Raw genomic sequence first — 66,894 nt, forward strand, 5'->3', positions numbered from 1 at the left:
TCTGCAGGACGGAAACAGGCCATTCGGTCCAACTGATCCATGCTGGTGTTTTTGCTCCAACAACCGCTCGCGCCCCAACGCATTTGTCAGTATAGCCCTCTGTTCCTTTCTCCTTGTGTACTTGTCTATATTTCCTTTAAAGTATGATAGAACTGGATGAAATTAATAATTGGATTTACAATATAAGTTTCTGCCTCTGCCTCTGGTTTGTTGTGGGACTAGGTACCACGAAAGTTTGTTCGCTCAAAAAAACATGATGAATAAGTTGCAAATTTAAGTGAATTGCACTGATGAAATAAAAACAGAAAATGCTGAAGAAAACCTAGGTCTGAATTTCTCCAGTATTTTCAGTTTTTATTTAAGCTTTCCAACATTTGCAGCCGTTTGCTTTAATTTGTTGTATTGGTGAAAATAATGTGCAGTCAAAGAGGTTTCAATTTGAATTGGGGAAAAATTGCTCCGTTTGTGTGAAATTCGACTGGAGAAGTAAAGCTGTTATTTTTAAGTGAAAGTATAATCGCGGACATTAAACAGTATTGTAGATCTCCGACTCGGATTATTCGTTGTTGCACGGTGGCTGAAGAGAGTTGCGGTCCTTATCAACATTACATGTCCGTTTATTCCTTGAGCGGATTCAGCACCACGGAGAGCACCAGACGCGGCTGGACAGCTCTATGAGGTTTGAGCGCCACCAGATGGTGAAAGGGCATAACTGAACTCTTATTCAGTTGACAACCACGGACCGACGAATATTTTCCATTGCAGTTTCTTAGCATTCGGAACAATGGTTGACAGTATAAAATGAATGCACCACATCTATAAACATTCACTCCCTCCAACACCAATGCTCGGTAGCAGTAATGTGTACCTTCTACGACAATCACTGCAAAAATCCACCAAGTCTCGTAAAACAGCACCTTCCAATCTCTCCACCACTATCATCTTGAAGGACAAGGGCGGCAGATGTTTGGGAACGGCACCACCTACAAGTTCCTCTCGAAGGGATTCACCAGCCTGACTTAGAAATATACCATCATTCCTTCAGTGCTGCTGTTTCAAAAACCTGAAACTCCCTCTCTAATAGCATTGGGGGAATGTTGATATTGTACCTAAACAAAAGGTGCTACAATAGTTCAAGAAGGCAGTTCAGCACATCTTCTCAAGTGCAACTAGGGATGGGAAATAAAAACAATCCTACCACTCACACCTACATTGCATGAATAAATAATATTAAATATAAAGGTCTTATTTGGCTCTTCAGCCCTCTATTTTCTATGTGAGACAATTGAAAAACTGAACAACTCTATTTGTCTTGTTTCAGTTCATAATGTGCTTTTACATCACATTGACTTTTAGATGAAGTACACTGTCATATGACTAAATAAAACAAATAGAAACATAGAAACATAAAAGATCGGAGCAGGAGGATACCATTCAGCCCTTCAAGCCTGCTCCACCATTCATCGCCATCATGGCTGATCATCCAACTCAATAGCCTATTCCTGCTTTCTCCCCATAACCTTTGGTCTCATTCATTCTAAGTGCTATCCCAAGCTGCCCCTTGAATACATTCAATGTTTTGTCATAAACTATTTCCTGTGGTAATGAATTCTACAGGCTCACCACTCTTTAATGAAGAAATGCCTCCTCATCGCTGTCCTACGTGGTTCACCCTGAATCCTCAGATTGTGACCCTGGTTCTGGATGCACCCACCATTGGGAACATCCTCCCTCTAAATCTACCCTGTCTAGTCCTATCAGAATTTTATAAGTCTCTATGAGATCCCCCCTCACTCATCTGAACTCCAGGGAAAACAACCCTCAGCTAGTCAATCTCCCCTCATATGTCAGTCCTGCCATCCCCAGAATCAGTCTGGTAAACCTTTGCTGCACTCTCTCGTGAGTGAGAGCATCCTTCCTCGAAAAGGAAACCAAACCTGCACACAATATTTTAGGTGTGGCCTCACCAAGGCCTTGTATAACTGCAATAACACACCCTTGCTCTAGTACTCAGAAACTCTCACAACGAAGGCCAACATACCATTTGCCTTCATTACTGCCTGCACCTCCAAACCTACCTTCAGCAACTGGTGCACAAGGGCATCCAGGTCCCACTGTACAGTCCCGTCTCCCAATTTGTAGGATGATGCCAAGTCTGCAGTCGATAGGTATTCTGATTGGGGATGAGGAATTGCATGGTCTATTGGTCCTGGTCACTAGTTAAAGAGCATTCTCAGTGTAATGCTGTAATGAAGGACTGGAGTGTACCCAATTGAATTAAGTGTAATGATCCGTACCCAGTGAACTTGAATAGGAATGGGGAAAAAGATAAACAGGAAAAAAAAGTCTGGAGACTTGCCATGAAAGAAATCACATAACAGCACTATTTTTCTTGCGCTCTTCCACAGAAAGCAATAAGGTTTTCAAGTTTTGAATAGGCTTTGTTGTACTCAGATAAATAAATTCATACTAGAAATACTGATCATAGTTTGCAAGCTACAGATTTCAGGACACAGTGATGTCAATTTTTATCTTGCAAAATCAAGTTTTTATTTTTATGATTTCATGAAATATGGGCTTCATTCCAAAGCTGACATTCTTTACCCACCCTTAATTGCCTTGGAGAACTTCTCAAAACACTGCAGTACTTGAGTGTAGGTACAGTCGTGTTAAGGAGGGAGTTCCAGAATTTTACCCAGCAATTATTAAGAGACAGTGGTGGTGTGATTTGGAGGGGAACTTGCAAGTGCTAGTATTCCCACATATCTGCTGTCCTTGTCATTATAGCTGGTAAATTGCATGGGTTTGGAAGGTGTTGCTAAAAGAGTCTTTTTGAGTTGCTGTTGTGAATCTCAATATAGCACACACTACTGCCATTGCTATCATTGGTGGATGTTTAAGTTAGTGGATGGGGTGGAGTGAACTGATTTTTCCTGGATCATGTTGAGCTCCTTAAGTGTTGCTGAAGCTGCACTCATCCAGGTAAGTGGAGATTATTCCATCAAACTCCTGACTTATGCCTGGTTGACTAAAGACAGACATTGGGGAGTCAGGATTGAGTTACTCACATCAGGATTCTTATCCTCTGAGTAGCTCTAGTAGACCCAATATTTATATGGCTCCTGTAGTTTAGTTACTGGCTAATGGTAACTCTCAACTTGCTGCATCTGGATGTAGGTTGCTTCAGTATCTATGGAATTGTGAATGGTGCTAAACATTGTGCAATCATGAGCAGACAATACCACTCTGATCTTAAGATGGAGGGAATGTCATTGATGGAGGGATGAAGAATGAAATTAAATTGAATATGATGTGAATATATTTTCCTTATGAATATTTCCTTATAAGTACATCTATTGTATTTTGCACAATGGAGATTATTAGCCTCAAGAGTATCATTACTCATGGTGGTTGGATATTGGAGCTCTGAACAATGAAAAATTTTTTATGCTATTCCTAACCTTTATAAAGTATGCCTACATACATCATATAAAATAAAATACAAGTCTTGACCTTATATTTCTGTCTTTATATGTAAACACACAGAAAAGTTTAAAATGTAAAATAGTTTCTGATAGATCTGAAATCCCACATTTAGTTTATACTCACTTACATAGTATGTACAGAACTGAAACAGGCTAACCAGTCTATGACAATAATTACACGTTAACCTCTTCTCATCCTTCTTTATCTAACTCTATCAGTGCATCCTTCTACTTGTTACTCTCTCATGTCCTTATCTAGCTTCCCCTTATGTGTATTTATTAACCTCAACTACTCGCTATGACAGCCATCTTCCATTTATGCATAACATTTTTTATGAATCCCAACCTTTTGTATTTAAATGCACAGTAATGCAAGAAGGCAATGAATAATTCATCACAATAAATAGCAAATTTGTGGGAAATATGATTTAAATTTTCCCTTGGTACAAAGGTGATATGGAAAACCTGTTTTTTTATGCTATGGGTTGTTGTGGCTTGGAATGCGCTGCCTGAAAGCAGACTCAATAGTCACAGTCAAAGGGAACTAAATAACTCCTTGAAGGGAATTATTCACAAGGCTATACAGAAAGAGCAGGGGACATGGGTTAATTGAATAGTTCCACTGAAGAGCAATTATAGGTATGATGGATTGAATGAGCTGTGTCCTTCGATGATTTACAGTTCTAGAAACAAAATGTGGGGACTGGAAGTACAGCACAGTTTTACGGATTTTGGCAGCAGTGAGGAAGTGAGGTTTAAATATTCTACATGGTGTTGAGTTTGGTTGAACTGGAACAGCACAAACAGATCACGTCCTCCTCATGGGTAAGAGATAAGCATTGAATACTTAGACTACAAACAAAATGTTACTAATTGATGGCAATTGTAGAACAGCAGTCCATGTTGTCTTAGTTTGATTCTGAAACTGCTACTGTATTTCCAATGAAAATAAATTGACTTTTCCTCATCCTGTTATGGTTAATCAGTGACCTGCTAACTCATCTAGTATAAAGCTGTGCATTTCCAATATTTTATAAGCAATGACACAACAAATCTCAAAATAAAATAATATAATCATTTCATATAATGGCTGTTTCCTTGAACTAGGTCACATACTTCCTGATATTGTGATTGGTCTGTGGGCATCAGTCCTGAATTTGTCCTAGTTTTGGTCAGAATGTCTTCACATGATTACGCTCTCAGGTGAGCTTGTATAACCCAGTTTTCTTCCTTAATTGAACTCCTCTCTGGATTGGTTGCAACAGGGTTAGAGTTGAAAATGTGTTGCTGGAAAAGCGCAGCAGGTCAGGCAGCATCCAGGGAACAGGAGAATCGATGTTTCAGGCATAAGCCCTTCTTCAGGAACAAGGTTAATCAAAAATGATCCTTTCCCTTTATTATGGATCAGACTAAACCCCTTCAAGATGTTCAGTAACAATTAGTAATTAACTGTTCCAATATAACAACATCCCATAAGCACACCCTGGAAGAAAGCCTAGACCCTGAATTTTTCTTATTTTAAATGTAAATGTAAGGGGTTTCATTTTAGATGCAATTTGATTTGGTCGAATTACTGGATTTAAAGCAAAATGCACTTTATTCATCCACTGTAGTGTTATGGATCAGACCAGATTCCCTCACAATTTTTTCAGAAGGTTTTCTAGACCCTAGGTTTTTCTTATTTTAAAGGTGAAGTGCGTGATCCAGATATAATATGACTGGTCAAACGACTCAATGTTAAGCAAAACACAATTTATTTAAACATAATAATTAAAATATAAACAAAATAAAGAAGCAAGTTGGAATAACATAACTATTGTGACAAGTTAACCAAATAATATATACTGTATCTATTATTAATTAAATGTTCCAATATCGTAACATCCCATAAACACACCTGTTGCCAAAAAGGTAAAATCTGACACAGATTTTCACATGCAGTTCTCCAATCCAGGAGGAAACAGCATCAAGAGAGATTTCAGAGAGATTAGCAGAGAGGTATCCTTTCCTAAATCTTCCAACCCCTCTGTGACCCAAACAGCTTCTGACTGCTAAAGCTAGAAAAATGAGAAAGCCTGGTCTGTCAGAGTTGGCCACTCACCTTCCACTGTTACAACTGTTAAAAAAAACTGAAAAGCATCCTAAGTTATTGACTTAAGCAATCTTCAGTAGCCACTTCAGCTACTCTGCTTTTACAACCACTCTTCAAAAAAAATGAGGACATAAATAACCTTTTAAAACCACTGCATTGTCACACCTATCCCCCCCAAAAAAATCATTAATGTACAAAGACGGCTTCATTTTTTAAAATCCTCATCTTACACTATTAGTACATACTACAGATATGTTACACTGACTCTAAGCATGCAAACATTCACTACTACAGTCTATTTCAGTCCGTATTATTTTCTGCCACTGAACCCCTCTGTCTTCCTTCATTCCATTCTCTTGTCTGGCCACATGTATAATTTTCAAATTGAATGGCTGCAATAATAAGCCCCAACTAAACAGTCTGGAATTTATGTCCTTAAATTTCTCTGCAAACTTTAATGGGTTTTGATCAGTATATACAATTGTCTCAGACAAAGTACTGGCAATATAAATGTGGAAATGTTGTAATGCCAATACCAAGTTCAAGGTCGCCTTCTCAATTGTGGATTATTTCTATTGATGACTATTCAATTTTCTGGAAAAATACCTAATAAGTCTTTCTATCTTCTTAACATCTTTCTTCAAGTGTACAGCACCAACACTTACACCACTCAAATCGATAGCCACTCTGAACGGCTTTGAGTAATTAGATGTGGCTAGCACTGGGGCAATGTTTTAACACAGCTTTCAGCTGTTAAATGCCTTCTGAAGCTTTCTGCTCTTCCTCAATAAGGCAGTGAGTGGAGCAACCAAACTGCTAAAATTCGGTACGAACTTCCGATAAAAACCATTCAATCCCAGGAATTGTGGTACTGCCCTCTTCATTGATGGTAAGGGAAACTCCTCAACAACGTAATTTTCACGTCCCATGGAGCCATCTGTCCATGTCCAAAAATGGCCCAGGAACGTGACTTGGGCTTTTGCAAAATCACTTTTAGCCAGGTTTATCATCAAGTTCATCTTCCAAAGTCGATCGAATAATTCCAATGGATGCTGCAAATGTTCCTTCTATGTGTGACTAAAAATCATCAGATTGTTGACGTACACCACACAATTGGATAGTCTAGAATGGCTTTATTGGCTAGTATTTGAAATGTGGCTGGTACATTTTTCATACAAAATGGCATGATTTTAAACTGAAAGAGTCCATTTGGTGTCACGAAAACTGAAATTGCCTTCACTCTTTTGGATAAAGGTATGTGCCAGAGTCCTCTGAGTAATTTTAACTTAGAAATGTAAGTTGCTTGTTCCCTCTTCTCAATACAGTCTTCCAAATGTGGAATAGGATATGAATCAGAATTTGTAACTGCATTGACTTTGCGATAGTCTACACATAATCATTGGGTACCACCTGGTTACGGCACCATTACTATAGGTGAGCTCCAACTCACTTCAATTATATTATCTCTGAGCAAGTGTTCAATCTCTTTTTGAACCTGTGCCAACTTTAAAGGGTTAAGTCTATAGCATGTTGCTTAATTGGAACAGTATTTCCTATGTCTTCTTCATGCATAATTAGATTAGTAATTCCTATCTTATTCCCACATATTTCCCCATGTGATTATAACAACACTTTCAGGTCATTTCAATTTTCCTCTAGAAGGTAACTCAATAATTTATCCCAATTTTTGAGAACTTCCTCATTGCCAATTTAATTTGAGGAATGTCCAGTTCATTTGAACTTGGTGCTTCATTTAGTGTTGTAACAAGTAACACATTCTCCTTTTGCTTTCCTTCCCTGTCAAAATACCTTTTGAGCATATCCACAAGACACACTCTGTGAGATTTTTTTTATCTGGCATTCTTATTAAATAATCCATCTCACTCAATTTCCTTTCAATTTGGTAAGTCCCACTAAATGGCACCTTTACATGTTCACCTACCATTGGGAGTAACACTAACACATTATCTCCACAAGCAAAATTGCAACTATTTTGATCTCTTGTTGCCTCTCTATTTCATCACATACTATCTAGCCAACTCACCTGCTCTATTTAATCTTTCCCTAAAATTTGCCATATAGTCCAAATATGTGGTCTCTGAACTCTGACTCACCAATTTCTCCTTAATTAATTTCAGTGGTCCTCTCACTTCATGCCCAAATACAAGTTCAATTGGACACAATTTGGTAGATTCATTAGGTGCATCCCCAGTTGCCAAAGGTAGAAATGAAATTCCTTTTTCCCAATCTGGATAGTTTTGACCATAAGCCCTTAACATGGTCTTTAACGTATGATGCCACTGTTCTAATGCTCCCTAGATTTTCTATGGTAAGCAGGGTATTTGAACTGTTTTATTCCTAAGCAATCCATAACCATCTTAACTAATTTTGATGTAAAATTTGACCTTTGATCTCATTGTATCTGTGTGGGTAGTCCATATCTAGTAAAAAATTGGAGTAACTCTTCTACAATCCTTTTAGTCGTAACAAAATAATCGTCTAAAGCCATAGCATCGTCACACCTTGTGGATTTCTTTTTTCCAATCCGAATGTATTTATGTTTTAAAATGAGTCAAATTAACCAAAAACAGAAACAGAAATTGCCGGAAAAGCTCAGCAGGTCTGGCAGCATCAGTAAAGAGAAATCAGAATTAACATTTCGGATCTCGTGTCCCTTCCTCAGAATGGAGGCACGACATTCTGAGAAAGGGTCACTGGATACAAAATGCTAACTCTGATTTTTCTGCACAGATATGCTGCCAGACCTACTGAGCTTTTCCAGCAACTTCTGTTTCTGTTTCTGATTTACGATATCTGCAGTTCTTTCGGTTTTTATTTGCCATGATAACCAAGCTTTCTTGAGGTAATGAAACAGGAGTTTATTCATTCCCAAATACAAGAAAAGATAAAAAAAAACACATTACCCATACAGACAGTTTACAAACGTGAATTGAATAAAATGATAACAGTAAAGAAGATATATGAATCAGTCATTAGGGTCTGTGAAGAATACATGATGGAACGTTGCAGCCATTAAGTTGGGATGATACTGATGTTGGAAATTGAGCAATTGATTTTGAGATTCTTTGCCCTGCAGGTTAGTTGACAGGCTTTTGTCCTGGCTCCTTTTCTATGATGATTTCATTGGCTGGCCTAGTTTCCAGAACACAGATTGAGAGAGGTTCTTTCTTTAACTGAAGTGCAAGTTGGACTAATGGCTGTCCCTAAGCTATGACCTTCATATTAGCACACTTGACCACACTGGCACATCAGCCAACTAACATAGTACATAGTGAGACGAGGACTGCAGGCATTTTTAAACCCCTGTTCTTGTGTATTGCTGAGAAGGTTAAACATAGCATGCTTTTTGACTCATGTCCACAGAGTGGGATACAACCCATCGGAGGTGACTTTACTGCTGAGAGGAGTAATCATTTTGCTTTGCATCGCTTCCTCTGTTTGAAGTTTCCCAGACGCTATAAGGATGTCACATTCCATGGATTTGCACATAGACTTCCAGTGGTCAGTGAATTCCATTTACTTTATCATCCATTCTTGGCATGTCAGTTTGAAAATACATGTCTTATTTTAAAAGTTCAATATGCTTATAATTAATTCGGGATTATGATCCATTGTCATGACACTGTCACACTTCAAATATCATGTGAGCAATGCCACGGGAACCTACTAATCTTTATTAAAAATTACAACTAATGTTAAAAAGGAAGGTGAAATTTGAAAGTTCATGTAATAGACTTGTGGACATTAAAAATAATTCATGTGATTTGATTTGCTCTTTGTAATGATTTTTAGAAACAGAAACTAAAAGAAACATTTACACTTTCAACACAGTGGAGGGCAGCATTCATAATTTTTTTCAAGTGTCTGTGATACAAGCAAAACTCTCTCCAGGATAAAACATTCTCTTTGTTTAATATCCTCCCTTACAGCTAATGCTGATTTTCTACCTTTCCCTGAAAACAAATTATTTGCATTTATTTTTTGCAAGGTGTGGTTGAAACAATAGTATTAGTGCACTTTGGGGGAAACCTGATAAATATATGAAGGAGAAAGAAATAGAAAGATATATTAATGAGTTAGAAGGAGATGGATGGGATAAAGTTGGTATGGGTCATAAAAGTTTCTTAGAACATATGGACCGAAAGTTCTGTTTCTGTGCTATAGATTCCATATGAATTTCTGTCTTTAAATTGTAACTGGTCTTCCTGCCATAGCAAAGATGTTGTGCAAGTGGAAAGGATTCAGAAAAGATTTACAAGGATTGGAGGGTTTGAGCTATAGGGAGAGGCTGATTAGGCTGGGGCTATTTTCCCTGGAATATTGGAGTTCATAAAATATGTATAGAAGTTTGTATAGAATATTTATAGAACTTCATGAGGGGCAATGGATAGGATGAATAACCAGGGTCATTTTCCCAGGGTAAGGGAGTCCAAAACTAGAGGGGATAGGTTTAAGGTGAGAGGGAAAAGATGTTAAAGGGACCTAATGGTCAACTTTTTCACGCAGAGGGTGGTGCGTGTATGGAATGAGTTGTCAGAGGAAGTGGTGGAGGCTGGTACAATTACAACATTTAAAAGGCACCTGGATGGATATATGAATAGGAAGGGTTTGTGAGAGATATAGGCCAAGTGCTGACAAATGGGACTAGATTAATTTAAGATATCTGGCTGGCATGGATAAGTTGGGCCAAAGGGTCTATTTCCATAAGCTGAAAATACTTCATAGCTATCTACTATCACTCCAGATGAGGGGTCTTGTGGTACAGTGATAGTGTCACCACCTCCAGTGGTGTGTTATAACATTGCTGAGTAGGTTGATTGGAAATTATCTGTTGCTCCAGCTGGCATGACTGCAAAGCAGTGACTGAATGATTCTCAAGGCTCAGTAAGGCTTCATACCAAAAGTGTGGAGTGTTTTTAATGAGGTATTCTCAGGCAGTCATTGTGTCGTTCAACAGATACATTTTCATGTTTAGTTTAGCACTTGAGGTATTCAGTTTTAACAATCACATGCAAAAGCAACCTTGAAGGATCAGATTTGGTGTCAATATTTGGTACACTGCAGAGAACCATTCACAGCTCTCTCTCAAACCCATTCAACTCAATAGAGAAAGCTCACACAGTAATGCCACTGCTTGCTGCCTCAGAGAGCATTGGTGCCAGTGGAATTAGGAAATGGCTCACAGGTTTGATGGTCCTATTTACAAAGGCACTTCCAATGTTTGTTGATATTCCTATGATGGTGATAGCAAGCTGTAATGCTGAATAATGAAGTTGTTTGATATTTTAGCTTACTGCTGACCTTGTATTACATTGGCACCTTCAATTGCTAGAGCCTTAATCCAGTAACAGCATAGTAAAGTCAATGCGTCATTTGGGGTCATGTGAATTTCATGGCCAATGACTCATTAACTTAATTTATGAAAGTAGAGGATAGAGAAAGGAGCAGAATGAGTTACAGGGAAATAAATTTAAAAATAAATAAAAGTTAAATTTGAGATTGAAAGAGAAAAAAGGCAAATAGTTAATTAGATGCATAAAGAACATGACAGATAACAAAAGAATTATTTTTAAAGGAACACAAAGAAAATGTTAAGGCATTGTTGAACAAGTCCTTGAGATATTTTTGAATAAATGACAAGGCAGATGAGACAAACATACTAAATTTCATGAATTATAGAATTAGCAGCCCCATCCACCTAGATCAGGAACAGTAACAACATAATTAATGGGTTAAAGTCATATTTTCCAAGACATTTCTTAAAACCTCTTTAACCTGACCAATAGATTTTTTTAAATTAGAGGTATGAGAGTATTCAATAGTGTCCATTCTACAACAATTGTAATTTCCACAAATTGCACTCTGCAGAATTGTAATGCTGTGTTATAAATTAATATTTTGTTGTTATTAATGATATTCATGTCTAGAGTTTTCTAATGCAAGTCTAATTCCCCCCTAAACCTGACTGTAAAGTAACAAAACATTTAAAGTACTCTTTTTCAACTTAGGTAAACAAAATAAATAGTGCTAATAAAGTTGTTTTGCAAAATAAATCCCAAGGCTTTGCCCTTTCCACTTACACTGATTAGTCCGACATTGTGCCAGGGATAAAGGATTACAATGGTTTACCACTAGATTGGCAGTCAAATAACACATTTTCAGCCTCAGCAATCAGAATATATTAGCATTAGTTCTAGAATATGGAAACAGACTGATTTTGTTATTCTCTATAACAATGTGCACTGTTAAATGTTGAGCCCAAATGCAGACATAGGTAGAACAGTTAGTATGTGTAGGCATTTAAACTTAAAAAGAATGTTAAAGGTTAACAATTTAGAGTGAAACTTCCAATTGTTTTGAGATTAAAATAAGCATTCAGTTTTTTTTCTGAATTGAAACACATAGATCACTTTGAAGTGGGGTTTCTGTGAGCTTGTCAATGTCTAAATTCATGAAGAGAAAATGAGGTCTGCAGATGCTGGAGATCAGAGATGGAAATGTGTTGCTGGAGAAGCGCAGCAGGTCAGGCAGCATCTAGGGAACAGGAGAATCGACGTTTCGGGCATTAGCCCTTCTTCAGGAATGAGGAAAGTTTGTCCAGCAGGCTAAGATAAAGGATAGGGAGGAGGGACTTGGAGGAGGGGCGTCGGAAATGTGATAGGTGGAAAAAGGTCAAGGTGAGGGTGATAGGACAGATTGGGGTGGGGGCGGAGAGGTCGGGAAGAAGATTGCAGGTTAGGGAGGCGGTGCTGAATTTGATGGATTTGACTGAAACAGGCTGGGGGGAGGGGAAATGAGGAAACTGGTGAAATCCGAGTTCATCCCTTGTGGTTGGAGGGTTCCTAGCCGGAAGATGAGGCGTTCTTCCTCCAACCGTCGTTTCGCTGTGGTCTGACGATGGAGGAGTCCAAAGACCTTCCCCTGCAACCGCAGGAGGTGCAAGACTTGCGCACCTTCCCCTGCAACCACAGGAGGTGCAAGACTTGCGCCACTTTCCCCTGCAACCGCAGGAGGTGCAAGACTTGCGCCCTCCACTCCCGGCACCTTCCCCTGCAACCGCAGGAGGTGCAAGACTTGCGCCCACACCTCCCCTCTCACCTCCCTCCAAAGCCCCAAAGGAAACTTCCATATCCGCCACAGATTCACCTGTACCTCCACACATATCATCTATTGCATCCTCTGTACCCGATGTGGCCTCCTCTATATTGGGGAGACAGGCCGCCTACTTGCGGAGCGTTTCAGAGAACACCTCTGGGACACCCGGACCAACCAACCCAACCACCCTGTAGCTCAACATTTCAATTCCCCCTCCCACTCCACCAAGGATATGCAGGTCTTTGGACTCCTCCATCGTCAGACCACAGCGAAACGACGGTTGGAGGAAGAACGCCTCATCTTCCGGCTAGGAACCCTCCAACCACAAGGGATGAACTCGGATTTCACCAGTTTCCTCATTTCCCCTCCCCCCAGCCTGTTTCAGTCAAATCCATCAAATTCAGCACCGCCTCCCTAACCTGCAATCTTCTTCCCGACCTCTCCGCCCCCACCCCAATCTGTCCTATCACCCTCACCTTGACCTTTTTCCACCTATCACATTTCCGACGCCCCTCCTCCAAGTCCCTCCTCCCTATCCTTTATCTTAGCCTGCTGGACAAACTTTCCTCATTCCTGAAGAAGGGCTAATGCCCGAAACGTCGATTCTCCTGTTCCCTAGATGCTGCCTGACCTGCTGCGCTTCTCCAGCAACACATTTCCATCAATGTCTAAATTCATCCAAAATTAAACCCCCTTGAGTTCAAATGTATAACATTGAAAAGATAAACACTGTCAAAATATATGGCCATCCAGTTAGTGCTCTAACACAAAAACTAATTATGTATCTGCAGCCTGTAAGAAAAATACACCATGCTAATTGTTTTTTCAATGCAATGGCTGATCATTATGTCACGTCTATAATATTTACGTATATTGTTAACAATTTCTCAAAACAACAGCTCCATCTTCAGACTCATTTGCAATCTTTCTCCAATTTTCACAAATGGCTGAGAATGTACAGTCGGTTCTGATATGATGTGTGTTTCTTCAACGCGAATTGGCTATAATGCAATTGAAGAATTTAGACCATTATTTGCAGAAAGCGAACTTTCCTTACCTGTATTGGCTATAACGCAATTCTGGCCCCATCAGTTTAAATGGCACTGCTATTATACAATTTTCTTATAACGTGTGATTGCTTGGGAATAGAACTATTGCGTCATGTCAGAACCAACTGTATTTTTGAAAATGTAGTCATATTCTGCATTCAGACATTTCCATAGAGGAAGGAGTGAATCCATTCATGTTATAACCTTCACCTTCTTTTTAAACCAAGCTGTGCATTTCTAATTGCGCATTGCTCCAGTTCAACAAATAACAAATTTTCCATAGCTATTCATCATCTATAGATCAGCTGAAGTGCAAATATCAAAGGGACTACAAAAAATAGAATATAGAATGTAATTTATTTGCAACCAACTGAGCAGTCTTAAACAACATGGGATTAAAATAAAAACAAAAGAGCTGTGGATGCTGCAAATCAGAAACAAAATCTCAGCAGGTCTGGGTGCTCTGTGGAGAGAAATCTGTTCTGAAGAAGGGTCACTGGACCCAAAATATTAATTCTGATTTGTCTCCACAGATGCTGCCAGACAGGTTGAGATGTTCCAGCAATTTCTGTTTTTGTTTGTGTATGTAAATAACATGGAGTTACGGCCTTTTGGAGCCAATAGCTGTGCATGCGTGTTCAAGTGTTGTTATAAACTGCCAGTATATTCATTCTAACTCCTTGATTTGTGAAAGGTACAAAGTGCTTCTACTGTGAAAGCAACTTGATATAAAGGTTGGGTCAAAAGCTTCTGTTGGCACTTCAGTTCATGTTCCAATGATTGTTCTGTAAGTGGTTGTATTTCACTTATTTAAGCTTCCCATCCATTTCAATGGATCCAATTTTCTCTCCTGTTAAGAAGGACCAGATCCCTCCTCTGTAGTTTGGATTTCCAAGAGCATAGACAAAAGCATTGGCTATAGGTGATGTTTTTGCAAGAATGGCAGGAAGCTGTCAAGACAAGAGTAAGCAGAAAGCATACATAGTGACTTTAGTTTTGAAAATGTATAAAACTCAATAATAGAAACAAAATATATGAAACAAGAATCATATATCTATATCAACATAATGCTTCTCTAAACAAGTAGCTAATTTACTATTCTTTCTATTTGTTTATCTTCAATCGGTATAATATTTGAAAAATAGAGTGAAAATCAAAAGAATCATTCTGGTTTATCCTTTAGTAAAATAGCACTATTTGTGTAACTCCCACCCCACACCAATTTATAATCATGACTTTTTGATATAATACCAACTATTACTACTCACCATTCTTAGTTTTGGAGACAATACAGTAACATTTTCCATGACAGCATACATGCACAGCAGGCTATATGGTCCCCAGCATATTAAAAGAGTCTTAAAAGGTAATCCAGTATTAAACTGAGGAAACAAAACAAATTGAGTGAGAATGGCTCAAGTCGTGCAATGATCGTATTACTATGATGCTAAACCATCAGGTTGCACTAGAATTATGTCTATCTTGTGTCAATGATATTACCCAATCTGTCTCTAGCTTCCTCCTCCTTATTTATCAGACTTGTCAGTCCAAGCCTGTGAAATCCATACATTAACCCACTATCCTTAGCTAGCTGTAGAGAATTAATCACTGGTTTAAATTGCTCTATCTTTTCCCCGTTCTTTGATAATATTAAACCCTCACTGGATTATAATTCCATGCCTTGTGGTTCCTCTCTAGATTAATTTTCTAAGATACCTAATATCCATTCTAGGTCCCCCTAAACGGTTCACCTCATTTATTTTGCGCACAGCTGAACCCTCTACAGACAAGAAACTTCCGAATCAGATTTGCATTCAGATGTTAATCTCAGAAAGAGCAGCAACAATGTGAGAAGTCAAAATAATTCTTTTCTTGAGGACTACTTCTTTTTCAATTTGACTATTCCCTTCATGTTGTAATACTGTCTTTTGTAGTTATGCTGACAAATGGACTATTTGGACTGTCAGCAGCAGAATTAGAAGAATTTTAATTAAATTAGCTTTATTGTCACATGTACTCAAATGAGTACAGTGAAGAGTTGACAAGTTGCCACTTACAGCACCATTTTAGGTCCAAACATACCTTGGTACAGCTTCTTCAGTTACAGTGCAACAATGTCACCAAAACATGGTGCCATCTTACGTACACATTACCCAGGTGCAATCAGGCACAGAATAGAGAAATGAAAAAAAATTACATAACGGCCATACAGAGTATAAGTATAAGGTAGAAAAACAAAAAGTTAAAAAGTTAAGCATCCCAGCCTCTCACCAAGGGCTCTCCGCAGCAGACCAGCATGGGGGGATTCCACTTGGCCTGACTGATGGCTGCCACCATGTTCTGCCCTGGGCCGCTGCCCCCCGCTTTGCACTGGGCTGCGGGTCTGGTGTCCCCACTTGAGGCCGCCAACCGCTGTCCCTGCTTTGGAATCCAGGAATCAGAGGCTGAGGCTGGGTGTCCAAGGCCAAGAGAAGGAAGACTAGAGATGGAAAGAGGGAGAGAAAAAGAAAAAGGAAGAAAAGAACAGGCGTGGCTGATGAGCTCCGGCTGGAGCGTCCTATTTTGTCACCATTTTACGAGAAATTCAGCAATATCCTCACTAATTATCAACCCTCCATTAAGATTAACAGTTTGCAATGAAAGGCCTGGCCTGGCAGATGTACACCAGGAATAATTGGTTAGGATTTGGAATGCACCGGCTGATAGTGTGTTGGAAACAAGTTCAATTGAATACCTCAAAAGGGTACAGGAATAATAGCTAAAGGACAAGAATTGCTTGGATTTGGAGAAAGGTTGGGCTAATTGAGTTGCTACTGGAAAGATCCAACAAAAATCTAGTGATCTCTTTCCGTGCTGTTCCTCTTTTGATTCTATTGTAACAGCCGCCTTCCATTTTGGCCTCGAAGCAATACAAGAAAGAGCATCTGGGCATTCACAGAAGCAGAAAAAGAAAATTCTAAATATAATAACAGAAATTACACATCCAAAAATCTGCTAGTTCTTGTTCTCTTCCTGGTTCATTGTATATATTCCTCTACAAATAGTCATCAAATTGTTGTTTGAGGGTGTTCCACTCAGCCATAATGGGAATTGAAAGAAGCGTATTCTGTCCAAGTAAGTCATCATGCGAAAAATATTTTCTAAATTATTCCTTCATTCTTCATCAGACTTTTCCCTCTTGTTACCATTTCATGGAACAGTTTTCATCACTTGGCACTTCTTGAATATCTCTGTTGGTTTGCCACATTAAAAAGTGCCCTCATTGAGGTTTTCTTCGTAGCTGCATTTTGCATTCCTGCTATCACTGTATTGAAGATTCACAATACCTATTTGGATGGGAAATGCTGTTAATGGCTTGGGATGTACACAAAGTGGAGCTTTACAACAAAACTGCCCTGTCAGGATGGAGTCAATCATTGAATTGAATGCTTGGACATTGATACTGAGCAGGAACCATTAAGTCATACTCTTTGTAGCTAGCATGAGTTCTTAGTTAATTAAACAGCATTAGGGGGTGGGGGACTCAGTGGCACGGTGGCTCAGTGGTTAGCACTGCCACCTCACAGCGCCAGGGACCCGGGTTCGATTCCCACCTCAGATGACCGTCTCTGTGGGTTTCCTCTGGGTGCTCCGATTTCCTCCCACAATCCAAAGATGTGCAGGTCAGGTGAGTTGGCCATGCTAAAATGCTAGGTGCATTAGTCAGGGTAAATATAGGGTAGGGGAATGAGTCTGGGTGGGTTACTCTTCAGATGGTCATTATGGACATGTTGGGCCGAAGGGCCTGTTTCTATACTGTAGGAAATCTAACCTAATCTAAACTATAAATATTCAAAATTAGTTTCAGCATGAATGCTTGTCTCTACAAATAACCATTCCCTACTGGTAACATTGTTGAGGTTGTTTGGGACAGCGAGTTCTTGTTCCTGACCCAGAAGTTCAAAGTTCAAGTCCCACTTCTCGATGGCCTTGATGGACAAAGAAAGTGCATTCATAACGTGACCAAAAAGATTGAGTATCAACAGCAAATACTTGCCAAACACCCGAGTGGCCATGCATGTGATGATAAGAAAATTGAAGTCCCTAACATCACCATCTGTAGTTCCAAACTACAGTATCTATGTTAATGTGCAATCAGATTCCCATGACTCATCTATAACATTACATTGGCACCTTTAGTTATTTCAAAATCAAAAATCAGAGCCAAGGGCAATATTTCACAAAATATTAAATTGTTAAAATTATGTGGACAATCTGGGAATAGGAACAATACATTCAGTTTCAGATCTTCAAGAATCCAGGTTTGATCAATTTAAAGGCAGCCCAAGGACTTAAGGATGGGACTCCAAGATGTTATGAGATTTATGGGATCATTAGTTTTGAACAAGAAAACCAGTCAACAGGAAAATGGGATGTGAACATCTCTTTGATGCAAATGCATAAAAATAAAGCATGATGGCTCTCCAGATAATAGTAGCAGATATTCTTAGTCTGACGTATATCCCAGTCAGTTTCTATCTGTAAATGTAGAAATAGGAATAGACTCACTCTCTTCACTACTCTTCATTAGAAAAACACTCTTTTTGTCTTCTCCAAGCTCTTTCTGTAAGTAGTTTCTTCATCTATCAGAAGTAGAAAGGGAACTTATACAAGTACAGCTATAGCAACATAGGGAATAAGACTTTTTTTTTAGCATGCTTCAGGAAGAAGTTACAATGATTTAACTGTATAGTTATTGCAGGATTTGGAGGGATGAGAAATGGTCAAACTAGCTCGGATAGCACCCATGTGGAAAGTAAGTACAGCACGAGGGAAGATCCAACTGAGACAGGTAAGCCTCCTTGGAAAGGAGCTCATTGGCACGACACTCTTGAAACTAACACTTGTAATCCAAAGAAGACAGGAGATGCACTCAACAGGATATGGTTATATAAGTTTGGGAACATTGTCACTCGTGGATGTGGTGAGTGAAATCTATTTTACAGAATGCATTATAGGAGTTAACATTTCTGCTCAATTCCCTTTACCAGTTAAGTCAATCTGACATCCCCAGATGTGCGATAGAAAGATAATCTAATGATGTCAGACCACCAACCACCTAGAGATGTATCCCTGATAACTTCACCAATTGTGACAACGTCTCAGTATTTGCTCATACTAATTTACAGAGACACACTCTTTCATTGTATTTGTTAAACAACTTGCTCCATTAATAACTTGCTTTGATTAACACTTGGCAAATATTATTGCCCCATATAATGAATTAGAAGAAGTTATGCACAGTTGTTTTTTTATGCACTATCCCCTTTTAATGCATTTAGAACAAAAGTCTGTACAGTAAGATCATTAAAACAATCAAGAAAACTATGTTTAAACTGCAAGTGTACTGTCATGGCAATGAAAATATTGAAGACATTTTGTTGCAGGCTTAATAAGATTACATAACTTATTTTTACCTTGACTTGTCCGGTTTTCTTGAATTTATTGGCACAAGATTGGTAAGAAGTTACCAAGATGAAAAGTGGGAAGACAAATTCAAAAAATGCCACCGAAATGAAGAATGAGACAAATGTTCTGGTGGGAAAATAAATCAAGGTACAGACAATGTTATGTGTCAGACTCCAATTCATGTTTCACAGAGGAGAATAACATGCCTATTTTTACAGCATCTGCAGTTTATATTATGCAGACAGTGGACATGGTTGAGCTTTGACTTGCTGCAGGCAATGTAGCTACAAGAGTATTCCCAAAGGGATCCTCAGGCTTCATTGAAGATATCTGCTCAGGATTAATTTCTCAAAAGGAACAGAATGTCTTTCTTTATTTAAACTGAATTAATCTAAGGTGCTTCATACTTTTAGCTTTGCAGCTGGTACTTCACATGGAGCAAAAGTAGTGCATGTCTGGAATCAGAGCTGATGTGATTCAGTTTGATGCTGCATAGACTTTAGATCCAACATAGTGTCAAATTTTGTTTGTAACATTCTCCTGGATCCCAATGGACACCCATTAGCACTCCAAGAATTTACCTGCATTTTGAGAGCAGTAATTCTCCTTTTCTGCAAAAGGATTTAAATTTGTAAGTGTTCTTCTGCCCAGATACAACTTGCATTTATGTAGTGCCTTTTATTTAGAGTGAGATTCCAAGGAGCTTCACAGAGGTGTGATGGAAGATGGATATCAAGCCACAGAAGAAAAGATCAGATGTGATGAGCAAAAGGGTGAATAGACCAGGTGTATGGAGGGTCTTAAAGAAGAATTTAGAGATTGCCAGTGGGAGCTTAGGCTTCTGAAGGCATGACTGCCAAAGATGGGCAAAGCAAGTGGGGGTAATGTACAAGAGGATAATTGGCAGAGGGATGCAGAGTTTAAAGAAATGGTAGAGCTGGAGGAGGATGCAGAGATAGGATCAAGTGAGGTCATGAGGAATTTAAAAGCGAAATCAAGGATTTTAAAATTAAGCTGTTGGGTGACTGGGAGCTAACATTGATGTATGAGATAGGGTTGAAGAGTCATCAGGTCTTTGGTGTTCAAAAAAATTTCCTTTTGGGTTTTGGGACCCTGACTTCAGGGTCAAATGATGATCAGAGGCCTGTAGAGCATGCAAAACAGTCAGTCATCTGCCCACTTGAATTAGCCATTTAGTGGCCAGAAGGTGAAACTATCTTCCTGTTCCATGTCAGAGAGTCATAGAGATGTACAGCATGGAAACAGACCCTTCGGTCCAACCCGTCCATGCTGACCAGATATCCCAACCCAATCTAGTCCCATACCTGCCACCACCCGGCCCATATCCCTCCAAACCCTTTCTATTCATATACCCATCCAAATGCCTCTTAAATGTTGCAATTGTACCAGCCTTCACCACTTCCTCTGGCAGCTCATTCCATACACGTACCACCCTCTGCATGAAAAAGTTGCCCCTTAAGTCTCTTTTATATCTTTACCCTCTGACCCGAAACCCATGTCCTCTAGTTCTGGACTCCCCAACTCCAGGGAAAAGACTTTGCCTATTTACCCCTCAACATTTTATAAACCTCTATAAGGTCACCCCTCAGCCTCTGACGCTTCAGGGGAAACAGCCCCAGCTTTTTCAGCCTCTCCCTATAGCTCAAATCCTCCAACCCTGGCAACATTCTTGTAAATCTTTTCTGAACCCTTTCAAGTTTCACAACATCTTTCCAATAGGAAGGAGACCAGAATTGCTTGCAATATTCCAACAGTGGCCTAACCAATGTCCTGTACAGCTGCAACATGACCTCCCAACTCCTGTACTCAATACTCTGACCAATAAAGGAAAGCATACCAAACGCCTTCTTCACTATCCTATCTACCTGCGACTCCACTTTCAAGGAGCTATGAACCTGCACTCCAAGGTCTCTTTGTTCAGCAACACTCCCTAAGACCTTACCATTAAGTGTATAAGTCCTGCCAAGGTTTGCTTTCCCAAAATGCAGCACTTCGCATTTACCTGAATCAAACTCAATCTGCCACTTCTCAGCCCATTGGCACATCTGCTCAAGATCCTGTTGTAATCTGTCCACTACACCTCCAATTTTGGTGTCATCTGCAAACTGACTAACTGTGCCTCTTGATTAATTCTTATCGTCTCTGTCCAACAGCTTTGCAAAATTATTTGTTTGTGCTAACCAAGAACAAAGAAGGTCCACTACACTTTCTCAGCGCTACTATGGATTGCCAATAAATGCCACTCTTGCCAGCAAGACCTACATCCTGAGGATGAATTGCATTAATAAGAAATTCATCGACGTACCTGTCACCTTTTGAGTAGTCCAGGGTGCAGCAAGTTCTTAATGGTTCATAATCATATTCACCCCATCCAAATAAGGGCATAGAAGCCCAGAATCCAGCAAATCCCCAGATAATTGCCAAAATAGTCACGGTACTGTTCCATTGTAATCTTGATCCTATAAATAGGATTTAATGCATGGATGGATGTCAATCCATACGTAAGCAGTATTTAATCAGTGAAAATCTAAGCTAAGCTAACTCACCGCTAAGTTCACCAACCAGCATTTTCACAATTAATTTGCAGAAAAGAAAACAACTTTAATATTATAGCTTGCTTAGTTTTCTGGACATGTACAAACTATTGCCAACATTCAGGTATGTCAGGGTATACTGTGATTTGAATCACCAATCAGCTGAGCATCACTCCAAAATGGTCCCAAGTTTGATCCGTGATATACGGGGTTAGATAAATGGAAGTTATCCAGGATTCTTACCTCTAACAGTTCTCGAGTGACCTTTTCTAACAAAAGTGTGGACAGTTTGAAGGTTGACCATAATGCTTTCCTATAATTAAGCAGCTTGTAAAGGCTTTACTGCCACAATGGAATTACAGTCCAGTAATGCATCACCATCCTCTGGTTAGAAGAGAACGTGGAAATTTTAAAAAAATTACATCAGCTTTAGTGCATTTCCAGTTCATGAAAAGGGGATTATTTCCACAGCTCTTTATATAACTGACCAGCACTGTGACTATTTGGAATCACTACACTTAAGTGCTTTGTTAAAGGAGAAACGGGAATAAGTTGAAGCTCCACTTGGCTAGAATTGGCCAACAGACTGCTTAAAGAAAGATCAACTGCACAATGAGTCTTTCACTAATTGTTAATTTGTTCACAAGGGATGAATCCTAATAAGCTTCACAATGACTGCTGTTTTAATAAGGAGCTGGACACAACTTTATCAGGCTTCAAATGGATTTGGAATTTTTTGTCCTGCTTCCAATTTTACAGTTTGTTCACATCTCTGACACTCAGATGAATAAACTTGTTTTTCTAAGGCTCCAGAGAGGCAGATTAAACTGTTATACAAGTCGATCCCAGAAAAGGTTTCAACCATGTCTTCATTACAAATTTAAAGTTTCCTATGCTTCTTTTATAATCTAATTGTCTTAGGGGAAAAAAATATAACACTTCTTTATATTTCATAATTTCCTGACCTTCTCAGATTTACTTTGTAAACTGTAAAGAGGATAAACTGAAACAAAACGTTATTATCAGAAGGCAATTCAGTCTGTGTCAGTTGTGTTTCGGAGTTAGCTTGGAATGACTTACTGCTACAGTTTAGGTGGTACCTGTCCCAAGCAATGGCAGCACATGCATTAATACTGGCGAGGGATGTCAAAAATCCTTGGAAACCGTGAGTCTGGCAACCTTCAGATCCATAAGGCCAATACCTGTGAGGGAAGCAGGCAACAAACATATACTGTACATACGTGAGTAAAAGTCAATCTCATGTAAAAGTCAATTCCCTATTTTTGTCCGAAAAATCTGGCATTTTCCATTTAGCTCATGTAAAAGTCAACCCTAGTTTAGATTAGATTAGATTAGATTAGATTACTTACAGTGTGGAAACAGGCCCTTCGGCCCAACAAGTCCACACCGACCCGCCGAAGCGCAACCCACCCATACCCCTACATTTACCCCTTTAACCTAACACTACGGGCAATTTAGCATGGCCAATTCACCTGACCCGCACATTTTTGGACTGTGGGAGGAAACCGGAGCACCCGGAGGAAACCCACGCAGACACGGGGAGAATGTGCAAACTCCACACAGTCAGTCGCCTGAGTTGGGAATTGAACCCGGGTCTCTGGCGCTGTGAGGCAGCAGTGCTAACCACTGTGCCACCGTGCCGCCCAAACTTTACAGATAACAGATCAACATTTTTTTCTTTCTTTATTTAGTGACCAATTGGGCTTCTGCTAATGATACAATATTTTGGAATGTAGCATGAATTTCAGCCCCTCAAAAGTCGTATCATGTAACAATAATTTTAACCTTTAAGACTAGTCTAAAAAATTCAACAATATAGGGTAAGTGTCCAAGTATGGGAGTTCAAAATTAGGTACTATAAACATAAGGCAGCAACTAATAAATCCAGTTGCAAATTCAGGAGAACTCTTTAATTAGAATGTGAAACATATATTTAACATTTAAGAGGCAGCTAGATAAATATAATGTTACAATGGTGGTAAATATGGATGTTAATTTCCATCATCTGATTTTTATACCTTATACATTTTATTGACTAAAATTGTTTTAAAAGAAGAATAAAACTCTTCTACAATGATTTTCATGATTACCTGACAATAGGCTGAGCTAAGTCCAGCAGTCTAATGTGAAATAAACAAAACCACCTGCGTTGAAATTGTCATTTTATATAAACATTTTGAAACTTGACAATTAAAATAAGCATCTCAGATTCACGTCTTCTGTTTTAATTCACAATTGTGTGATAATTGCATATTTTGACAGATGAGAGACGTGACTGCAAAGACAGTTTGTGAAGACAATGAAATCAAACACAGGAATATATACTAAGCCATATTTCAGTAGGTGGTTTTAACCAGCAGAGCAGAAAGAAAGAATCGGGATTGCTAATAGCAGGACACTTTCTTCCTCTCTGTGTTTCTCATCATCGGAGGAAGACAGCATCAAATGATAAAACAAATTATGAAAAAACAAATTGTGGAAAGAACAGTTCAAGTGACAAAGGGGCAGCACTCTGAAAGCTTGTGATTTCAAATAAACTTGTTAAACTATAACACAGTGTTGTGTGACTTTTGATCTTGCCCACCCCAGTCCAAGGCACCTCTACCTCCAAGGTATCTACAAGTTTTACCACTGCTGAGGTTACCAATTGACAATTAAACAACTGTGGTGTCAGGTTAGAAGTCTTACACCTGAAGAATTCTAAGGATTTTAAGTGTAGCCTTTATTCTTACTGACTGTACAAGGCACTTATCCTTTTAAAGTTATCAGCTGTGTTGTGTAGTTTTGATGTTGTGTTTTTATTATTTTACTCGGGGTTAATAAGTAATAGAAATCTTCTTTTACTTAAGAAACCCTTGTAATTGGTTCCTTTATTTTGGTCTACTACCCATATCTTTAATTAATGTGTGGTACAACTGCATGCTAAAGGAGTAAAAAATACTTCTTGCAATTGACTGAGGGGGAATTGAGAAAAACAGAACTCATTCCCCCTTGCCATTTGATTGTTACAACATGAAGGAGGGAGGAATAGAAAGTAACATTGATTGGATGTGATGAAGGATGAGAAGAGGCTGCTGTAACACTGGAATAGACCAATTGAGCCAAATTACCTTCTTCTGTGCTGTACACCTTATGTAATTTTCTGAAACCAAACCGAGAAATTGATAACCGTGTCTACCTTAGAAAGCTTGAGAAAGCAGCTACAAATGCATTCAAGCAGATGCCAGTGTCTGATACAGCCAAGCTGGCTATTAAGAGATTGCTTGGTGTCTGGATTTCCTTTATCTTGTAAAAGGATAAAATCGTTATCACATTCAGGAGTAGTCCAAGGAGAGCTGTGAAAGAGAACAGAAATCAAGGGATGGGTCCAAATGATGAGACATAACATATTGCTTTTCATTTGGGCTGCATCACACAGTTACAATGTTTTCCTTTGCTTTTTTCTTGAGAAGTAACACCACGTCAACAAAGTACCCCTTTATTCATTAATGTTGAAGCAGGTTGTAGTTAAATCATTATCAAACCAGCTCACATATAATCACACTTACAATGTAGTCTGGAGTTTATTGAATTTGCTGTGTTCAGTTTTTCTAATAGCTGAAATAACCATGCAAAGTAATCCCAGACATGCACTTTGGAAATCTCATTTGAATTCTAAGATTTTCTTGGCTAATGCAAATGTGAAAGGTAAAATATTGTCTTGCTAGACAAACATAGCATTCACACATATATTTGATATTGACTCACATAAACCTAGAGTTTTCCCACTTATTCATATGCTACAAGGAGGCAAAATTATTATCACAAATTGGTGTTCAAGCACATTGCATTGTCACTGTGAGGGAATATTGTATTAATGGCAGAAACTGAGGATAAATTAATCTAATGTATACCGATATATCAATTTTACAAGTTTCTGTGAAATCAAACAAGCCCATCTTTACCTTCAAGTAATAGAGCAGTCCCGAGTGCAAATACTTCCAGCTCACTGAATCCCTCAATGATAGGTTTGGTAGATACCATTTTTACACCCTGGTACAGCAAGAACCTGACTTGTTCCCTTAAATATTGCTGATCAAATCAAGGCATTAAACAAGCATTGATACACGTCAGTTGTTTATGTAATTTCTGGGACAGAGAGGAGGGCAGGGGGAAGGTTTAGCAATCTTGAAGAGTGTCTCATGACTGCAGTACAGTCAAGCCTATTAAATCGCATTTGCAGACTTTGAAATGCATTCATTAAATCACAGCCAGGCCTTTGTGAAGGAGCATAATTTATTGTTCTTGTGGCCAAGATTGAGTGACCATTCTGGCACCATACTGTTTTATACACAATCGTTCTTTAATAACAATTCTCTTACATTTGCGAATATTCTTACCCATAATTACAATGATCAACAAACATGTCTGTCCAAGTTAAATGATTTACACTGCTTCATTTAATTAAAATGCAATCAGTTCCAATATAGCCAGCTGTGAAGAATGAGTTCGTTGTATTCTGTGTTCTCACTTTACAACACACTTTCAATAATACTAATGTTTTACTATATGGCTTTTCCACTAAACTTTGCAGTCATTTATCATTTTATGTGAAGTAGGTCACCCATGGAAGAGGTGGTCACAGATCTATACCGCTGCACTTCATTTGTAATATAAGTTGGTTGTAAGGCCATGCTATTAAGTGTTTGACATTGTACTATCTTTGGCGTAACAATGGAGAAATGCATGGAGATACCTCTGCTAAAAACGGATGGAGAAACCAGATGGTGAATGACTTAAAGGTAAAATGGTACAGTCTCCACGTAGCATTCCAATGGTGGATACAATTTCAGGATTAAGCAATTCAGGTTTTGCTTCTCAGTGCAATGGGGAAGCTTAGATTAAATCATTATTCAGACTGGCAGACAATATTGCATTGGGAATTGTTTCTCACAATGTGTGCGAATGAAGGAGTGTGATAAATAGGATTGATGGGTTTCAGGTGCAGACTGCCAGGTGGAAAGATGTTCTGATGGGAAAATAATTGTTGCAGCAGCATAGACAGAAAAACCACGTGGAAATGCTGATGGGACTGATTCCCTGGGAATGACCCTGGAAGTTGAGATTTCTGAGGGGATTTCTGAGAACCCTCTGAGAAAAGACCCAGCTCTGAGTTAGAGGTTGAGACTTTGTGCGGTCCTGACTGGTTTTGCTTAATAGTTACCCAGGACATGTTAGAGGGATTCAAACTCACAATTCACCCCCATCAGACTCTCCAGATACTAGACACTCCTTCCATTGCACCTCAACGACACCCTCATCGCCACATAAATCTGAACCCTCCAACTACTCAAAGCGATTCCAAAGACCAATCACTCAAGCATACCTGCCCCCAGTTTTGTCTTGTAAATACCTTCAACCTGAATCTCTTTACCCCAACCACATCATGATCTACCCTACTCATTCATCCATGTACCTTTCCCTTTGCCTACATGGTATGTAAACCCTTCACCGATCTGCTATCCTAACACCTACCCTCCTGCCATGCACCCCCTCACCTACCTGACATCTCAACCCTTCAATCACTGTCACCCTATGCCCTCATCCACCTACCAACTACCCCTCACCCACATGACACGCTATTCCAGCAAGAGCAAGTACAGAAAAGGAACCGGAGAAAGGAATGCCAGTGATCTCGAGGACAAGGACCAATTCCATCTCCTGGAGACATCTGCCAAAGGTATAGTGAGAGATGCAGCTCTAGGATCAGGCTCATCAGTGCCATATAAGGGCCCACAGAACCCATGACCAGTGACACGGAATTTCTGAGATAGACAATTATTATTGTTAGTGAGTGACTGCTAATGAGGACGACACTCAGCTGCCGCCCCACCCCTCAGTCATCATTAACATTACCTCCTCAATCATCTGGCATTGTATCCTCTTACCCACATGTTACCCCAACCCCTCACCCACCTATCATTGCAAACCCCACCCCTTGCTGCTATACCACCCCAGCACAGTGAGCACCCCAACATTTGCCCCAACCTCCAGCTCACACCAAAAGTCCAAGAAGACAGCTCATCATTTTCTCAAGGGTGACAAGAGATGGGTAATAAATGCTGGCCCAGCAGTAAAACCCACATCCCTTGATTGGATCAATAAAGGGAAAAGAGAAGGAAAACTCTTTCAAAATGAAAAGGTGAGGCAAACAAATTCAAAGCTTCCTGGATCACATAAGATGTAGAAATTCTGACAAAGAAACAGGTTACTAATGCAAGGTGTCACATAAAAAATGCAATTGAGAACCAGGCCGAATATAGAAGCTTCAGTGGGGTGGTAACAAAGTAAGTAAGAGAAGCATTGTGGGAATATTGAAATTGATGGGCATCCAACATAAAGGAGGATTCCAATGTCTTCTACAGACAAATGATGAGATCAAAAGGCTATAAGATATAGGAACAGAATTAGATGATTTAGTCCATCAAGTCTGCTTCTCCATTTGATCATGGCTGATGTGTTTTTCAATCCTATTCTCCTGCCATCTCCCCATAATCCCCTTACTAATGAAGAATCTACCTCTCTCCCTCTTAAATACACTCAATGACTTGGCCTCCACAGCCATCTGTAGCAATGAGTTCCATAGATTAACCACCCTCCGGCTGAAAAAATAGCTCTTTTTTTCATTTCTGAAGGGCTGTCCCTTCACTCTGAGCCTGTGCCCTCAGGTTCTAGTCTCTCCCAAAAGTAGAAACATCTTAAAAGAATCCTGAACTAGGACTTCAAAATTCCATTGAGCTTCAGATTTCTAAAGCCTTTCCCTATTTAGAAACTAGTCTATACCTCTATTCTTCCACCAAAGTACACATCTCACGCCTTCCCACATTGTGTTCCATCTGCCACTTCTTTTCCACTCTTCTCGCCTCTCCAATTCCTCTGCAGCCTCCTCCCTTCTTCAATAGTACCTGCCCTGGCTACCTTTGTCATCTACAAACTTAGCAGCAATGCCCTCAGTTCCTTCATTCAGATTTCTAATGCATAACATGTATAATTGTGATCTGAAAACTGACCCCTGCAGAACGCCACTAGCTACTGGCTGCCATCCTGAAAAAGCCCAATTTATCCCTACTCTATGTCTTCTACCAGTCAGCCAATCCTCTATCCATGCCAGTACCTTATCCCTTACACCATGGGCTCTTATTTTATTCAGCAGCCTCCTGTGCAGCACATTGTAAAGGCCTTTTAGTAATTCAAATACATCTGGATGTCTTGAAATGAGTAAAAGTGGATAAATCCCCAGGACCTGATCAGGTGTACCCGAGAACTCTGTGGGAAGCTAGACAAGTGATTGCTGGGCTTCTTGTTGAGATATTTGTATCATCGATAGTCACAGGTGAGGTGCCAGAAGACTGGAGGTTGGCAAAAGTGGTGCCACTGTTTAAGAAGGGCAGTAAGGACAAGCCAGGGAACTATAGACCAGTGAGCCTGACCTTGGTGGTGAGCAAGTTGTTGGAGGGAATCCTGAGTATTGAGTACAGGAGTTGGGAGGTCATGTTGCAGCTGTACAGCACATTGGTTAAGCCACTATTGGAATATTGTGTGCAATTCTGGTCTCCTTCCTATTGAAAAGATATCAAATTTGAAAGGGTTCAGATAAGATTTACAAGGATGTTGTCAGGGCTGAAGGATTTGAGCTATAGGAAGAGGCTAAACAGGCTGGGGCTGTTTTCCCTGGAGCTTTGGAGGCTGAGGGGTGACCTTATAGAGGTTTACAAAATTTTGAGGGGCATGGATAGGGTAAATAGGCAAAGTCTTTTCCCTGGGGTTGGGGAGTCCAGAACTAGAGGGCATAGGTTTATGGTAAGAGGGGAAAGGTATAAAAGAGACCTAAGGGGCAACTTTTTCACGCAGAGGGTGGTACATGTATGGAATGAGCTGCAGAGGAAGTGGTGGAGGCTGGTACAATTGCAACATTTAAAAGGCATTTGGATGGGTATATGAATAGGAAGGGTTTGGAGGGATATGGGCCGGGTGCTGGCAGGTGGGACTAGATTGGGTTGGGATATCTGGTTGGCTTGGACGGGTTGGACTGAAGGGTCTGTTTCTGTGCTGTACATCTCTATGACTCTATGACATCCACTGGCTCTCCTTTGTCTAACTTGCTCATTACCAGCTCAAAGAATTCAAACAGATGTATCAGGCATGTCCTCCCCTTGACAAAGCCGTGCTGACTCAGCTGTATTTAACTATGCACTTCCAACTACTCCATAATCTTATTCTTCATAATGGACTCTAAAATCTGACCAGCAACCAAAGTCAGGCTAACCAGTCTATATTTTCCGGTCTTCTGCCACACTCTCTTCTTAAACAGGAGTGTTACATTACCCATTTTCCAGTTCTGTGGAACCCTCCCTGATGCCAATGATTCCTGCAAGATCACCACCAATGCCTCTACAATATCCTCAGCTAACTCCTTAAGAACTCTGAAATTTTGTCCATCTGCTCCAGCTGATTTGTCTACCTTCAGACCTTTCAGTTTCCCCAGAAGAAAAATCACCCAAAAATAATTGACAGCTAATTTGGTTTTAAGAGCTTAGCTATGCTGCCATTAGCCAAACAAAGATTGGATTATTAAGGGGCCATTGGTCTGAACTCACGTAAGATGTATTTGCATGAGCCAAATGACAAAAATATTCAATTAAACTCTGGGGATGTTCATACAATCATATCATGTGAATAAGATAATCCATCTCTGCACTATATCTCAGAGACATCAGATTTTATTAAAGTAAGTATGCTTTCAATAAATTGCAAAATAACAGATGTTGAGCGTTGTGAATCATCACTTGGTTGGGTTTTCAAATCTGATTAAGCATTGGGTCAGATTAAGAAAATCATTATTAGAGTTGCCATTTGCGACAAGAATCTGTGCCATATTTACAAAACTGATGCAGTCCCTTAACGTGCTTTATAGCAGCCACACTCACAATCAAGTAATGGAAGAGATAGGCTATTGCTGCATGCTGTAATGCACTAATCATGCTATAATCACCAGAGTAAAATAAATGGAGACCAAGCACAAAATGAGAGATAACAATCTAAGTTGGAATAAGACTTGTTTTGAGGCTAGTTGAGAGATCAAAACAATTTGATTGAACAATATGCAGTTCCATTTACTTGTTTTAGTAGTTGTGATAAAATGGTGAAAGTAGATAATTTATATGAAGTGAACCAAACAAAATGTAAACTGTGATTTATAAAGAGCCAGAACTAGGTTATTTAAACAGATGATGATTAGCAGTCACTAGGAGCTCAACATTAATAGTTGCTGCTTGATACAAAATCCAACAATTTGGCAAAAAAGCACTCTGAAAGATTTTAAAGAGACATTGCAAGATGCATTGCAATGCAGAGAAGTATGAGAGAAAAATAAAGAAATAAAATCTACACACAGTGGAAATATGCCAACACATGTAGAGAATTAGAAAGATTGAGGGATATAAACATATAAACATACAGATGCTGGGCAGGGAGGTTATCACGTCTTAGGCTTTCACATGGCCCATAGAAATGCTTTATGGAACATTGGTAGGTGTGGGCAAACAGGCCACATATATTCCTGATCATTTTGGCATGCCACTTTTCATACAATACCATGCTGAGATTATATACTTACTGAAGAGCCTATAGGCAGAATGATGAGGCAGAGAGTCACATTGCATTATATTGTCATTCAAAGTGCCAGTGATGCAGACATCACTCAGAAGAGGAGGCTCCATTTCCCAATGTCGGCCAAGATGAGCTTCCTGTGGCTTTACGGCTGTGGGCTGTAGGTGCATACAGAAGATCACACAGTACTCATCAAGAAGCCTGAATGATGTGGTACATTATCACTTGTCTACTTTTCCACTGGACATCACTTTGAAAGTTTCCTTGTGGCAAACACTTCCCAAATAAAGATTTGTTTACTTCCTTTATTAGTTCAGAGGATGTCATTGTTTCTGGTCAGACCAGCATACGTTGTCTAGCCTTTGTTCCCTTTGGGGGTTGTGGCAAAATAATACCTGTCACTCCAGCTCATAAAAGTCTAGCAGCCCAGATGGGAACACAGTAACAGTACAGAAAAACATTTTTAGAAGGCCTAATGCACTTACCTTTTAAATTACATCCCACTTGCTCATTCACCAGAGATCTTTTCCTCCATCAGGTTTCAGGTATTTTTAATCAACCTGTATCAAAGGTATCATGACACATCCCCTGGAGCAGGCGAGACTTGAATCCAAGCCTCCTGGTTTAGAGGTAGGGACGCTACTGCTGTACCACAAGAGTCCTCTCCAGCAGTTTCAGTTATTTTTAATCAACTTGCTCAGATTCCGTTAGGTTTAACCTCAAACATACCTTGAGCATCGTGTCAGTCTTGAACTGAACATGCATGTCGCTTTTTTGAATAGATGTGGATTGGAAGGAATGCCAGCTATACTGCCTGTAGCATTTACCTTTGGTTTCATCAAACTTTTACGGCTTGTTCCATTTAGCAATTAAATAATTAATACAACATGATTTTTATTCCAGAAGCACAGAATGATATAAAACAGAAGTAAACCATTGGTCCATCAACATTAAGGAACGGTTCTACTTCATCTAAGTAGACCATTCAGTCTATTCCTACCCTTCTGCAGTGGTATCATATTGAATGATACTATCCAATTAATCTCCATGCAAACAAATACACATGCATTTAAAGAGAATAAAACAATGCCAGGATAATTCACATCCTTGCATGTTAGCTCTCTCAGTACAATATCTCCCGATGGTGCCCAGACTATATACCAATCTCATGACAGCAGAAAGCCCTTCTTAATCCTTTTCTATCCTTTTTTTATCTCAGGATTCACTGCAGCAGCTGAGGACTTTGGATTGTGAGCCACAAAGACAGAGAGATGTTGCTGGAGCTGTGTTAAGCAGCACAGTCTTCAGATCACCAGTGCTATGAGGAGCAGAGAAAATGTCACTCAACATTTGGATGCTTTGCTTTTTGTGTTTTGGCGATCTGTCTGTGACTTTCTGCTCGTGCCCTTCTCAATGCATTTGCACTTTCCAGAATTACAGTGGTGAACACATGACAAGGTATCTCAGCATTTCAACTTTGGGTTTAAATTGGGAGAGACATCTAATTATTTTATAACTGAAACTGCATAGTTGTACAATTGAAATTGTCCTTTCCAAAATTCCATGCACTTAATTTATCATTTCTAATGTTCAACATATTTACTTCCGAAGAGATTAATTTTAGTTGTGCTTTTCTAATAGATTTCTAGCAGCATCTGCCATAATATCAATTTATATATGTATACTTTGTACTGAGGTAAATTGTAGAATATCATTGCATATTTTTGGAAACATTTTACAATGCTCAAAAAAGCACTGAGGATAACTTTGCTGTATTTCAATTTCCTCAATATTTAATATTTGACATTGTATTTTATTCTACAATACAATTTTTACTCCTTATCTGCATTGTCTATACTAAAAGAAAATTATAAATATTGAAATCATGTTTAATTCAGGAAACTATTATGAATTTCTTTGATTGATGTCAGATCTGAGGTCATTTCTTCTGAGTTGTCGACCTAGTGAATTAAGTCTTAATTAGTCAAGACATTTCCATTTCTACAGATTAAATGTGAAGCTCCATCATACTTTCATTGAGGCACTTACATTTAAATTACTTCTCCAAAGTGCATATTCCTGACAAATACATATTGCGTTTGATAATAAATAATAAAATTTAAGAGAAGGTAAAGAAAATTGAGCTAGATTAGAATCCTTACAGTATGGAAACAGGCCATTCAGCCCAAAATATCCACACTGACCCTCTGAAGAGCATCCTACCCAGACCCATTCCCCTAACTAGTGCACCTAACCTACATTTCCCTGAACACCATGGGCAATTTAGCATGATCAAATCACCCTAACCTGCACATCTTTGGACTGTGGGAGGAAACAGAGCACCCAGAGGAAATCCACACAGACACAGGGAGAACATAAAAACTCCACACAGACAGTCACCTGAGGCTGGAATTGAACCCAGCTCCCTGGTACTGTGAGGCAGCAGTGCTAACCACTGAGCCACCATGCCACCCAATTGGCTGCCATAACTCAAATGGAATGTGGTAAGAACTTCTTTGAGCACCACTCCTGACTTGTCTTTGCTGTTTCTGGCATTTTTCAGCTGAAGTTAAATCAAGATTAGTACAACCATTCCTAATGTAATATCCTATATTACATTTCCTATTATTCATGCCTCATTAATGCTCAGTGTAAGAGAATATCTGTCTAAACCTGGTTCTGAGCAGCAGAGAGCTACTTGCAGAGAAGCTTTTTGGACCAAATTTCCTTCAGTTGGTAGTGAAGCTAGAGGCCAAGCAAGCCCAATGCCAGAATTCAGCTAAGACTGAAATGAGGACAACACAATTGGTATCCAGGAATAGGGAGAGCTAAATCTTCTCCTTCACTTCAGGGATGGAAAAACTATTGGTATGATGAGGACTTATCTTTGCTCTCATAGCCCTCACTTTTCATGGTAGATCAACTGGCTGCTCCACACTGCCTCGGTCCACATTACTCAGACATATTACAGGAGAATTGATAACACTCAGTGTCACAGCAGCTTTCAAGCAAAGATGGGAGAAAACTGGATCACAAACAAGCAAAAAAAATTACCATGCTGTGTTCTCTGCAACTAAAAAGTTTGTTTAGTTGTCACATGTAATGAATAATTAAACTAACAAGAGATTCTCTTTACTTTCAGGACTGTGCTTTGTAATGACCCTGAAATGACTCTGTTTCCAAACAATATTCCAGCTGAAACTGTAAAACTAGTGATTGAGAAAACATTAATTAAACAAATTCCCACCCAAGCTTTCTCTTCTACCTCCAGTCTGGAGTACATTTGGTTGTCCAGTAACTCCATCAGCAGCTTTGACAGACAGAGTCTGCAGAGTGTAATCGGTCTGAAGGAACTTCGTCTGGATAGAAATGCACTTGCAACTTTTCCATGGGAAGCCCTTTCTTATTTGCCACAACTCTGGCTCCTTGACTTACATGACAATGTTCTTCAATCATTCCCAAGCCAAGCAGCCACTTATTTAAGAAATATCATCTACCTGGATTTATCAGGAAACCAGCTGACTACCTTGTCAATCAAAGTGATTTCCATCTGGCTGACTGCTCCAAAGGTGTGCCGTGCAACTTCATCAACCGACAATTCAAAACGCATCATAGGTAAGCACAAAGAATGCCCTATCTCTGCTGTGCAGTAGACTCATTTGTAAAAACCCATCAATAATGTTTCATTCTCATAAAAGGTAGATCTTTAGCTAAATTATTGACATAATTCTCCATTAAAATAATACATTTTGATTGGTGATTAGTTTCTTAAGCAAGCAATTTTAGAGAAAGCTGCAGTGTCACATGTAACAACAGAAATGTAATATTCCTCTGTTATGCATTTGCTTTTCACTATGGCAAGTGTCTCTCTGCTATACTCTTACCTCAACTTCTTTATTTTGAATCATTTGACTGGCTCAAATCATTAAGTTTACTTCTATATATATGTTAATTTTCTTTTACCTCAAGTTATGAGTTTTGTTGACTATGAGTTTTAACTGATTGCTGGTGCAATGTATTTTGAATTTGAGGTTATCCTTCTGTTTGTATAAAGTGACGCTGAAACAACTCTTAATCATCACACCTGATATGGTGCTCATAACTCAACAGCAAGGACAAACACCTCTATAATGCAAAATAATAGGCAACACTGTGGTAATTATATACCCCACTTGCCTTTTCGTCATCATGATTCAGAACACACTGAAGAAACTATTAGGACTGTATTCAATTGCCAATACATAAAAACCTGCAATATTGTATGTTTTCCTGTACAGTATACCCAATATGTTCAGATTTACCACAACATAAATTAGGAGTCCAATTGATTTCATATAATTCCTCAGCATATGCTTATTTATAATACTTTATTTTTCATATACCTGACTTCAATCAAAGAGGGAATATAGATATAAGGTCAGTTAAAGTCCCACACTTCTCCTTGGCAAATGTCAATGTTTGCTGTTATTGCACTTAAATTTACAAATAAACAAATTAATGTCATAAAATTAGCAACTAAAGACAATGTGACTACAAACAATAGATTGTATACATTCATGTAAAATTTTAGTTACATCACTTATTAATTTTTTCGTAACAATTATGACCAAATGAATGTAGGGACCATTTTAATATTTCTCATAACCACCTTAAGATTGGGTGTTACACAACTTTGCAAAGGCAATAAGATATACGAACAAGAGTAGGTCATTTGACTCCTTGAATCTGCTTCACTATTCAACGGGAGCATGGCTGATCCACCAGTCCTCACATCAACTTTCCTTCCCTTTCACCAAAACATTTGATTCCCCTACTAATCAAGCATCTATTTGTCTCAGCCTTATAAATATACAAAAGGACAATGCCCAACAGATATCTGTAGCAAAGATTCCAAAGACTCAAAACCTTCTGAGTGAAGAAATTCCTCCACACCTCAGTCTTGAATTGATGCCCCTTAATTCTGAAACTAAACCCTCTGATTCTAGGCTCTCCCGTAAGGGGAAACATCCTCTAAACATTTACCCTGTCAAGCCTCGCAATAATCCTATGTTTCAATGAAATCACCTCTCATTCTTCTAAATTCCAGAAAGTAGAATCCCAACCTGTTTAATCTTTATTCCAGAACAGGGATCATCTGAGTGAACTTTCACTGAACTGCCTCCAATGAAATTATATCTTTTTTTAAATAGAGGGGACTAAAATTGCTCACAGTTCTCCAGATGTGGTCTCATCAGCACCTTGTACAGTTGCAGTAAAATTTCCCTACTCTTTACACCCAACCCTATTGAAATAAGGGCCAACATTCCATTAGTTTTCCTGATTATCTGCTGTGCCTGTGTGCTAGCTTTCTGTGTTTCATATACCCAAAACCCTTTGTGTTGCAACTTTCTACAGGTTTTCTCATTTAAATAATATTCTGTGCTTTTGTTCTCAATGAACAATTTTGCATTTTCCCACATTGTACTTCATTTGCCAACATTTTGCCCACTTAACTTAAACTTTCAATATCTCTGTAAATTGTCTGTACCCCTTTCGTAACCTGCCTTTCCACCTTTTTTTTTGTTCTGTTATGTTACTTGTTGGGAGGGTAGAATATTCAATCAAATATGAACTTTAATGTTTTTCACGCGATGAGTTTGCAATTCTGAAGTAATGTGGCAATGAGAACAGTACAACTGAGATGGCGTTTCCTGCCAGAGTAAATATCAACTTGGTTTTCTGCTCCTCATCAGTGCCCTGGAAAAGACACAAGGTGAGGATATCACAGTAGTTGGCTGCATTACCCTCCAGAGTGTAATACTTTACTGAGGCACACTGCATGATGACTGATTGGTCCCTTGGACTATCAGAAACTGTGAGATAACAACTCACATCAAAACTTCAGAAGAGCTGAAAGCCTTGCTGTGCAGGCAGGATCAATAATTTAAAAATGTGTATCTAAAATATTTAAAATAAAGATATACTAAAATGAAAGAATTTATATCCAACAGTGCAGATCCACATGTTTTGCAATCCTTTCCTCTGAACGAAATGTACACTTGTTCCTTTCAATAGGACTACATGGCAACCCTTGGAAATGTGACTGCAGATTATCAGAACTAGTTCATTTGGTCAAGAGGAATGGTTTAACTACAGCTTTGATGGACCCTGGATTAAAGTGCACATGGCCAGAAAACCTCTCTGAATCCCAACTCAGCAGCATTGACCTAAAAAAGTGCCAGAGTCCAACAATTCATGCCGTGGAAAGTAAAGTGACCACAGTCATGGGAAGAATTGTCTCACTATATTGTGTCGCTACAGGGGTTCCCATTCCAGACATTAGTTGGCTTAGATTGGATAATATCCTGTTGAATGATACAGGTAGGTCTCTGGTCAAATAAAGCCATTTTTTAACTGTTTTTAGTTAAAAAAACTAAACTCTGATACTAAGGAAGCATTAAGCTCCAATATATACCCAACTGTTACTTACTTATACTAATCTCAATAAATACTGTGATTACATTTTTCAGTCAGCCTTCACTGAAGAGATTGGCACATTGATTATAGCCAGTACACATGTTGAAAGATTATCAATCAAGAATAGATTTTTACAAAATATTTGGGCATGTTACTGCAACCAGAAGGGAATGATCTATTTTTAGATAACAATTTAAAACTTTTAGGTTTGCTCTCATAATTTAACGTTGGATCCTTCCAATAAAATATTGTCTTACAATTACACCTAGTTGACCATCTTATATTGCATAATCCATGTGTTCTATATGTCCATAAATATTGTATGACTTTAAAAGTTTACTTCACACTGCTGCAGAGGCAAATGTTCTGTTTCCGATAAGCTTTGCCTTTACATTAAACTTTGATGTTTCTTAAACTTAGATTAACCCAGCTAAATAGAATTAAGGATTGTAATTTCTCATTGGGGCATAGGAACAGGAATAGAGCATTTATCCTCATAAGCATGTTCTGCCATCCAGTTATGTCATGATTGATTTGTATCTTAACTCCATTTACCTATCTGGGTTCCATAACCCTTAATTCGCTCCCGAACAAAGTCTTACCATTAGATTGCCTGCTATAATTTACCTGTAAATGTTTGTGAAATATGCAAGCTGTGGCAGTTGATCAAAGCCTTGAAATTCTACTGTGTAAAGCAATGTACGTTAATGTGAAACGCATGTGTCTTTTAATTTGAAGCTGCCTTCTGACATATCTTTTTAAGACCACAGTTCAAGAACTCACCATTACCTTCTCAAAGGTAACCAGGGACAAGCAATAAACCCTGGTCCAGTCTGCGGCACCCAAAATTCATTAAAAAATTCCTATTTTAACGTGCACTTCGGTGGTAGATTTAAGCTATTGTATTGGCTGACTGACAGGAAACAGAATATTGGTCTGGGAAGGTTTGTAGTGGAAGTCCCCAAGGTCGGTGTTGAGAGTCTTGCATTTTCTGCTAAATATTAACTTCTTAAATATATAGTACAATTTCAAAATTACAAATGATATGGAACTTGGCAGCATTGTCAACCATGAAGGGGATCATGTAGAAATTCAGATGAACATACACAGGTACAGGGTGGTTATGCAGCAGATAAAGATCAATGCAGAGAATGTGAGGTGATAGCTTTGTATAGAAGAACATGGAGAGACAATATAAAATAAAATAAATAACTCTAAAGGAAATGTAAGGTTGGAAGGTCCTCGGTGTAAATGTGCACAAATCATAAAGGTGGCAGGAGAGGTTGAGTTAATAGAACTCAATAATACTGTATATGAAACTCTATTAATGGGGACACAGTGTATAAGGGCAAGGAAGTTATATTGAAGTTATGTAAGACACTCCTTCAGCTTCTGCTGGAATATTGCACCCAGTTCTGGGCACTGCACTTTCAAAAAATAAGGGGAGGCATGGATGAGTGTACAGAAGTTTACCAGAATGGTTACAGAGATGAGGGCAATTATGAAGGTATGTTGGAGAAATTGGGACTGTTTAGCTCAGGGAAGAGAAGCTAAGTGATCTCTTTCAAGTATTCAAGATCAAGATAGAGTAAATAGGAGGAAATTGTTCCCATTCATGAAAGGATCAAGGATGAGTGGCAACAGATTTAAAGTAATTAGTGAAAAATAACAAAAATGATATAGAGTCATAGAGATGTACAGCATGGAAACAGACCCTTCGGTCCAACCCAACCAGATATCCCAACTCAATCTTGTCCCACCTGCCAGCACCCAGCCTATATCCCTCCAAACCCTTCTTATTCATATACCCATCCAAATGCCTTTTAAATGTTGCAATTGTACCAGCCTCCACCACTTCCTCTGGCAGCTCATTCCATACACATACCACCCTCTGCATGAAAAAGCTGCCCCTTTGGTCTCTTTTATATCTTTCCCCTCTCACTACAACAAAAATATTTTTCATGCTGTGAGTGGTTAAGGTATGGAATGTACTGCTTGAGAGTGTGGAGATATTCAAAAGGGAATTAGATAGTTATTGTGAAAAGAAACAATGTGCAGGCTCACTGGGAGAATGCAGGAGAATGGCACTAAATGAATTGTTCATTCAGAGAGCTCGCACAGACAAGATAGGCTGAATGATTTTTTTCTTCTGCACTGTAATAATTCCTGTGATTCATCTTGAAAATTTGTGATGTTTAAGTACAATTGTTAATTGCAAATTTTAACCTTCAAGTCAGAAGAACCCATTATGACATGAAAGTCTTTTCTCTCTTTTATCAAGATTATTTTGCACCTGTAATGGAGAGTTCCAATATTTGCCAGCAATTTCTATAGACAACACTAGTTGATGAGGAACAACAGCAGGCACATTTAAATGTATTTCATTTTTAATCCAGAAAAAGCACATATTCTTGTAACTTCCAACTCAAATATAAAATGCTGCAAATGTTGTGTTTTACAGTAATACAGGACAATTCTCATGAGAGATTGAAGTGGTCTGCACTCAGTCTATCAACTACATCCCATCAGGATTCTGGAATATATTTGTGCAGAGCCAGTAATTTGGTGGGTACATCAAATGCTTCGATTTCCCTTCTTGTGGTGAACTCTGCCATTGCATTAGCACCAATCAAAACCACACCCAAAAGAACATGCTTCAGAAAAATGAGGAAGCTCATGGCCAAGTATGTGACTGCACTGACCACCACAGTATCACCAAGGGAGTCATCAGGGATCTTTCATGGTATAAATGGGACAGATTACTTCCTCATGCCTAACCACCAGGTTAAACCAAATGAAGATGCATCAGAAATTTTTTCACAGGTTATGGATCCTCCACAAGTTAGTGGCTTATTGGAAAAGCGAAGAAGTGCTGATGATTTTTCTGACAATATTACATCTAGTCCTTCTTCAACTCAGCCAGAAGCAGACTGTCTGGTCAGAACTGTTAGAGTTATAGGGGGTACCTATCATAGTGTTTCCCTGGCTTGGAGATCTCCAAAGGCTACAAATATCACAATCTTTAGCATTCTATACACTACTTTCGGTGAAAGGGAAATGCGAAGAATAAATGTGAGTCCTGGAAAGACCAAAATCACCATTGGTGGTTTAATGCCACAGACCAAGTATATTGTTTGCATTTGTCTCAAAGGCCTCATTCCCAAGAAGGAACAGTGCGTAATTTTCTCCACAGATGAAGTAGCTAATGCAAGTGGGACACAGAAACTAATTAACCTGGTGGTGATCACTGTGGCCTGTGTTATTGTGGTCCCTCTCACTCTCATTGTCTGCTGTGGAGCACTGAAGAGGCGCTGCAGAAAGTTTCTGATTAAGCCACCAGAAGAGGGTTTCCAAAATGACTCATACGTCACGTTTGAGAGTCTGTCAACAGGGCCCAAACCCAGCGGTGCTGAAGGAGAATATCAGACTCGCCACAATAAAGATGAGTCTAATCGACTTCTCTCACCAAGATCCAGTTTAGATTCTGAAGAAGCAACAAACAGTGAAGTACAACAGCATGAATATTTCTGCTGATCGACTCATATGCATTTGGATCAATCAAACTTGTTCATCTGAATGGACATACCATTAGCAAATAAACTAACTTCTCACTATTTCCCCTGCCAAAAGGCTAATCAAATCTAAGCCCCATATTCCAGAATTTCAACATGACTAATACATGTACAGAAAGTTTAGATTCCCTACAGTATAGAAACAGGCCCTCCAGCCCAACAAGTCCACACTGACCCCCCGAAGAGTAACCATTTCCCTCTGACTAGTGCACTTAACACTATGGGCAATTTAGCATGGCTAATCCACCTAACCTGCACATCTTTGGACTGTGGGAGGAAACCAGAGCACCTGAAGGAAACCCATGCAGACACGGGGAGGATGTGCAAACTCCACACAGACAGTCGCTCAAGGTGGGAATCAAACACAGGTCCCTGCACAGTGAGGCAGCAATGCTAACCACTGAGCCACCATGCTGCCCCGTGAGCAACAATAAGGCAACAATAAACCATGATCCTTGGATTCTTTGTGAAGGCAATACAGTTTTGAAGAAATTTTAGGAATGGAGAACTAGTTAGTATTATGACCTCTTTCGCCATGTGCAGCTATAAATCTCATACCCAACAGTGTCTGTATTTTTGATTGTTAATTTAAGATCAACAAGAATATCACCTTCCAGAAATTAAAGACTTCCTGCCTTGGGGTGTCAGTGTCAATATCACACATTTCCAGTCAAATACAGCACAGCACAGCCCGAAGCTGAATGAATTTCCTTCCAGCTGACTCCTACACCGTGCCTCAACCTTGGATCTTTTTCCAATCTCCTAACCAACCATCCTTGACCTCCTGAGTAACATTTCCAAATATCTATATGTTAAATTGATCCAGACCATATTGTGAACATTACACTCAGCAAAGCACGCTATCAAACCATAAATCAAGATTTGGTTTGAACCCAGCATTGAAAGTTCAATCTCTAAGCTCTTGCTTCCCTGGATATATTAACCCCTCCACTTCATTGCTTGGCTCATCTGAATGTCTGTTTACATTCTGTAAGGAAGAAATTCCATCCAATATATCTTTCAAACAGTAGATAGGTTCTTTCGTTATCCTGTTTCTGCATCAAACTATGATATTGTTTCAGTGTCCTTGTCTGTACACCTTGCCTAAGAAAAGCTTTATGTAACAGAATGGGTAGCAACAGTTTTAACATTACTGTTGTACTTCCGATGGCTAACAGTTGTGCATTTTATTTATGTTGTTATATAACAATTTGGTGTGTGAATGTTTTACAGCAATACTTGCTGCTTTCTTTTGCTCTGTTCTGTTGCTTTGATGAAAGAAATTACTTTGAAGGTGCATTTTGTAATTGGCTCAGAACATCTGAACATTTGCCACTCAGCCAACTTACACATATCATCAGTACAATAAATGTTAGAATCCCAGTAGTATCTGAAAGGAGTGATTTTCTTGATTGAAATGTTTAGCTTGTTTATTACAATGTGAAAAATGGCAAATCTGATCTTCAGACCACTTTGTGCAGAGCTATGCAAGTTTGGCCAAAACATCAATTGAGCTATTTATCAGCAGCATATCCAACTAAAGGAAACCATGCTACATGTAGTGTCACTGTACAGAAAGTTCTCTACTTTGAAGTCTTACCATAGGACTTTCCTTCTCAACCTCTTCCCTCGCCTGAGGTCTGTTGGCCCTCAGGTTAAATCACCACCAGTTGCTTCTCTCAAATGAGAGCAGCCCCTATGTTCTAGTATTCAAACACTACCTTAAACTTTGAAACTGAAAATGAAACTTCATATAGTCCAAGCCCTTTTTTCCAATATTATTGGGGAACACATGAACATTGGAATAGATGGACTTCATTTCACCCTTGAGCTTGTTCTGGCATTCAGTGAGATTATGGATCACCTGTGACCCAACTCCACATAGCCATCTTTGCTCCGTATCCCTTCATACCTTTGGTTAACAATAATCTATCGAAATCAGATTTAAAATTAGTAACTGAGCCATCAATAATTATGCAGAGTTCCAAATTTCTACTGCCCTTTGGATTTTGAAATTTTCTGAATTAGAAGTTCTCTTAAAAGCAGACTCAAAACTTTAGACTACAAACCCTTTCCCTCAACACTCCAACCAGCAAGAAAAATGCCTCATTTATTTTACCCAACTCCTTTTAATATCTTAAAAACTTGAAATGAAACCATTCCCTCACCTTCTACTTAAAATGGAATACAACCAAACAACAATGCACTGCAGGTTGTGCCAGGGAGTGAATATATATTCATGCATACCTTAGCATGGGGTAATTGGAAGGATTCACATCTATAAAATAAAGTGCACCAGGAACTAGACGTTACCAGAATCTCTGAGGAACAGATAGTGATGACACGCAACATATTATATAGTGTGTTGGGAAAAAGTATTTTTTTTTATTTTGCTAATTTTGACATTATATGACACTAGGTTTCTGCATCTTTCTGTGGATTACGAAGCAGAATTGATACTTCTTATAGTCATAGAGTCGTAGAGGTGTACAGCATGGAAACAGACCCTTCAGTCTAACCTGTCCATGCTGCCAGCACTTGGCCCATATCTCTCTAAACCCTTCCTATTCATATACCCATTCAATGCCTTTTAAATGTTGCAATTGTACCAGCCTCCACCACTTCCTCTGGCAGCCCAATCCATACACGTACCACCCTTTGCGTGAAAGCCTTAGGTCTCTTTGAGATCTTTCTCCTCTCACGTTAAACCTATGCCCTCTAGTTCTGAACTCCCCCTACTGACAAACCTAAGCTATCACAGCAGACATTCCCAGCTAAAGAAAAAACATGTAATCTTACCAATAAATTCTGCAACATATGTCAAGCTTATAAAAGATTATAACAACGTGAAGCAATTATTTTAAGCTTTCCTGGCTTTTGTGTATGTTTTAGACTTAAGGTAGTCAAGATTCAAATGTTTTTCTTGGTACCTTTTAGAAAACCTTCCCAGTTGGTCTCAATACATTTTCAAATTATACAAGGTAGGGAAATTATTTTTAAGTAAGTTGAATATAGGGTATTATTTTCTTTTAAGAAAGGAAATATTATGAACAATGATAGGTGCACCTTTGTATTACAGAATACTCAGGGAAAAATATGAAAGCAGGAAACCAATTTTAAGAACATTACCTGAACATACAGGAAATCATGGCTTCACTCTGGCCAACACATTTCCCATAATTCCTTTATTGAGCACTTAGTGCTTCACCTTTTTGAGACAATGCCTATACACCATGCATTTTATCTAAATCACCCACTGCCTTGAGACTGTTTTTCATGTAAAACCTTTCCAAGGGTTTTCTGAGGGCAGTATTTTATTGTCAAAATGTGGAGTATAAATCTAAGGTCATCTTGTTGAACTTTGTAGTGCATTTGCAAGGTTACGCAATGAATAAGGCAAATGACTTTGAGTAGGACCAAATGGCCATCAAAACCAAGTGAGGCAGAGAAGGACAATGTGGCTGATCCAAATTGACATAAAATTGAACCTGGAGAGATTACAGAGTTTCAAAAAGAAGAGAATGAGAAGACAGCCAGTAGTTATAAATGAAGGAGGAATAGGATGGAACAGTTAACCAATTCTAAACAATCATTGCAAGTTGAATCAAGCATGCAGGACAAACAAACATAGGTACAATCAAAGTTAAAGCTCCATTTAGGATCAATTGCAGGGATCACTTTGTCAGGTAAGGAGTGATCAATACTGAGATAATAGATTTTTAAAAGTTAATTTATGAGATGTGGATATCATTCGGTCTGCCAGCATTTATCACCCATCCCTAGTTGCCCTTGAGAAGGAGGAGGTAAGCAGCTTTCTTGAAACTTTGCCCTCATTTTGGTAGACCCACAATGCTTTCAATTTAGGATTTCAATATAGTGACAATGAAGGTATGGAGGTATATTTCCAAGTTGGGAGTGTGAGAGGCACAGAATGGAACTTGTGGGTGGCAAGGTTCCCATGTATCCACTACCCTAGATGGTGGTGGTCATGCGTTTGTAAGCAGCTGTCTAAGGAATCTTGGGAATTACAGTAGTGCATTTTGTGGATGGTACACATTTTGCTACTGAGCATCAGTAGTGGCGGGAGTGAACGCTTGAAGATGTAATGCCAATAAAGCAGGCTGATTTGTCATGGATGTTGTCAAGCTTCTTGAATTTTTTTGGAGCAGCAATCATTCAGGCAAATGGGGAGTGTTTCATCACACTCTTGACTTGTGGCTTGGAGATGGTGGACAGGCTTTGGGGATTATTTCAAGTCATAAAGTCATAGAGACTTACAGCACAGAAACAGACCCTTCAATCCAACTCGTCAATGCCGACCAGATATCTCAACCCAATCTAGTCCCACCTGCCAGCACTCGACCCATATCCCTCGAAACCCTTCCTATTCATATACCCATCTAGATGCTTTTTAAATGTTGCAATTGTGCTAGCCTCCACCACTTCCTCTGGCAGCTCATTCTGTACCACCCTCTGCATGAAAAAGTTGCCCCTTAGGTCTCTTTTGTAATTTGTCCTTCTCACCCTAAACCTATGCCCTCTTGTTATTTGCAGCAAGATTCTTTGCATCTGACCTGCTCTTGCAGCCAAAACATTTATATGGCTGGTTCTGTTCATTTCTGAATGATGGTTACCCCTAGGTATTGACATTGGAGAATTCAGCAATGATAATGCCAATAGATGTCACAGGGTGATAATTGGATTCTCACTTGTTGGAAGTGGTTAATGTATGGCATAAATTATAGTTAGGGCCAGATATTAGATCTAAAATCATCTGCGGTCTTCAGGGCATTTGGATGCTGTAATGTGGATGTGGGGCTGAAGGTAGGTGGGATTGAGATGGGTGGGAAAACTTAGTTTTCTGAGGAAGGGTGAATGAAAAAAGCCAAACACTTCCTTCATTCTTGTGTTTTAGTATTGTTAAAAAACAGATTGCCTGCTCACTAATACAATACTGCTTGTAGGATCTTCTGTAGAAAATAGCTACTGCAAATTTTAAAGCAATTCCTTGTACATTAAGACAGGTGGCATGTTTTTAAAAACATGATAAAGTGTTATATAAATGCAAAAATGTCTTTATATTAAAGATTCAGAATTCATATTGGCCTGCAATTTTGGATTCTCATCAAAATAAGACACCAGCAGTCAGAATACTGGAAGAATTAACTAATTGCCACTTCTAGGCAAATATTTCATGTTTATTCCCAGACTGGGTCAGACACAGAATAATGAATCTCATCCTCTTTCTGTCCTTTGCTGTTTCAGAGAAAATCAACTGCAAGAGCACTTGAGATTTCTATTTCTCACAGCAGCTCTCTCAATTATTTGAGACTGCCACTTCTGTGCAAAATTAAACTTTTGAGTTTTGTCTACCATCAGGAATTAGATTTTACTAATTTCATTCAGGATTCTTACAGAAAATATTGCATGAAAAATTGCATCATTAGAGGTGAAAGCCCTGCTTTCAAGTGTGAAGGCATGTTATTCATTTTTGCCACTCTAACTCTTGTATTCCATGAAACAATTCCCCTACCAACTCATATAGTCTGGGGATTCTCCTTATGATCCATAACTGTCAAGGTAAACTCTTAAAGTTCTGTTATAATTTTGTTTGGAGTATATTCATTGTTTGTAAAGGGTTACAATGACAGGCAGGTAAACATCTTTTATCTAAGTTAAAAATCACACAACACCAGGTTATAGACCAACAGGTTTATTTGAAAGTACTAGCTTTCAGGGCACTGCTCCTTCATCAGATAACTTGTGCGAGTTTTAACTTTGTCCCCCCCCCCCCAGTCCAACTTCGGCACCTCTGCATCTATTAGTCTACACAGCCTATCTAACCAAGAGAGACTAGATAGATTGGGGTTATTTTACTTATAGCAGAAAAGGCTGACGTTGGATCTGATTGTATAAACTTCTGAGGTACATAGTCGGGGTAGGTAGGAGGAACTTTTTCCCTTAGTAGAGGTGTCAATCAAGAGTAGCAAAATTTTAAATTACGGAGCAGGAGATTTAGAGGGGATTTGAGGATTTTCATTTCACCCAGAGGGTTGTGGATACCCGAGATTCACTGCCTAAAAGGGTGGTAGAGGCAGGATTCATCAAGACATTTAAGACTATTTAGATGAAACTTGAAATGACACAGCATACAAGGCTGTGAAGGTAGGTGGGATTGAGTTGGGTGGGAAAACTTAGTTTTCTGAGGAAGGGTGAATGAAAAAAGCCAACCACTTCCTTCATTCTTGTGTTTTTGCATTGTTAAAAAACAGATTTCCTGCTCACTAAGTTCTGGAAAATGGGATTAGAATAAATGGATACTTGATGATCAGCATGGACATGATGGGCCAAAGGGCTTCTTTCAATGCTCTAAAAACCTCGATGTGTTCTGATCAGATTTTATACAAGTACACAATCAAGAATGTGAAGGCACCAGATTAGTGAGGACTGTATCCAATGGAATTTTAGAAGAATGAGGGGGAAATCTCATTGAAACCTATATAATTCTAACAGGACTGGACAGGGTAACTGCAGGAAAGATGTTTGCAATGAATGGGATGTCCAGAACCAGGGGTCACAGTCTAAGGATATGAGGTAGGCCATTTAGATCTGAGATGAGGGGAATTATCTTCACCTATAGAGTGGTCAGTCTGTAGAATTTTCTACTAGAGAAAGTGGTTGAGGCCAAACCACTAAATGATTTCAAGGTGTTATGTATAGTTCTTAGGGCTAAAGGGATCAAACTGTGTTAGGAGAAACAGGAACATGGTACTGAGTTGAATGATCAACAATGATCATATTGAAAGATAAATGAAAAAGACATTTTTGTTTTTGCCTAGAGAGTTGGTTCGTGTGTGGAATTAACTTCCAGAGGAAATGGTGGATGTGGGTACAGTTACAGTGTTTAAAAGGCATTGGGTAAGCACATGATTAAGAAATGTTTGGAGGGATATGGGCCCTCCACTTAGGTGGATCTCTCCTGCTCCTCAGATGCTGCCTGACTTGCTGTGCTTTTCTAGCACCCCACACTCAACTCTGATCTCCAGCATCTGCAGTCCTCACTTTCTCCTTTGGGATTATGGTCAACATGGACTGGTTGGACTGAAGGGTCTGTTTCCTTGCTGTATGATTCTTTAACTCAATGAATGGTGGAGAAAACTTGAAGGCCTGAATGGCCTAGTCCTGCTCTTATTTTTGAAGTTTATATGTAGCTGAGGACATAAGAAAATGAACATTCCACAATTTATTCCATAAAATAGTTGATTGCACAGTTGCACAATTTTAAACGAATGCTGTCTTGCATGTTTTGACTTCTTAAGCACTTCATGCTGCCCTGTGTATGATCGTGTAGTTTGTGCTGTCCATGTAGCACCCTCGGTCCTGGAGGAACGCTATCTCATTCTTACTGTATTAGTTGTATATGGTAGAAATGACAAATAAAGCTACTGTTGACACTTGGCTCTTGCATAATGTGGTGATTAGGGGATTGTCTCTCTTGGCAATACCCATTTCATCCATAAAGCCTCTTTTGGAAAGGTTTGGTAACTCTGATGAGAATCTATTTGGTATTCATTGCTGTAAAATTCACTCTGGGTTTTACCCCTTTTAGGCAGGAGCTTGTTAGAATTTGGTGTTTCAGTGCTTCTCAAACTCCTCATAAACACTTGTCTACTGGACACTGTTGTTAATTGCATTTCTTGACCATTCCCATTTTCTGAATTGTTGCAATGAAAACACTTTCAAATTTGGAGAAATCTGTTTTCAACTTACACCACTGTAATGATGCATAAGACTTCCAGGAATCAGTAATTTTACAATAAACAAAAACTGAAATTTCTAGCGAAAAACAACAGGTCTGGCAGCATCTGTGGAGAGAAATCAGACTTCACGTTTCAAGTCCAGTTTTTAGCTGCTTTGGTTTGACATCCTCTGGAGTATGATTCCAGATATCCCTGGTTTTCCCAGCATTTATTGCCCATCCTGAATTGCTCTGAGGGTATTTAAGAGTCAATCATATTACTGTGGGTCTGAAGTCACATGTACACCAAAACAGGTAAGGATGGCATTTTCCTTCTCTAAAGGAAGAGTGTTCATTAAAGGGCATTTGTGAATCAAATGGTTTTTTCCTGACTACTGGCAATGGTCATCATCAGACTCCTATCTCCAGAATTGTATTGAATTCAAATTCCACAAATGCCTTGGTGGGATGTGACCCCAGGGCATTACCTTAGTCTCTGGATTAATAGGGAAAAAGTGAGGACTGGAGATGCTGGAGAGTTGGAGTCAAAAAGGGTGGCGCTGAAAAAGCACAGCACAGGTCAAGCAGCATCCTGATGAAGGGCTTATCATACAATCCCTACAGTGTGGAAACAGGCCAGTTGGACAAACAAGTCCACACCGACCCTCCAAAGAGTACCCCACCCAGACCATTCCCCTACCCTATTACTCTACATTTACCCCTGACCCATGCACCTAACCTACACATCCTTAAACACAATGGGTAATTGAGCATGGCTAATTCACCTAACCTGAACATCTTTGGATTGTGGGATGCAGCTGGGGCACCCAGAGGAAACCCACGCAGACATGTGGAGAGTGTGCAAACTCTACACAGACAGCTACCCGAGACTGGAATCGAACCCGGGTCCTTGGTGCTATGGTGCTCAGTGTGAGCCACTGAGCCACTTATGCCTGAAACAGTGATTTGCCAGCTCCTCAAATGCTGGCTGACCTGCTGTGCTTTTCCAGCGCTGCCCTTTTCAACTCTCTGGATTAACAGTCCAGTGATAATACCACTAGGGTGTTAGCTCCCCTTAATTCACCTCATTTCACAACCAATGTGTAACATTCCACAGAGGAGTCCCCATGCACCTAACCTACACATCCTTAAACACAATGGGTAATTGAGCATGGCTAATTCACCTAACCTGCACATCTTTGGATTGTGGGATGCAACTGGGGCACCCAGAGGAAACCCACACAGACATGTGGAGAGTGTGCAAACTCTACACAGACAGCTACCCGAGACTGGAATCGAACCCGGGTCCTTGGTGCTATGGTGCTCAGTGTGAGCCACTGAGCCACTTATGCCTGAAACAGTGATTTGCCAGCTCCTCAGATGTTGGCTGACCTGCTGTGCTTTTCCAGCGCCGCCCTTTTCAACTCTCTGGATTAACAGTCCAGTGATAATACCATTAGGCTGTTAGCTCCCCTTAATTCACCTCATTTCACAACCAATGTGTAACATTCCGCACAGGAGTCCTCCTATTTGACTTTCATCTAATTATCTGGAGGCTTTATGCTTTCTCCGCCCCCTCTATAAAGAGTATTCCATTATCCAGAGATATGAATAGCTCTTCTACATAGGACCACCCAAAGTTTCAGTGTGGTAACAGCCAGAAAGGTTAGCTCAGTGCAGCTTGAGGGAGAACAAACCGCAGAGAGAGTGGCTAGCACCTGTTTTATTTCTTCATGCTTGGTGATTGGATTTCCAAAAGAACGGCACAAGAGGAGGGAGAAATGTCAGAGAACATCAGGAGAGATCTGGCACTGTCCTTCATGCGTTTGGAAGCCTAATTGAACAGCTGACAGAGGAATAATGGTTTAGAAATTAAACATAGATATGTTGCCCTAGTTATTTCGACATTCCAATGGCAACATGCACTTCAGATTATAGCCGAGCCCAGTGCTCCCGGGATATATTGAGATCAGAAGTCACATCACACCAGGTTATAGTCCAACAGGTTTATTAGAAATCACAAGCTTCTGAGTGCTGCTCTTTCATCAGGTGAAGTGAAGAGAAGCACACAGGCGCAGAATTTATAATCAGAGAGATCAAAAGATCATAGAAATGGTGTGAGTTTAGTGTCCACAGGCTGAATATTAAGTCTCTATAGATGATCAAGAGTGTCTGACTGTGTGAGTAAAATGACAACAACTGAATAGCCAGTGAAGGCATGACCTATAATCTTATTAATTGAAGCAGAGAGACAATTACAAAAAAAAGGTCATGCTAGAGATAAGCCAAATGACTGGAATAACATAGTCATAACCATACTAACAAGTGATCCAAAACTGTACAAACTAATTAAGGTAGAGAGATCATAACAATTTATCAAGGCAATGGTGCAAAACAGGATGGTAAGAAAATGTTTACATGCACAAAACAGTATGGTACGGTCACATATAGTGTAACATGAACCCAAGATCATGGCTGAGGCTGTCTTTATGGGTACAGAACTTAGCTATCAATTTCTGCTTGGCGATTCTGTGTATTTCAAGGGCTGCCTTGGAGGACACTTGCTCAAAGATAGGAGGCTGAATGCCCTTGACCACTGAAGTGTTAAAAATAATGTCAAATGGGAGGGAAGATTCCTGTCTGGCGATGGTTGCATGGTGCCCATTTGTCCATTGTCATTGTGTCTGCATGGTCCTGCCAATATACTATGCCTCGGGGCATACTTGCCTGCAACATAAGAAATAGACAACATTAGCTGACTTATATGAGTGTTCCCACATGTGATGGTAGTATCCATGTCGATGATTTGACATGTTATGCAGACGTTGCAATGGCAGGGTTGTGTGATGTTGTGGTCAATGTTGTCCTGGGCAGTTAACTGGGCAGAATGATGAACTGTTTAAGGTTTGGTGGTTGTTTGAAGGTGAGAAGTGGAGATGTAGGAATGATCTTGGTCAGATGTTCATCATCATCAGTGACATGTTGAAGGCTGCAAAGAACACAGTTTAGTTTCTCCACTCCAGGGAAGTACTGGATGGTGAAGGATACTCTATCGGTCGAGTGCTGTGTCTGTCTTTTGAGGAGATAATTATAGTTGTTTGCTGTGGCATTTTGGAACTGGTGATCGATGAGTTGAGCATCGTATCCCGTTCTTATGGGGGCATCTGTCAACATTTTTTTTATTGCCTGTCGTGTCCTCTTCATCTGAACAGATCCTGTGTACATGCAGGGCTTGTCTGCAGGAGATGGCTTCTTTAATATGTTTACCGTGGAAGCTGATTTTGACACCATCACTTTGATAACTCATTATGATCTCTCTACCTTAATTAGTTTGTTCAGTTTTGGATTTCTTGTTACTTTGGTTAGACCCTTATACCTATCATGTTATTCCATCCATTTGGTTTGTCTCCAGCACCTCCTTTTTAAAAGTTTTTTGTAATTATCTCTCTACCTCAATTAATCAGGTAATAGGTCATCCGTTCACTGGCTATTCAGCTGTTGACATTTTGCTCACACAATCGGACACTTTTGATCACCTGCAGAGACTTATTCAACCAGTGGACACTCACACAACTTGTATGATCTTGCTGATTATAAATTCTGTGCCTGTGTGCTCCTCCTCACTTCACCTGATGAAAGAACAGCTCTCTGAAAGCTTGTGATTTCAAATAAATTTGATTGACCATAACCTGGTTTGGTGTTACTTTTGAACTTGTCCATCCCAGTCCAACACCTGCACCTCCACATCAGAGACAGGTAGAACCTGTTCTACAGCCATAACTGCTAAAGCCACTGCCCAAAGCTTACACTACAATAGCTAGTGTTAAAGTACTTAATTGACTGCAAAGCCTTTGGGATCGCCTGAAATTGAGAAATATGCTAAATAAATAGAAATCTTTTCTTTTATAGCAGCCACTAAACATTTCCTTTAGCTAGCGTTTGCACCAATTAGTATACATCTCCGAAATGGAACTAATATTATAGAAATTTAGCTGTCATCAATACGATTTCATAAGTCAGTTACAGGATGATGTATATCTTGTCCAGGCTCTGTAAAGGGGATACACTATAAATAAGGCCCACGTACACAGTGATTAAAGCAAAATACTGGGGATGTTGGAAATCTGAAACAGAACGTGTTAGCAAAACTCAGCAGGTCTGGCAGTGTCTGTGGAGAAATAGAGATTTAACGTTCGGAGTCTAATATGACCCTTCAGAGGAAGGATATAACCCCCCGCCCCTCAGATCGCATTTATCTGAAAGCGGGTCACCTAAAACGTACATTTGAAAAACGAAGAGGAACGAACCAGGTGCGGCTTAGAGTTGAATTTGAGCAGCATGGATGTGTCGTGTTTGTTTCAGATCAACGCTAAGAAGTCGGAATGAATTTCGTTTACAATTTGGTTTTGTAACACCGCGATTCCCCAATCGATTAAAATAAACATCAATATATTCCAGTAAATTGAGCAATCTTACTCGGTTCTGGAGGACTAGCCGGTTTGCTCTGGAGAATGAAAGTAGGACTTTATCTTATTTTCGCCGACACATCTTGCCTTCCGCCCAGCCCAAAGTTGCGTCAGATAGGATTACTGTTAATGTGATTCGATATAATCCATAACTATAGACAGGTCTGGTGTGAAGCCAAACGCTTTGCCTACGTTGAAACAATCATGGACATAATTTGGAATATGTTCTTTCTTCTGCTGGTCTGTTGTACAAAACCAACAGCTGCTTCTTGCGTGTCAGAATGTTATTGTAGGAATGACAGCTTTGGAAGGTGATAGCAAGTTCCTATTGCTATCTCAATACCATTTCGTAAAATTTGCCATATTCTCTTTTTTTTTTAACCAGAAAGGATAGTTTGTAAATGCCTGTATCTTTTTTGCTTTGCAGAAGTCTGATCTGCATGCCTTCCTCTTTGCAGAGAATACCAGAGGATATTCCACACGATGTCAGAAAGATCCGAATCGAAAACTCCCGTCTGGCAGAACTACCTCGTGGTGCATTCTCCAGAGTCCGTGCCTTGGAATACCTGTGGTTGAATTTTAACCAGATCACGCTCATGCATGTGAAGAGCCTGCAGCATTTGCACAATCTGTCCGAGCTGAGGCTGCAAGGGAACAAACTGCGTTCAGTACCATGGACAGCTTTCCAGGATTGTCCGGCTTTGAAGATTTTGGATCTGAAGCACAATCGATTGGACGTCCTCCCAGAATACGCATTGAGGCATCTCATCAACCTGACCTTCCTGGACGTATCTTTCAACCAACTCACGGTGATTTCTCAAGATGTGTTCTCAAACTGGTCAGTTTATCAGAGAAGCCAGCAGCCTCGGGATCAGGGGAACAGCCATTCCAACGCAGTGCTAGCCCTTCATGATAACCCGTGGCTCTGCGACTGCCGCCTTAAAGGTTTTGTGCACTTTATCAAATCCATCAGCCCCCCTTTGATTTTGATGAACTCTTACCTAACGTGTTCAGGCCCGGAGTCCAGGACCGGGAAATTTTTCTACGAGGTGGAACTAAAGAGTTGCTTTAAACCGTTAGCAACGGCCGCGGTCAGGAACATGAGCGTTTCACTCGGAGACGAGGTCCATTTATTTTGTGAGGCTAAAGGAAATCCTACCCCTACTGTGTGGTGGACAAATGGTGGGAAGATCATTCGGAAGTTTAATGGTATGACCAACAAGCTATTGTGAGGATCTGCAAGTTACCTTTTTGTTTGCATGTACAATAGCAATTAAACTATACTCAGAATGAAAGTTTCCTTTTTTTTGAGATAGCTGTTGAATCTAATAGTTTAGGATACAGAGCACAAAAAGGATACATTGATGATCTATAATTGCATTACATTACTCTTATTTCCAGAAATAATGTTGCCAAATCATTGATAACGAATAATATTGTCACACTTCCTGTAATTTTGATGTTTGCTTCCTGTCACACTTGGTCCCATTTTGTTGCTAACAACCATCTTGATACAAAACAGCAGACCCTAAAATTCACCAGGAGGAAAGCCTTGAGATTTGTAGCTGTATCAATGTAAATCCGATATGTCACATCAATGCAAACTATAGTTTCTAGGTCTGTAGTGAGCTGACAGAAATTTACAGAGTTTAATTTCTGATTAGTGAACAATTAAAGCACCAGAACATGTGGCTATCAAGATCATAGAAGTTGAACTTAATGCACTTTGGACTACTTTCATCCAGGAATCCCTACATTCCCAGACATAAATTGATTTGTCAGAACAAGCAGTTTACCATTCAGTGATTTTGCTGTTCTGACCCTCAACTCAATCTAACTCCTACATTAATGACATCACAATTGGGTAACATTTTCACTCATCCAGTGGCTTGCCCTTGTGCAATATGTCATGAAATAAGCTGAGCAAAGTAGAGTGCAAATGTGTAATGTTGAAAGGATTTATTACAAACATTTATGACACTCTCTAACTGGTTTTAAAGTCAACGTACTATTGTGTCACAACTTCATTTGTTCATTCATACATCAAATTGGGTGTCACTTTACTGACTGCCACTCTTGAGTCAATACAATAATCTCAGGTGCAAAGAAACTGTGATTTCAGTACTTCATTCAGGATATGGAATCCTTCCAAACTTTTCAGTACATTTAAAATGGGAATTTTAAGTTCGGGTATAACATTTGGACAACTTTCATTTGTGCTTCTGACCTAATGCATTTTAATTCCAACCCAAGACATAGTCGTAGTTTTAAAAATATCTAAATAGTTGGTAGGAGAGTTTGGGCAATTAACAAATTCCAACCACTCACTCATGACATTACAAATGAAACTAAGAAGGCCAAATCTGTGAACTCACTCACATTTCAATACACCTTTTTGTTACATTCAGGTTGATATACAAATAATGTCATGTAATGAATACAAAACAATGATCACTTACATTTATATAGAGCCTTTCACAATTACAGGCACACCAAAGCACTTTGCAGTCAATTAAGTACTTTTTGAAGTGTAGTCATTGCTAAAATGTAGGAAATGTCATGCCCAATTTACAGACAAAAAATTCCAATAAACAACAATCTTTCAACAACAGACCATTTGCTCTTGTCATGTTGATTGAGTGATAAATGTTGAGCAGGAAACTAATAAAATTATTCTCATGCAGTTGGTCAAGATAGTGCCATGGGATCTTTTTACCTGACTTGGAAAACAAGACCTCAATTGAACAACATTTTTTGTAAAAAAATGCTCCTCTGACAGTGCAGCATTCCCTCAATAATGCTCTGGAGTGCCAGCCTCGACCTTTTGTGAAAGGAAAACACTAGTCCATATAAATAAATTTAAGACAGTTTGGGCTGTGGCCTTTATTATTATCATTTGTGGTGAGATTTGATGGTGAGATTATTACAGCCTTTCTAAAATTAATGCATATTTTACATTATTAGCTATGGAAATTATGTAATGTAATCTTTTGAGATGACCAATGGATATATAAATTCAACATGTATTTCAGTAGTATTGATTAACCTCATCTCTTGTTTCACATTAATTCTAAATGCCAAGATTTTTGTAGTATTTTAGTTACTTACATTAGAAATGCAGAATGTTTACTATTATTGGAGATAACCTTGGCTGATAATTTGTGGGACGCTTCACTGCAGAGTTATTTCAACATCCATAACAATACCATTTATTCTACCATAACCATTTTTGTTGCATGTATTTTACTATATTGGATGTGGAAGCTATTTTTTGGTTGTCTGCTCCTCAGCATTGTCAAAATTTGTGCCTCTCTCAAGTAATTTCGCATGGTACACAAGTACTTTGACTTGAATTAATAAACACATCTTTGTTTTATTATTACAGTGTCTTTTGCAAATATTGATGAAGAAACAGTAAAGTCAGAGTTGGTGATTCCATCAGCTCAGAGTACCAATGAAGGAAGTTACATCTGCATTACTACAAACTATCTTGGAAACTCATCCGTGCAGATCCTGGTAAACATTTTAACTTCAGAGTCTTTGGGTACCCAATCATCCATGGCCCCGACAGCTTTTGAAGAAGAGAATGTTTATATAGATGTGAGGATTGCAAAGCAAACAGTCTATGGCATAACCCTAGAGTGGTATGCAGCAACTCAGAACCCTGCTGAGATCTGGTACACCCTGCACTTTGGGAAATTCGAAGACGCTAAAAAGGAAATGATTTATATTGGACCAGGAGTAAATACTTATTCTGTTAACGATCTGTTCCCAGCAACAAAATACAAGGTGTGTGTTACACTGAGGAATCAGCCTCCGAAGAGAGGTCAATGCATTATATTTGTTACCGGCAATGACATTAGTGAACTGGAGCAAAGGGAGAAACTCATTCACATTATAGTCATTGTTTGTGCCATGATTCTGGCAGTCCCGGCTGGAATGTATGCTTGTACAACAGAAACACGTTTCAGCTGCTTTGATAAATGCAGCAAGTTTTGTCGAAGACAAAGACGAGAGAAAACACTGAAAACAAGAACACAGGATGTCACGTTTGACAGCCTGCAGACAGGTAGTGATGCTGAGCTTTGCAACAGAAATTCCAAGGAAGACAGGAGAAGACGTAAAAAATCAGAAGACAAAACCCATAAGGTCAAAACGGAGCACAAAAATAGTGATGAATTATATTAAGCAGAACTACTATTAACTTGCTTTAGTCAAAATTTATTTATCCACCAGTGAATATTTTGTACTTGGGGCTGAATCCCCTGGCTACATTGAACATCTGCTGCCAATGTGGCACAGTTATTTTGGTCCTAGTTAAAGCATCTGTTATTGCAATTTACTTTAGGCATTCAGATTGATAGTCATGATGAAGCAGAACAAAAGTCTTGCTGATCTCCTGGGGTATTAGGAGTGCTGTCTTTTGGAAAAGTGGAAGGAGAGAGTGAACGCAATTTTATCACTTTAAAGTTTTGTATCTAACATTTGGAATTAGTATTATAAATGAATGAAAACACTTACATCAAGTTGGGAAGCAGAGAAGTTTGGAGTTAATTGGAGAATAGGTTCTCCCCGAGGAATACCAGCTAAGGAACAGGAAAACGTAGAATAAAGAATGCACAATGGTGTCACTGACGTGGGTTGTGGTTATAACACGATAGCTTTACATATACAATTTCAGCAATGAGTGTGGGCATAGAAATTCATAATGAAATGAATATAAATGTAAGATTTTGGGTATTATTTTTAGGTATATTCATGCACATTAATATTTTCTATCCAAGGGCTTACTTCACTGTTGACATTGGATCCTGTTAGCTTAATTTCGTCAAATGCAGCTAAAAGGAAATTAATTCAAAGCACACAGTCTTACTTTTCTAAGTTAATGAAAAGCAGTCAGGAAGATGAGAAGGCCTGGATATTTTATGGTTTTTCAAGACTAACAAAATAACTATCAAAAAGCAGTTGATAATGGTAGAGCTGTAAACTGGCAAATGTATTAATAAAGATGGTTCACAGTTGAAAAAAACGTTTTAATGTTACTTATTACATCCCAAAGTGCATTATTTTCATCAAATCAATTTTTGAGTAAGTAAACTATCATAGGAATAAAATCAGTTTAGTATAAATCCAATCAAGGAATAGATCTTCTCAGTCAGTGCAACAACAATGCAGCAGAGAGATAAACTATAAAGAGTCAGAGATGGAGTTTGACAACTATTAGTGAGTATAGCACAATTGATAACAGCAAAGGGATTAATATGAATCACTGGTAACTCCAAGATCAAAAACAGAAGGCAGTCAAGATGATTGAATACTTTTGGTTTGTTAAAAAGTGAGAATGACAGTATTGGTGAACATATGTTCATTTAGGATTTCAACAAAATAGCAATCAAGATAACTTAATCTTGAATAAAAAAGATGCAAAGCAAGTAAAAGTGTTACCTTTCTGGTCATGACTTGGAATTGCCGGTGTTGGAATGGGGTGGACAAAGTTAAAAATCAGAGTTGAAAAGTGTGGTGCTGGAAAAACGCACAGGCCAGGCAGCATCCGAGGAGCGGAGAATCGACGTTTCGGGCATAAGGCCTACATCAGGAAGTTAAAAATCACACAACGCCAGGTTATAGTCCAACAGGTTTATTTGGAAACACAAGCTTTCAAAGCACTGCTTCTTCCTCATGCAGTAATGGTGTATACTAGTGTTTCCAAATAAACCGTTGGACTACAACCAGGTATTGTGTGATTTTTAACCTCTTCTGGTGGTTAAGTTGGGTGAAAGCTCAATCTGCTTGGTTTATCAGCATAGAGATAATCGAGGCGCCTGAATTTATATTTACCATAATTCATGAAGATGGGAGCATGACATACTAATCCATGATAAAACTGGGTTACAAAAATGTGATTGAAATGAAAGAATGTCCACTTTAGGTCAAGTTGGAAGAATGTGAAGAAACATATTTATAAAAAAATAGATGGAACTAAATTTATGCAACTAAAACTAGATTATGCATAGAATCATAATTAATTGGTTCAGAATATTGGGATGGATTTTTACAGGGAGATGAAATACTTACGATATTCCTGAAGTAAAAGTATATCTTCAAATCTGGCTGTCTCACAGAGGTGACAGTATCATATTGTGCCCAATTAAGGGAGGGTTAAGAGAGAGAAAGGGAGCAGGGAGAGGAAGAAACTGGAAGGAGTGATGATATCAAATGCAACACATGACATGGAGCATCCATTAGAAATAGCCACTTTTATCCCAGAATGTTTAAGTGTCAGATTGGGTACCTGGCAGTATCTCCTGAGGAGAAGAGGTAGCTGGATCATAATTTCACTGCCAGTGGAAGACTATCCAGAATAAATCCAAAGTCATTCAAATATTCTTAGCCTGTAAAATTGCAATTATTTTATTAGCCATTTTGAATTTACACAGAATTTTCATATAAAAATATAATTGAAACATGCAAATATTTAAATTCATAGAAGAAAATAAAGTGTGTATTTAAAGATGGAAGAAAGCTTTTATAATGGGTTATTGAGTTTAGTGTATTTAGCCAAATACAACAGTAGGTTTTGCACTGAAATGTGCGAAGGTAACCAATCCCATTACAATATCTTTCAACATTCTTGTGTAGAGAGGACAATTGGCCAATGTTCCTCCTCCTGATCATAATCCACAAACCTCCGATTTAAATACTCACATTCGGGCTTCATATTTCATTGTTGGGCTTGGTTGTGATGCCTGCAACAGTGGAACAACAAAGTAGAATTATCTCCCAATGAATTACAGGCAAAGTACAATGGGCGAGGTACAAATGGTTTCTGGAAATATACACCAATAGAAAACCAACTCCTTTAGGAGAAAGTGAGGACTGCAGATGCTAGAGATCAGAGCTGAAAATGTGTTGCTGGAAAAACGCAGCAGGTCAGGCAGCATCCAAGGAGCAGGAAAGTCCTCATTCCTGAAGAAGGGCTCATGCCCGAAACGTCAATTCTCCTGCTCCTTGGATGCTGCCTGACCTGCTGCGCTTTTCCAGCAACACATTTTCAGCAACTCCTTTAGGACACAAGAAGAGAAAATTGTAGAAATGAGAGTCTTATTCTGACTGTATTTCTATTAGTAGTCCATAATCATTTAAAGAAATGTTTTTTTCTGTTAATACTTTAGCTGTGATTGTCCTTAAAGAGATACCATATCCATCCTTTGTCCAAGTTGTCATATCCATAATACACTGTTGTCCTACTTTCTGTTTCATTAATTATCTTACTTGATCTATCAATACTCTATTGAATGATTCCTCAAACACTGGTGCAGGTATTGAAGGTATCAGTTTGATTGTATATTGAGGGTTTCACACCACCTGGCACAAATGGCATGTTTAAGAAAACTACATCACATCCTTGAGACATCTGGATCAATAAAAAATATTATTTATAAAATGCTTGAGTTTTACATATTCTTACATGTCCTGAAATAGGAATTTCATGTGCTACTCACAACATCACTTTGTGGGCGGCACGGTGGCACAGTGGTTAGCACTGCTGCCTCACAGCACCTGAGACCTGGGTTCAATTCCCGCCTCAGGCGACTCTCTGTGTGGAGTTTGCACATTCTCCCTGTGTCTGCGTGGGTTTCCTCCAGGTGCTCCGGTTTCCTCCCACAATCCAAAAATGTGCAGGTTAGGTGAATTGGCCATGCTAAATTGCCCGTAGTGTTTGGTGAAGGGGTAAGTGTAGGCGAATGGGTCTGGGTGGGTTACGCTTCGGCGGGTCGGTGTGGACTTGTTGGGCTGAAGGGCCTGTTCCACACTGTAATTAATCTAATCTAATCATGATATCTGGGTGATCTCACTATCTTATGAACAACTGTCTATTTTTTGTATGCAGTTCTATGAGGAGATCTCCACTTGCTCATCAATATCCCATATTTAACAGAATAATACTCAGTAACTCCCTCAGCGTCAGCTTCATGTGGGCTAATTGTGCTTACTTGCTTAACTCCACTTCTGCTCGTTGAACATTAATTAAAAAAGACTTACTATTAAGTAAATAATACCATTAAGAAAAAGACATATTTTGTCAAAGTTTGCGCTCATCAGAACAATTTGCAAGGCTACAAATGTGAGGGGAAATCCATATTCATATTGTAGTGGATGAAAGGTGAAGATTGTTTGTGCTGAGAATACATCGTAGCTTCACTCCCCGCACCCAATATCACATTCAATTAGGCATAACTGAATCAGGAGCACCGGATTTCTGCTTGCCAATGGTCAGTGACAAGAACACTGTTGTTCCTATATCACCCAACTGTGCAGATAAAACTAGGACACTTACAACAACAAACTTTACAAGTCAACATTAGCCCCATCTTACTGTCATGCCATTCCTGATTAATTCGACAATGTTTACAACTGCATTTTATAAGTGAGAGCAAGTGGCAGTGGTTTTACAGAAGACAGGGTAAAGGAAATGTGGCAAAACGTTAATATACAGTCAGGATAATTAAATGCTGCCCTGTGTTTTGATGCTACACATTTCAGGTCTTAATCAATGTGCTGTTAATATATGCAAAGAAGCCAATGTACTGATGGGAAAGTGTAGAAAAATTAAATTATATATATTGAAAAGTGAAATTCCATTACCTTTTTATATGGCTTGTGGAAGCCAATAAATGAATGAAACTTACTAAAGATACATAAATAAATATACTAAGTAATTCCAACATGCACTGGACTATGCAGAATCTATTTCCCCTAAATCAGGTTCTTAAATTCTAACTTTCAAGGAACATAGCTCTGATTTTAAGTTGTAGATTCCCACATAACTATTTTGGTACAACAAACAAGGATAGAACTTATACAATTAATGATAGGGCCTTGGGTAGTATTATAGAACAGAGGGTCCTAGGAGTATAGGTACATAATTCTTTGAAGTTTGCATCATATATAGATAGGGTGATTAAAAAGGTGTTTGGCATGCATGCCTTTACTACTCAGTCCATTGAGTATAGGAGCTGGGACATCATGTCAAGGTTCTACAGGACATTGGTGAGGCTTCTTCCGGAACACTGTGACCAGTTTTGGTTGCCCACTTATAGGAAGAATAGTATTAAGCTGGAGAGGCTTCAGAAGAGATTTACCAGGGTGTTGTCGAGTATGGAAGGTTTGAGTTATAAAGAAAAGCTGGATAGTGCTGGGACTTCTTTCACTGGAGTGTAGGAGGTTAAGAGCGACCTGATATAAGTTTCTAAACTAACAAGAGGTACAGATAGAGTTAATGAGAGTTATCTTTTCCCTAGGATGGGGGATTTCAAGGCAGGGGGACACAGTTTAAAGGTGAGAGGATAGACATTTACAAAAGACACAGAATGGAATGAAATTGCTGAGGAAGTGGTGGATGTAGGTACAATTACAACATTTAAAAGACTATTTGGATAGATACATGAATATGAATGGTTTGGAGGGATATGGGCTAAGAGCAGGCAGGTCAGACTAGTTAAATTTGGGATTATGTTTGGCATGGACTGGTTGGATCGAAGGTCTGTTTTCATGGCGTGTAACTCCATGACTCTACGAGAGAGGTTATTTGACCCATTCTAATTCATCCATCCAAAAGTATTCTCGACAGTCCCCCCAATTGCTTGACAGGCATAGTGACAACACTGCAGTCACTTTTTGGCCAAATGATTGTCACTAATTTAATATCAGTAGCTTTATGCCATAGTCTCATATAAATAAGAAACACTGAGGCTGCCAAGGTCATTTCATTTTAGACTTTTACAGGAAGCAGGCAGAAAGACTTTCATTCCACTAATCTGGGTTTATTTCAACAGACTCACAGGAGCAGATTAATTTGTAAATAGCATCCTTAAGATTAACTCCATCCACTTTAGCAGAAGGTGGACCCATATATTAAATCTATTTGTTATGAATTGTTTTTCACACTCATGCTCATTGTAGTTAATATGAAAAGGTCTACTGAACAATTGTAAAAAATAACTATTTGGCAAAATAGCACTGTAAGTCTGCTGAAGACCTTATTGATTTTATCTTAAATGTACTTTTCTGTCCCTCTGGCTAATTCTCTTCTGAATTTCTCCATGCCCTTTCCCACCTTATAACCACCACAATTCCACATCCCAACACCCTCTCCAGCCCCCACAAGGCTTTGTTCCACTGCCTTCAGTCTCTGAAATCCCATCTTTCCTTTGCCCTGTATAGCCTCATAAATCCTACTGTTTGGAATCATTTTTATAAAGACCACCACCTCACCACATGTTCTTTTGGGACTCCGTAAAATGTCATGGAGTCACACAGTCATGTCGTCATACAGCGTGAATCCAGACCCTTTGGTCCAATTCATCAATGCCAATCAAGTTTCCCAAACTAAATTGGTCCCACTTGCCTGTGTTTGACCCATATCCCTCTAAACTGTTCCTATTCATGTACCTATCCAAATGTCTTTTAAATGTTATAACTGTACCTGCATCCATCACTTCATCTGGCAGTTTGTTACAAATACAAACCACCCTCTGTGTGAAAAAGTTGCCTCAGGTCACTTTTGAATATTTCTCTCACCCTAAAAAAAAGCCCTCTAGTTTTGAACTCCTGAGGAAAAAGACTTTTGCTAGTCACCTTATCTATGCCCTTCATGATTTTATAAACCTTTATAACATCACCCCTCAACCACCTATGCTCCAGTGAAAAAAAGTCCCAGTCTCTCCAGCCTCTCCTTTTAACTCAAACCTCCATTTCTGGCACCATCCTGGTCAATCTTTTCTGAACCCTCTACAATTTAATAATATCCTTCCTACAGCAGGGCAACCAGAACTGTATACAGAACTTTAAAAGTTGTCTCATCAATCTCCTGTACAACCTCAATATGACATCCCAACTCATGTGTTCAATAGTCTTGGCATGGACTGGTTGGACCAAAGGGTCTGTTTGCTTGCTGTATGACTCTATGGCTCTGTCATTCTATCAGCCACCCTCCAGTCCTCCAGTACCTTACTTGTAGCTATCGATGATAGACATATCTCTCCTAGGGGCCCCGCAATTTCTTCCCCAACTTCCCATAATGTCCTGGGATACACTTGATCAGATCCCACAGATTTATCCACCTTTATGCTTTTTAAGACTTCCAGCACCTTCTCCTCCATGATGTGTACTGTTTTCAATGGATCAATATTTATTTCTATGAATCCTCTAGCCTCCATGTCTTTCTCCACAGTAAAAACTGAGCATGAAATATTCTTTTAGCATGTCCTCCACCTCCTGTGGTCCAACACAGAGATGAACTCATTGATCTTTAAGAGGCCGTATTCTCCCCCAGTTGCTCTTTTGCTCTCAATGTATTTGAAGAATCTCTTTCAATGATCCTTAACTTTATCTGCCAAGGCTATTTCATACCTCCTCTTTGGCTTCCTGGTTTCCCTTTTAAGAATGCTCCTACCCTCCTTCTGCTATTCAAGAGATTCACTTGATCCCAGTTGTCGATACCTAACATATGCCTCCTTATCTTTGACCAGAACCTCAATATCTGTATTCATCCATTGTTCCCTCCTCTTATCAGCTTTACACTTTACTCTAACAGGAACATAATGTTCCTGAACTCTCATCATCTCACTTTTGAAAGCCTCCCACTTGCCAGTTGTCTCTTTACTTGTGAACTGACTACCCCAATCAACTTTTGAAAGTATGTTCCTCATACCAAAATTTGCTTTACTCCAATTTAGAACTCTTATTTCTCCAAGTTGTTGATTACCCCATATGCACTTTTCTTCCTTGTCTTACTCTGTAGCAAAGTACCAAAGTCTTTCACATGCAATGGCCCCAGGTTCTGGAATCCGCTCCTTAAATCTGTTTGGTCCTGCCTCTCTTTGAAACTAAGATGGTGCCACGTGTTGATGAAATTGTACACTTTACTCTGTCCTCCTTTTGTAATCTGAGTGCACATGATAACAAACCCAATTCTAATTCTAATTCTCTTTATTCATTTAAGATGCCTCTTAATAGCTACTTCCTTTACAAATCTCATGGCTTTATGGCTATATAGGGGAGGCAACAGTACTATTGTAATGCCATTGGATTGCAATGCAGAATCTCAGGGGAAATGAGTTAGAACATAATGAGGAAATTTCAATAAAATCCGTGATCCTAATAGTGTAACTATTCTGAATTGCTGGAAATATTCATCTGGTTCATTAATGTCTTTCAAGGAAGGAAATTTTAAATTGTTATCTGGTCTGACGTAAATGGATCGCAGACATGTTATGTGTTTAACTCTTACCTCTCCTCTGAAATAGCCTAAACTACTCCTTTAGTTTCCTCAAATTGCCACAAAAGCTTACAAAAGGAATTAAACTGGATAGACTGCCTGCCACCAGAAATAACAATGGAAAAGGTTCACTCATTCCAGGTTTGAATCCTGCCATGGCAAATGATGGATTGTGAATTCAATAAAATGTTTGTAATTAAGAGTCTAATGATAACCATGAATCTATTGTCAGGAAAAACCTATCTGGTTCACTACTGCCCTTTAGGGAAGGCAACTGCCATCCTTACATGGTCTGAACTACATGTGACTCCAGACCCACAGCAATGTGGTTGGCTGTCAGCTGCTGCCCTCTGGTCAATTAGAAATGCAAAATAAACGCTGCCCTAGCCAGATACCCACAGCCCATAAATGAGTTTTAAAAATTATTCAGTCGCATTGACCCTACAAAGTTCTCCTTACCAGAATGGGGGGGGGGGGGGGGGGGGGGGCTTGTGCCAAAACTGAGAAAGCTGTCCCACAAGCAACAGCCCTCACAGAAACATACTTTTCAGGCGAAGTCCCAGACACTGTCATCACCATCTCATATCCCAAATAAAGAATTAGCTCCAAAGCCTCCCTTGGGTTGTAGTTGAAACATATTGAAGTTTGATATTCACATTCATTATTCTCATAGTTTATGATCAATATTGAGTCTTTAATGCTACTAAAAGAACAATATGAAACCAGTGATTATTTTGTGCTATTATCCGGCCACAATGAAATTTGTGTAAATCTGTCTTCTGATTGTATATAAGATTTATGTCATAGAATCCCTACAGTGTGGAAACAGTCCCTTTAGCCCAACAAATCCATACCAACCCTCCAAAGAGCATCCCATCCAAACCTAGCCCACTCTCCTATTACTCTACATTTACCCCCTCACGAACACATCCCTGAACACTTTGGGCAACTTAGCATGGCCAATTCAC

The 66,894-nt window shown here is 39.2% G+C and overlaps 3 protein-coding genes across 6 annotated transcripts; 2 read left to right on the top strand and 1 right to left on the bottom strand.

Annotated features, from left to right (window-relative positions):
* Window positions 1-14,080: 14,080 nt before the first annotated feature.
* rgra (retinal G protein coupled receptor a) lies at window positions 14,081-25,852 on the bottom strand. The gene is made up of 7 exons (XM_043679030.2): window positions 25,711-25,852; window positions 24,945-25,101; window positions 22,826-22,947; window positions 21,517-21,670; window positions 19,199-19,316; window positions 15,011-15,124; window positions 14,081-14,692 (listed from the first exon to the last, which is right to left on the bottom strand). The coding sequence occupies exons 1-7, from the start codon at window positions 25,787-25,789 to the stop codon at window positions 14,549-14,551; spliced, it is 888 nt and encodes a 295-aa protein (XP_043534965.1). The 5' UTR covers window positions 25,790-25,852; the 3' UTR covers window positions 14,081-14,548.
* A 6,851-nt stretch (window positions 25,853-32,703) lies between these two features.
* On the top strand, window positions 32,704-44,607 carry lrit1a (leucine-rich repeat, immunoglobulin-like and transmembrane domains 1a). Of its 3 annotated transcripts, none has more exons than XM_087982300.1 (4): window positions 32,704-32,872; window positions 34,686-35,029; window positions 37,469-37,774; window positions 40,332-44,607. In XM_087982300.1, exons 1-4 carry the CDS (start codon window positions 32,751-32,753, stop codon window positions 41,402-41,404), a joined length of 1,845 nt encoding a protein of 614 aa, XP_087838426.1. In that variant the 5' UTR covers window positions 32,704-32,750; the 3' UTR covers window positions 41,405-44,607. The 3 variants fall into 3 exon arrangements, with proteins under 3 accessions (XP_087838426.1, XP_087838425.1, XP_043534964.1); XM_087982299.1 differs by having other exon boundaries at window positions 34,557-35,029; window positions 40,332-44,605; XM_043679029.2 differs by lacking the exon at window positions 37,469-37,774 and having other exon boundaries at window positions 34,557-35,029.
* Window positions 44,608-53,374: 8,767 nt separating this feature from the next.
* On the top strand, window positions 53,375-60,557 carry lrit2 (leucine-rich repeat, immunoglobulin-like and transmembrane domains 2). Of its 2 annotated transcripts, none has more exons than XM_087982301.1 (3): window positions 53,375-53,490; window positions 54,074-54,855; window positions 57,032-60,557. In XM_087982301.1, the coding sequence occupies exons 2-3, from the start codon at window positions 54,087-54,089 to the stop codon at window positions 57,832-57,834; spliced, it is 1,572 nt and encodes a 523-aa protein (XP_087838427.1). In that variant the 5' UTR covers window positions 53,375-53,490; window positions 54,074-54,086; the 3' UTR covers window positions 57,835-60,557. The 2 variants fall into 2 exon arrangements, with proteins under 2 accessions (XP_087838427.1, XP_043534961.2); XM_043679026.2 differs by lacking the exon at window positions 53,375-53,490 and adding an exon at window positions 53,721-53,957.
* The last annotated feature ends 6,337 nt before the right edge of the window (window positions 60,558-66,894 follow it).

The sequence above is a fragment of the Chiloscyllium plagiosum genome, unplaced genomic scaffold (genome assembly GCF_037043375.1).
Source record: "Chiloscyllium plagiosum isolate Xiang-an unplaced genomic scaffold, Cpla_swu_hap1 HiC_scaffold_43, whole genome shotgun sequence".
Lineage (NCBI taxonomy): Eukaryota > Metazoa > Chordata > Chondrichthyes > Orectolobiformes > Hemiscylliidae > Chiloscyllium > Chiloscyllium plagiosum.

Excerpts from the sequence above, each read along its gene's own strand:
- lrit2 (XM_043679026.2), top strand. The coding sequence starts at position 53,851 with ATGGACATAATTTGGAATATGTTCTTTCTTCTGCTGGTCTGTTGTACA. Across the intron at positions 53,958-54,073 it reads AGGAATGACAGCTTTGGAAG|AAGTCTGATCTGCATGCCTT; the intron begins GTGATAGCAAGT and ends TTTGCTTTGCAG. Across the intron at positions 54,856-57,031 it reads GATCATTCGGAAGTTTAATG|TGTCTTTTGCAAATATTGAT; the intron begins GTATGACCAACA and ends TTATTATTACAG.
- rgra (XM_043679030.2), bottom strand. The coding sequence starts at position 25,789 with ATGGTATCTACCAAACCTATCATTGAGGGATTCAGTGAGCTGGAAGTA. Across the intron at positions 22,948-24,944 it reads GCTTTCTCAAGCTTTCTAAG|GTATTGGCCTTATGGATCTG; the intron begins GTAGACACGGTT and ends CTTCCCTCACAG. Across the intron at positions 14,693-15,010 it reads TGTCTCCAAAACTAAGAATG|CTTCCTGCCATTCTTGCAAA; the intron begins GTGAGTAGTAAT and ends TTGTCTTGACAG.
- lrit1a (XM_087982299.1), top strand. The coding sequence starts at position 32,751 with ATGTCACTCAACATTTGGATGCTTTGCTTTTTGTGTTTTGGCGATCTG. Across the intron at positions 32,873-34,556 it reads AGTGGTGAACACATGACAAG|GACTGTGCTTTGTAATGACC; the intron begins GTATCTCAGCAT and ends CTTTACTTTCAG. Across the intron at positions 37,775-40,331 it reads TATCCTGTTGAATGATACAG|TAATACAGGACAATTCTCAT; the intron begins GTAGGTCTCTGG and ends TGTGTTTTACAG.